We start from the raw sequence: 72,089 nt of genomic DNA on the forward strand, positions 1-72,089 counted from the left end.
TGGTTAACATTAGTTGCCCCATCTCTTGATGCCCTAGGAAATAGCCATATTCATTTTCACATCCATTAATGTTCCTTATGAACCTTGGTCAACCTCTGGGACTTCACATAGTGGGTTAGATGATGCTCCCATAAAGCTGCCTAATTCTCAGTCTCAATTTAGACATCAATTCCTCAGGAAGACTAACTGGGACTTCCACTCCGCACCCCAGGTTAGGCATTCCTCTTGTATTCCTATCAATACAAATGCTTTCTTCAAAAAAAACGGTTAATGAGGACACAGACCATTTCTACTTTATCACCATAAACAGAGTTCAGCACAGTGTTCAGTAGTACTCTATTTAATGCCTTGATTGAATCTGAACTACTTATCATCTTTATTTTTACGTACCTATTCTTGTCCTTGTGATATGGGGGCATGTTCTCATACTTTTCAAAAATGTCCCCTTTATCATTTCTGATTATTTCTCATTTAATGCATCTAATTTTACCACTCTTTCAATTGTGTCATTTTATACCTTTGCCTATAATACTTTCATAATGACCCTCAAAATTTTTTACATTCTAAAAACTTTTTTGCTTATGGCAGTAAATCTATTTTAGAACAAAGTGAGTATAAGAGCCTTCAGGGCACTGTGTGTATGTGCACATGCTATAATTGTTACTCATATATTTTGCAATCTTTCTCATGCCTCATACCTATTAAGGTCTAATTTGAATTTGAGGAAAACTGTAAGATTAGATAATACTGAAATTGTTTGGCTGTTATGTCACAGATTGACACATGACTACATCGGAATTCTTGATAAAAAGAACAAAGGGGTGGGGACCGGAAGGCGAGGAAGAAATGGAAATACAATAGGAATGTCAAACTTTTTTTGCTAATATACACAAACCTTCCTTGTACCACAAAAAGGCAGCAGTTGACATTTTGTGAAAGTTCCTACTAATTTGTTTTCTATTTAAAAACAGTGATCCAAGCAAATGCCACTCTTGGCCTTCTCTTGGAAACAAAAGCATTTTGAGGTAGTAGGTGGAGGAAAAACACATCCCACAGTTATAAAGCAAAAAATTAATGAGGCTAGTTGCTGCAGAGAGGAAGATAATAGAGTTCACTAGAAAAGTTTTCAATATGATCTACCATTTTTTCTTTTTTTTTTTTTAGATGTTGATGAATCTTTATTTTATTCATTTATTTGTATGTGGTGCTGAGAATCAAACCCAGTGCCCCACACATGCTAGCAAGTGCTCTACCACTGAGCCCATAACCCTAGCCCCTTGTCCTATTTATTATACTTGCACAGAAAATGTTTTAAGGTTCACAACTTGTTATTCTTTTAAGGGCAATTATTGAATGTGCAGATGTGTTGCTGGTATATTAAAGACTTTCACTATGCTTTTCTAAATGACACCTAACTGTGTTACTGTTACTTGGCTGGTTCAGAATAATCTGCCCCAAATCTAACTTTTCATAGAAGCAAAAAATGAAGTTGTCTGGGATAACTGAAATTAAAAAGGGACAGAAGTGTCAGAGAAAAGGCGATCTTTAAATTTATATTACCATACATGGTATTAGAGTAAGTCATTCAATATGGATGGTATGCACATGTTAAAAATAAATATGTGCAATATCTCACAGTTAAAGGGTCTTTAGTAGGTTCCCTAAAATACTAGCTCTGCCAAGTAGAACAGTCAAATACTACACATAATTTGTTTTTATCAAATGCATGGCTCTTTTGCAAAGTAATACACTAAAGAGAGAAGATGGTATTTTTCAAATAAACACAAAATAAGTCAATTAATTCTGAATAAGTAGTAACAACTTTATTTTAACTCAACGTGCTGAAATGCAAAAAATATTTTCAGCAACAAGATACAAGTAGTATCTTATCATTAACATCAACTGATTAAAAATGAGGCTGAAAGTCCAATAAGATTTTATACATTTGAATCTTGAAAGTCAACTTCCCTCAGAACTAATATTTAAATAATTTCAGCAGAAATATTTTCAAAATGGGACTTTTGTATCTTAATTTTTAAAATCTGAATGCAAAATTAACTGGGTTACAGTATACAATGATAAACTCTAATAACAGAAAAAGATTTATAATATAAAGAATTCCTTTTCAAACATAAAGTTCACATACTACAAACAGAAGACACTGTGTGATTTCATTCCCAGTGAGAGGAAGTCTTGCATATGGTAGGCACTCAATATTTGTTCAACTGGACCTAAAATTTACATCATTCCATGAACATTTAAATAAAGTAGAGCTCATAATCTGTATAAAAAAGGTTTGCAAAATACTCTTATGTGTGCTGAAAGTGCTGTCTTTATAATCTGAGAACACTAAGACAAACCCATTTACCCACCCACCTCCTTTTACAAGAGTACAGTGAATATTTATTTTATCCAACAAAGAGCATGCATGTCCACGTCAGACTAGTTCACCTCTTTATACATGGCTGTGAGCAAAGCTTGTTGAGTTGAACTTTCATAAAACTTACTGAAGAAAATACCTGTTGTGTTTTAGCAACAAGGTGATCCAAACTTTTTTGATTTTTGGTGGTGCTAGGGATTGAACCCAGGGCCTCATGCTAGCAAGCACCATAGCACTGGGCTACACCCCCAGCCCTTGTCTATAATTTTCTAAAGAATTCTGCTTGAATATTAAATTTATGCATAAAATGTTATATGGGTAAATTAATAATTACACTTTTGACAATTTAAGCTCTCAGATCTGGCTTAAAAGTTAATATTGTTCTTAACTTTTCAGACATCTTTGTTAATATTTTAACACTTACAATTGATGTCCTAAAAAGGCACTGTTTTCACATTTCATCATGCAGTACATTGGACACATTTTTGAGAATTAAAATTTCCTGTCAAATAAATTATCCTCCAAAATAAAGCACACTTAAATGTAAGATTTCAACTAACCTGAATTTTTGACATTTAACTGAGTCCTATTTTCAGAGGTTCACTTTCTGAACATATCTCCACACAAGCCCGAGTACAGATACACAAGCGTAAGCGTGCGCGCGCACACACACGCATTCCACATAAATGACCACGTAATTCATGCAAGGTTCTCTAATCACTATTTGAAGACAATGACATGAGTATTCAGGGAGGTAAAATTGGCAAGCCATATTATGGCACCTTCATATTTGTGCTCCAAATATCAATACATGTTAAAATTAAAAAATGAAAAAGGCACAAATATAGTGTCTTTAAATCTTAGTCTAAAGAACGGTTATCCAATGGTTCTTTTTTTAATAAGTAATATTTGAAACCACTCAATACTTTATATGGAAAAGTGTCAAAAGGGAAACGGGAGCAGGTTGATAGTTTAAAAGGCAAGACTGCTCTGGACAAAAAACTGTGCCTATTATGAATAAAATGTATGCAGTCTAGAAATGGGGCAGTGGGTGGGGAAAGGCTTTTAGAGCACTAACATAAGAATACTTTTTTTTAATCATTGCCTTAAGAACCCATACCAAAAATATACATAATAAATAAAAAAATAAATCAACTACCATATGATTCTGTTAGTATAATGGTAGGCATTATATTATTTGAAAAGTGGACATTTCTACAAACATGGATATTTTTACAGCACAGTGTTTGACATTTTTGGTACAAAATGTGCTAACAAACTAAAAAAAATCCTTATAATAAAATTCTTAGGATTTGCAATAAACACTAGAATAAGGGCAAGCTGAAATGTTCACTATAAGGTATTAGTCACTATGGTAAGAAGTGCAGATTGAAGCAGTAAATTAATTCACAATGTGCTGGGGTGGTGTACATTTGATATAAAAGGATACACCAGAGATATTTTAATATATGACAACATAATTCTATAACTGGAGGGAATTTTTGTTTTCTTCTAAGATCCTGGTAAAATCTTAAAATTAAAAATGTGTGTGTGTGTGTGTGTGTATTTTTAAAATTGCACATTATAAATTTAACAGGCTCAATCTTATGGTGGAGTTAGGGAAGTGAATTTCTACTTGCCATAATATTCTTAAATAGGATGAAGTCCATTGCTTGTATTCCAAGGAATTCTTCTAATTTTAAATTTAAGTTACCACAACAAAGACTCAATCAAGATATGCAGAAAGAAACTAAGACATGTGAAAAATATGATCTTTTCAAACTGCGGTTTGTTGTGGATAACAAATGCTTATTTGATGGTGTTTGTTCAATGCAATTAGGAATCACTCTTTATATATTAGGATTGCTTCAGTCACAATCTAACAGAGATAGCAAAAATAAAATCTATTTTAAAACCTCAAGCTTCATTTTTTTCCTTTGTCCTGAATTCAAAAACTAAATAAACAAATTACAGAAATTTAATCTTGAGAATAAAATTATATATGCAAACATATAGGTATATGCAACTTTTTTCCAGTGACACACTTTTTCCCTTGTTGTCAAATAAAAATCTTGCCTGAAAAGCACACTGTCACTGCTACAGTAAGTCAGATGTGGTGCTCGGACACTGATCACTCCTGCTTCTTTCTCTAGGACTATACACCAGAACAGACCTCACAACTATCAAACACTGACATTTCTGTGTGTTTAAAGCTAAGATTCATGTATAATAAAGAACTGGCCCATGAAAAGCAGTTTATAAATAGTTTATCCTGTTCACATTATGCAGAATTTCAATCATCCACAATGTTAGTACAGTAACTGAAATACAAAGAAGAAAATAATAAGGGGGAAAAAGCTCAAAGTGTGGCCTGACATAGTCTAAGGGCTCCCTTCTTTACTATGCATCTCCCACAGACAAATCGCTATAAGACAAATATCTGTTAATTGTGTGGAGAGTAGACTGTCCAGGATTCATTTATTTTTCAGTTGCCTTTTCCAAAGTGTGATAAAACAAGGATAAATTCAATAATGAATATATGAAATCCAAACCAATTTATCTATAGTGGATATCTTTCTTATCTATTAATATCACAAACATCTCAGTTGCCTCCGTCTGAATTTCTTTGAAAATTGAAACACAATTAATTATACCTTAATAATCCCCCCAAAGCAAAAAATATATGTACCATTCAGCATACAAAAGTTACACATTAAAAGTGCATATATATCTTCCTTAATTGGCCCACTCATTAAATTTACATTTGGTCATCCTTACTTTTAACATGTACAGAATTCTTCATATAGGTAGGACATTATAAATTAAGAAAAAATTACTTCAGCACAATACATACTTTCTGCTTATTGAAATCTTAACCTCAATCAGTTTTCAATCATTGTAAACTTGGATAAACCCACAGTTTCTTGGACAGCTAACATACAGACAAACAAATTTTACTAAAAATCTGGGCCAACTCATTGCATATTTGCCCCCTGAAATGAAAAATAAATTAGAATCGAAGCAGTGTATTGCCATAACTTACCTTGCAGGTAAGCAGGTTCTCCTATATTTATAGAACTTAAACTGGAGACATTACTGATAACCTCCAATAGAAGTGCTTTTAAGGAGAATCTAGTTTTAAACTTTGAGATAGCATAGGACAAACCTTATAAAATTCATTTTCTTTTCCCCAAAATAATGGAAGATCCTTTTGAAACTTAATATCATCAGTTATCAATATTACTGCATTATGGAGCTAGTGCAATCCTGCATAGCCTTGGTCAAAATGACAAGGCACAATAAAAAAATTAAAGTTATTATATGAACAAGAGAAGTCATTGAAGATAATTTAAGGCCTTGAAGTGAAGTAATCAGTCTAATTTAAAGCTGAAGTATAAACCATAAATTATCCACCTGAAATGCAAGCAGTATGCTTTTTCAGCTTCTGTTCTGTGGACAAGAAAACAGAAACAACTCTTGCTTATGGTTTGTGTATTAGAATCCTTCTGGACCTGGAGGAGTAAAAGTCAATTCCTTTTTTTTCCTACTGTTCATGGAAGATTTCAGGACTGCTTTAGCCGTTTGCGTGGAATGCCAAACTGTGGACACTGTGCAGATGCTAATGCCCGGAAGGCTTCTGCTACTAAGTGAGGGTGAGACTGAATCATGGACTTCCACCCTGATGTTTCCATTATGTCGGTTGCTTGGCTGAAAAAGAAAATAAAGTGACGTTTACTAAAGAATACTTTTCAAAATGCACTTTTGCATTGTCATTTCTTTTTTCAATTGGTGTTTTTTTGTTTTTTGTTTTTGTGGTGCTGGGATTGAACCCAGGGTCTTGTGCATGTGACGCAAGCACTCTATCAACTGAGCTATATCCCAAGCCCTAATTGGTGAATTTTGAAATGTTCAAACTCTCTCTCTTTATCTACTCAAGTTATTTAAATTTATTAAAATATCTTCATCTTACTGGTATTTTCTGTTGCAGATGTAATTATTCTATTTTTTTGGAAGACTGACTCCCTAACCCTAACCCTAACCCTAAAGTATATGCAACATGGTCTCCATAGTCCTATTGTAAACTATGCTATCATTCTGTACCAGCTCTTTGAAGAGCCCCTTTCTCCTTTTAACTTGCCTCTTACAGGCAGGTTTTCTCAAGTTCTGATTTTTGCCATCTGCTTTTGTCTTTTAATGTGCATTATCTGTTCTACCCCATCCACTCTTCACAGTTTTAACAATCATACTGAATGACTGCTGTCAATGACAATTATCAATGATAATCACTGTTTTGCTAAACGCTAGGCCTCTCCACAAGGTTTGTTCTCAATTACTTGCTCTTTTATTTATTTATTTATTTAGTGGTGTTGGGGATTGAATCAAGGGTCTTGTGCATGCTAGGCAAGCACTCTGGCCACAACCTAGCCCTCACCTGCTCTTTTTATTTGCATGTGCCTCATGCTGCACAAGTTCAGGACTATCCTTATCATCTCTCGCCTCAAACTCCAAATTCTTCCTCCTTCATTTTTAATCAGCTAAAGCTTCCACCAACACCAGTAATTCAAATTAAAAACTGAGAGTCATCTCAAAGTCTGTCTTTTCTAATTTAAATCATTAAAGTCCTATGTTAATTCATAAAAATGTCTTGAATCCCTGGTTAAGGCCTTCATCATCTCACATTTGGATTATTATAAAAGTCTCCTTATTTGTCTTCTGTCTCCTATTTTGCTCTTCTTTCAATACAGCCTCCATACTGCTGCCTTAGTAACATGACTCTTATTAAACATAAATATGACTATATCATTCTCTCTCTTATTATTCCCTTTTTCTAAGTTTTAAAAAGAGAAAAATGGCTCCTTATTACTAGTCCTGTACTTCCTCTCTGTACCTTTCCACTCCCAAATTTATGTTCTAACTTCTTATACTCGGGTACTAAATTGCTTATATAATATGATCTCACTGAGCAATCACAGTAAATAACTGCTCAAGTAACAAATTTAGTAACCCTTCCTTTCCTCCTCTTTTCACTCTCTTTAACCAACCAAAAACTATTATAGATTCTCCCTTCAGGGTATTTCTTTTATACTTTCATTTCTCACAAGTCACACTGTCAACTAATCAAGTCTAATTTTACCCTTCATCTTTTTGCTTGAACTACTCTAATAACTTTCCTAATGGCCCACCTGTATTTAAATGTGTTCCTTTACTACCACTATCATTCCAAATTCCCCAAAATCCATTCTCCAATGCGCATGCAGAGATTGTTGGAAGTGCAAACCAGATCATGCCCTACTCTAGGTAATAACCTTTTCTGTATGCTCATTACTCTTTGGTCTTGGAATAATGTCTGGAAATCCTAATGTTACATGGCTCTTGTGTTGCCTCAGCTTTTTTCTCATTACCTACCCTACCTTACACATACGCACAAACTGTATACTGCGTGCACGCTCTCTCTCTCTCTCTCTCTCTTTCTGTCTCTCTCTCTCATCACTAAAACTTCGAAAATTTTTATTTCCCTTTTTGGGGCTACACTTTTCCTTGTTCTTTTCTTCACCATTCCTATCAATATTTTAGGTCCTTATTTTTAAAATTCCTTAAAGATGTTTTCTGTCACCTAGATGAGATTAGGACCCTTTGGCATATTCTGCTATGGGGTACATTCTTTATCATCACACTTTACTGCAATTACATGTTTAATTATTTAATCTGCCACTAACTCCTTGAAGTCAGGAAAAACATCTTGTCATGTTCACCACTATATTCTCTGTACTAAGCATAGAGAATTGGATATTTATTGAATAATAAAAGAATCTGTCAAACGATCAACTGCTTCATACTTCTATACTTTAGTCCACGCTATACTTTCTGTCTTTAATTAATGTCTACTACTACTTCCTTCTTAGTTCTGCTAACTCTAGTTAATTTTTTTAAAAACTCAACTCTGGAAAGCCATCCCTAAATTTCAATGTCTGTACACATCCTCTTCTATATTACTTACCATATTATAATGAAATGATATATTTGTGTATCTATCTCCAATGGATAAATTTCTAAAGAACAAAGATTTTTCCCTCAAAGGCCTTTTTATCTGTAGCACATAAGCATGGTGCTTGAGACAAAAAATGCTAGGTAAATGTTAAACTAAAATTAGCAGATATCAAAAAACAAATTTTTACTTGTCAAAAATCAAGTTACTAGTGTGTCATTATGTCTAAAACCTAATTGTTTATAACCACAGAAAATTTTTAATATACCTGACCTTTTCATTCATTAATTTCATAAAAATCTATTGCAAACGTATAATTAGAAAGGATCAAAGAATTGTCATTTGCTGCTAATACAGACATTCTAAATCCAAAATTCAAAATTATTTTGCCCCCTAGGGACATATATCATGTTGAAATTGAATTATGAACTGAGCAATATACAGGACAACCAATGATTTAAAAATAGTCAACTACTTCTTACTTCCAGGAAACAAAATTCAGAAACTAATAGGATTTCAGCTAATCAATTTCATATATATAAAAGTAGATGGAAGTATTGGGAAATAATTAAGTGAACAAACAAATTCATTTAAATGTCTAACACTGTCCTCTTTTTTGCTTTTATATACCATCTCTTCATAATTTAAAAAAATAGAATTTAAGGGTTCATAGGTAAAACTAATCAAAACAAATGCAGAATCTTCAAACTATCAACTACTTTCCCTTTTTGATTTCAAAAATTGCAAAGATATAGAAAAGTTACCTTAAAAATAAGAAAGTTTTTAAGAAGTAGGGTATAATAAGTTCCAAGAGTTCATATTCAAAGATCTATGCTTAGAAGAACATGATAAGCCTTCATCCCCTTATACATTTACCAGGGAAAAGAAAAATCAAATTGCTACCAGTTTGGGAATATTAGGAAGCTCAACCTAATAGCTTATGATTCAAGATACTTGACTGACTAACCTAAGGAACAGTGAGTTCGCACTAAATGTAAAACCTTTCAAAGCAAATATGAAGAATATATTCTTCACTGGACTAAGTGAATATTTCTCACAATTTTTAGCAATGCTTTCTGAAGGGGCAGAGGCTAGATCTCTAGCAGTCCTTAGTAATACTTGGACTCAGTATATACCATGTGGCATATGTGCTTAAGAAATTAGGGCATCCATTTCAGTGTGCATTAGAAGCTGATCTACAAGGGAGCATAGCCTCAGGAATCCACTAAGTGATTAAATAATTTTTAAAAAATAACTAGCAGATTTGCTTCTTATAACTAACATCTGGATTCATACTTAAGGTAGAAGAACAAAAGGCTATGCAAACACTTAATTTCATTATGCAGATCAGAAACTGATGTCATCTTACTTGCTGTTCCAGTTTTTCCCATCTTTACACCCAAGTTGTCGAAGTACACTGCACCTGCATTGAAGATTTAAACACACTTAAAAAAAAGTCCAGTGATAAAATGTTGAAGGTGTCATGCCCAATGAAATACAAGCATACCTCACCTATTAATAAAGTCTATGGCTTGTGCTTTCAACTGTTCTGCACTGTGCAAATCTGCAAGGACAAGGGTATCAGCAACATTTTCTACTGAGAGGTTACTACACAAAGCTTCTTCACACATGACCTTCAGTCGTTCCAGTGCATACTATTCAAAAGAAAAATAATCATTAAACATTTACTTCAACTACTAGGTTTTCAAATACATAATATCTGTAACTTAGAAAATAAAGCAGATTATTATTTGAATTAAAGTTATTTGAAAAGTCATTAAGTCATTGTTTTCATTAAAATGAAGAAAATATGAACAAATTCGTCCATTTAGGAGAAAGACCAGTTTGCTTTAGGCAATTTCAATCTACCTAAATGCAAAATACAGTGTTTTCAAAGTAGGAGTTATGCTACAAGCTGCCTTATTATTCAATATTCCTAAAGAGTATATTTTACTTCTCTACTATTTCATACCTAGAGTGTGCCATTCAGTACATTGCATTGTGCCACTACTCAAGCTTACATAATGAATTCATTAAATGTCAAAGAAATCATATTCGCCACCACTAAAAATTCTTTTAAAAGTTATTAGTGGACACATAATATAACATTTTACTGCAGCTTTATACTCAGCCATAAAACCATCAACCATTCCTGAGAGAGAATATGCCTATCATCCCCCAACGTTTCCCACTACCTCTTTGTAGTCCTTCCCTCTCACTGTACCCCAGGCAATACCTCTTGATATGCTTTCTATCACTATTTCTATTAGACTGCATATTCTGAAGTTTTCAATAAATGAAATCAGACAGCATGTATTTGTTTCTGTCTGGCTCTTACCACTCGGTGCAACTATTTTCAGATTCATGCATGTCAATGGCTATAAATCAGTAGTTCATTCACTTTTATTGCTAAATAGTTTTCTATTGAATATTTTACCAGAATTTATATACTCAACTGTTGATGAACATTTGGGTTGTTTCCAGTCTTAGCTATTTCAAACACAGCTGGTATGCACGTGAATATACAAGTCTTACATGGACTTATGTTTTCATTTTTCTAGAGTAAAACCCTAAGAGAGGACTTACTGGTTCATAGGTAGGTTTATATTTAACTTTTGAAGAAAGTGCCAATTTTCCAAAGTGGATGTATCATTTGGTACTTTGATGAGCAGTATTTGAGAATCCTAATTCTTCCATATCCTTGATAATACTTGGTATTTTTAGCCATTACAACACATATGTCAAGGTACACCATGACTTTATTTATATTTTCCTAATGGCATTGGGCATATATAATATACTTCATTATTTTATTTCAATATGTGTCTGTTCAAACATTTTGTCCACTTATAGAAATAATGTTTTCTTTACAATTGAATTTGAAGAGTTCTTTTCATAGTATGAATACAAAAGTCAGATATATATTGAATGTGATTTTCAGATTGAGAAGCACTGGCTTTAAGATCTTCTGATGTATTTGCAGTTCCCTTACCTTCAAGTAATCATCTTTACAACAGAAAATCATCATATTGTAAACTTTATTTTTCCTCCTCCTATGCTGTCATAATAAAAAACAAATCTACAAATATGGAGAATTAAATTGACAATATTCTCTCTGTTTTGTAAAAAACAAAGGTCATATGCAAAATCTTAAGACTACCTGAAAACTGCAATAAAATCTATAAAGTATTGTGTGTTCTTCTAAAGGGAGTAAATATACACTCAAAAGAGTTGTTTAAAGCTTGATCTTCCCTGAAAAACAAAAACAAAAACAAACAAACAAAAAAAACCTGTTTCTTCTTGAATCAAGGTATTATTATCTTATTGATTTTCCAAACAATCTAATTTCCATATTATCCCACTGTATGCTATTTCATAAAACTCTCAAGAGCCACCTTGAGTATAAATTAACTCAATATTTCAAGATGTTTGGAATTTTCATTTGATGATAGCTTTCTATATACATCAAGCTTGAGGATATTTTTCAGCTCCTTAAAGCCTAATTACTTACTTTGTCTGCAGCTGCCAACAAGTTGTCAGCCATTTTATCAAGATTTGGTGCTTTCCCTGTGTAAACGAATCTCATCATTTCTTTAAAAACCTCAGGGTCTAAATCATTTATTTCCACTCGATTCTAATATTGAAAACAACACAAAAAAAAGTTAAAGAATACATAAATATAAATGAATCTCTGACAGTAATTTTAAAACTTCAAATCTGTATAAAAGTACTTTATCACTTAAATATACATATACAGATATTTCTAAAACTAAGTAAATCTTCAGTAAGGGAATCAGGCAAACTAATCAGACAAGTTTAAGAGAAAAGAATATACTGTGTGAGAAGTGGGTGGGAACCATGACCAGTTGGAAAGCCCATACCCTGATAGACCAAGTAATGCACTGTCATGAGGGTATATAAGCTTATACCAGTTTCTCAATAATTAAAAACAAACAAATAAAATCTTAAGCCAAACAAAATACATCTGTGTACAATTTCTGCACTTTAGTAACTTTTTCCCTGTTGAATTTCTGGGTCCTAATACAATGCCTAAGATCATATAACCAACATTAAGCAAAAGCAAGGACAGAAGGTTTTTGATATAATAAGAGAGCACACTACCTCATGACTTCCCCTTTTGCAAAAATGACATATAATATTATCTACTGGCATTTCCTTGCTTACTTGAGACACTTACATCCAAAGAGGACTAGTTGCTTTTTCATTTATGAATCTTCATATTTCATTTGTCTCCTGACATCAATAAAGTTAAACATCTAACACTAAACAATACCAAACTTTCCTAACCCTTGCTGCCAACAATACTTGACACCACTGTTATTTCCTCACTTAGAAGTGATCAGAATGTTGATCACAGCATCTCCCTAGGATAACCATGAGAGGAAAGAAAGCCATTATTTCACTGCAGCTTCCAGTTCTGCATAAAGAACAAAGGTGGGCCACATGAATAAACTTAGAAATTGTCTAGTGGAAGTCCTATGTCCTTTTTGTTAAATCAAATAAATATTCTAGTGGTGAACAGAATGCAGATATTTTTGTTGCTAGAGAACAAATTGCAAAATTAACCTGAAAAGTCTAGAAAGGGGTCATATCCATCTTAACCAGAGACCTTTCTATTATGGACCAGAAAAAGAATCTTTTTTTTTTCCTCCCTCATCCCTTGTTGTGCTGGAAAGCAAACCCTGGGCCTTGTGCATGCTTAGCAAGGGTTCTACCACTGAGCTATATCCCCAGTTCCTGAAAAGTTCTTCACGATAACGACTACCCACATGGGCATCATGATAGCGATTTCCTGGAATACACTGAACAATTCACATTAAGCTACATCTTTTGTTCTATTACAGCAGATATCTCCTCTCCAATCTGTTTCTAAAAATTTCCCTACTTACCACAGTATAGCAATGAGGACATACACAGTGCACTGTTAATTTTGAAAATATACATTCCCTTATTTTACATGAGTATAAATTAAATATTAAGCCTTTAAGTCATGTTTACCTTTTTGCTTTCTTCCATTTCATGTTCAAACATTGCATTAAAAACTGGGGATCGAGCTGTAAAAAGATTAAGCATCATTATTCAGTACACAAATTTATTTAAAAAATATACTAACAAAATTTCCAAAAGTAGAAAGTACCTGCAAGCACAGATTTATGAGCTTTAAATTCTTGTCCTCTCACAAAAAAACTGCAATCTGTAAATCTTGTGTTTTCCCAGAGATTACCTAAATCTTCTGCTAATCGACATTCAGGCACCTTCAAAGTATTTGTATTTGTATGTCCTGATATGTTTACTGAATCTTGGACCACACTAACCTAATTAAAAAAGAGACAGCAAGAAAAAAACTTTAAGAAATTAGTGTGAATAATGAGTTACTATGTCTATGCTTAAAATATTTATCTTAAAAACCATTTGCGGGCTGGGGATGTGGCTCAAGCGGTAGCGCGCTCGCCTGGCATGCGTGCGGCCCGGGTTCGATCCTCAGCACCACATACAAACAAAGATGTTGTGTCTGCCGAAAACTAAAAAATAAATATTGAAAAACTCTCTCTCTCTTTAAAAAAAAAAAAATCATTTGGATAATCCAGTGTACTTCTGATCAAAACACTAATACTGTGGAACTGAATTTAAGAATATAAAGGAGAGAGATAATACCGGAAATATTAGAAACAAACTAGAGCTTTGTCAATAGTGACATTTTACGCAAATGAATAGCTTATCAATTAATTGGAAAGCTTATTATAATTACAAAAACTATTTCTCAACATAATAGCCACAGTATGATGTCCAATTCAAAGGAGATGATATTTTGGGGAGGTGGAAGAAGATATTACTTTTTCACATATTTTATACATATAATGGATGTATTATATGTATAAAATATAATATATAATGTTTTACAGTAAAATATATGTAAAAGTAAAATATATGTAAAAAATAATGACTTTTACAGTAAAAGTTACAAACTTATAGTTTATTATATACAAACTGGGAAGTTTTTAAAATGTGGTTCCTATAAGTTTCAAGTATAGCAGAACTGATTTAAATAACTCCAAAAAAACAATTGTAACATTCAAGTCCATGGAAGTCTTCTATGGAAAATCAACAGCAAGAGCAATACAAACATAATTTAGTTCAATTTGCAGACTGTTATATATATTTACCTATGAAATAACCAGTAAATAAAAGTTGGTATGATTACAACATTGCTTTTATGTAAATTTCAACATAATAACCTCCATTAAAGATGACTACATTTGGACCCAAATCCTAAAACAATATTAACTCAGACTTCCATGCCACATTTTTTCTTTTCTTTCTCTCTTCCTGGGAGTTAGAACCAGGGGTGCTTTACCACTGAGTTACATCCCCAGCTCTTTTTATTTTGAAACAGGGTCTCACTAAGTTGTTGAGACTGGCTTTGAGCTTGTGATCCTCCCACCTCAGCCTCCCAAGTCTGGGTATTATACTTGTGGGCCACCACACCGAACTGTTTTACAACACTCTTAAGAAAAGGTATTTTATTATGCTACACTGGAAATTTCAACTTATAATTAATAAAGTAAAGAAAATACTACTTCAACTAATAAAGCAAATGTTTCAAAGTAAATGAACCATTATTTTAAATTAAATAAAAGGTCCTATATTAGTTATCTATTATTTTAAGATGCTATATTTTAGGGTCATTTGTTATGTAGTGATAGCTGTACTCATTTTTTATAAGTTATAATTAAGGACACATATACATAGTACAACCTATGCAGAAAATATAAATTAGAAATGGATAAATTGGATCAGACTACTAACAACATATTAGCATACAAAGCATAACAAAAGTCCAGTGTAAAAAGTCTGAAGTTATGATCCACTCAGATGTGGAAACACATATCTTGCATGAATTAATGAACAATTCTAAAAAAAAATTAGAAGACTCTTATTTCCCAGAAAATACTTTTACTAACACGTTTTCTCATGACATATTAATCTTTTGGAACCTTATCTATCATAGGAAATCAGCTAATCCGTTCACCTTATTTTACAGAGATTTCGAAGTCAGATCAAGACAAACTAATGAAGTAGCCTAAATCACATTGCTAGTTTATTAGAAAAAAAACTAGACCTAAACCTCCAGATTCCTTTTTTATAGCTCTTATGCTAAACAATACTTTTACATATTATTTAAAATTAGTGGTAATGCTTTATAACATAAGTATGATCAAAAGCAATTATTACAATAATCTTATAGATGTTTTTCTAAATATAGGGGTCAAGATATTGTGTATGGAAATAAATCCACTAATAGAAGTTCTCCTATCTCATAGCTTTTAATCATTAACATTCTCTACAATTTTAGTAATTATAATACAGGAAACAAATACTTCACTAATCCTTATCTGATTGCTCTGTTCCACTACATATTATAAGCTAATGATATACAAAACCAGAAATGTTGGTGTCAACATTCAAGGTTTAGTGATCAGTGTTTTAGTATACAGACAGTATTTATTTGTTCTTATCAAGCATTGTTCTTAAAGTTTATAGGCAGAAAGAACTGGATCTATTCAATTACTTGTATAAAGTATGCAGCAGAATCATAAAATGTGATGATATATTTAACTTAGCCAAGTTTCTTAAATGCTATTTATTGCCTATTAATTCAAAACAACATATTTGCCAAATAAAAATTTGGCAAAAACAGGTAACAGAAAAAAGGATGAAAAAATATGGATATTATTATAAGGCATACATATTAATATTATATTTATATTCTGTATAAAACATCCTATTTCAGAAAGATTTGTATTATTGACATACCTATCTACTTAACTACTACAACAGCAATCACGTATTTGAACTAAGACACATAATTAACATTTCATACTACTTAGAGTATTCATGGGACTATTTATAGAGCAGAAATTAATGACCTAATTAAAAATTGATATGTATAGATTTCTGATCACTGTTTTCCTGACATCTATAATTTAAAAAATGATAAAAATTTAGTTTTCTCTATTACAGATTCAAAACAGGTTATGAACACTCTTACTAATGGAACCTAGATTAAAAATTCAGGAAGAAGGCTGAGACTCTTTTCTCATTTAATTCATTTGATAGTCATTTTTCAAACATGCATCTGGCTCAACCCTGAAATATAATTTAGACTGAATGTGGACATTTGAGGTATCTAATCTCCTCTGTGATTCTCCTGAAACTCTGATTGTTCTCCAGTATGTAAAGTGAATACCAATATCAGTTTTTGAAAATCTGAATTCTTCAAACTAATCCTAAAATAGGATTTTCCAAAGCTGCACAATACTACAATATTGAACTCTAATCAACTACCTACAGCCCACTCCACACTGGTTCCAAAGCAAGAAACCTTTAACAGTTCAACTTTATATTGTTTTCTAGAACAGTGGGTCTCAAGAGTTTTTAACCTTCAGGAAACAGAAATAGTGTAGTCAACTTTTCATTTTACCAATAAAATAAATACCCAACTCCCACCCACAACCACAAGTATTTTTAAATAGAAAGGCACCTTATATCCTAGGGAAAAATAAGATAAAAAAAAAAAAACCCTGATGTGTTCTTAAAAATAAATTAGTTTGTGCTAGGGATGTGGCTCAGTGGTAGAGTATTTGCCTAGCATGTGCAAAAAAGTATTTACTTAGCATGTACAACGACCTGGGTTTGATCCTCAGTACCACAAAAACAAAAAGTCAGCCAATCAACCAACAACAAACAAACAAAAAATTAGTTTAACTTTATGGAACGCTACTTGCATATCTATTTTATCCATATACATATATTTTTCTGTATATTATGGAATTGCATGGGTCCATAGATTATAAGAGTAGTTAAAATCTTTCATGTTTCAAAGATTAATCCAACCAGCTCTATTTTCCCTTTTTATTCATCAATTCCTGCATTCTGCATCACTTCTGGAGAGAGGATACAGAAATATCCACCTACCTCTGGCCAGTAGAGCCACTATATGGACCTTGCAAGATTAAGCTATGTCTTGCACATACAGGTTAGCCCCACCTGCCTTACCTGTCTACAGCACCACTTGCAGGGGAGGGAGAGGAGGCAGTTCTTTAGGTGGGGCAGTGCAATGCTTCCTCCTCTTCTGCAAGCAGTGCTGGAGATGCTGTAGAAGGAAGGGCATCCATGAGAGGGGTAGAAGAAATGATAGAGGGCATGAAGAATATTATTTTAAAGCACTTTTTTGCCCACCTATGCCAATTATGATGCCCAGAGTATAAATGTCTAAATTAGTTTTTCTTTTTTTAAAGTGCATATTTCAGAATGTAAAATGGGATCGGATCAATGCCAACTTAAAAAATGCCTGAAACAGTGAGTTCTACTTTTAGGGGGTTACTAGCATGTATTATTAAAAATTTGGATACCAAGCATATTTCAAAAAATATATCAAAAAGTCATAAACTTAATTTCAGCCTTAATTCTGAATTTCTTGGTTGTCTAGGTTCCAGTATAATACAATTAGGAAAAATCTGCAAGTAATATTTCAATTCTCAAAAAAGGATTATTTTATAAAAAGAGTCATTCACAGAAGACACAGAGTATTTGCTTAGCATGTACCAAACTTTTAGTTTAAATTGGATTAAATAACCTAAGGACCCTTAAATTTTAAGATGACATTTAAAAAAATTAACACCTTCAAATTTAAGAAAATGCTAAAATTCTGGAAGATTCTACATTAAGGGTGTTAAAATTTTTAAATTCTGTAAACCATGTTTATTTAGAATGCTACTTAGAATACCTGCCTATTGGTAGCAAATGTTTTAGTTTATTTTTCCCCTCAAATAATTTAACCTTGCTCAAGAGACTGTGGTATGTGCTATATCAACTACAAGATTCATTTGTAACTAATTATATAGTTCATTTACCTTATCCAAGTGAAAATAAGTCAAACTATATCATGTCTAAAGCCAGATTTCAACTGTGACACATATTTGATTATGATACAACTTGACACACACTTAATTATAATCTTACCAAGAAATTTTGCACATTCACTATAAAGAGGTAAAAACTAACATATCAATTAAGGAAGTTATTGTCATTCTAAGACACTCAGCTGTCCACATTAATTTATTAACACATTTAATGATAATCCCAGCATCTTGGGAGGATGAGGCAAGAAGATCGCAAGTTCAAGTCTTTGCAACTTAAAGAGATCCTGTCCAAAATAAAAAATAAAAAGGGCTGGGGATGTAGCTCAGGGGTAGAGAACCCATGGATTCAATCCCTACTTTACATATATATGTACTTTACATATATAGGTATTTTATGTCAGATAGCTTGATTACATCATTTTCAACTGGCTTTCTTATATAAATTATCAATTGCCTTAAATAATTCAATAAACTATACTAGTAACAATATCACCCATGAATTCACTCTTTAGATGAACTTCAGAAATTCATATAGACAAAACTACTTAATGATAATAATGAGGGAAGCAAATTCTAACCTCACATTACGACAAATCATAAGTATAAATTACTGACAGCTAAACACTGAAAACTTTCAAACTATGATAAATATGCATGTCCTTTCTTCAAAACAAAGAAAAATTTAATATACATATACATATACAATTCGCAGCCAGTGATATGAAAGAATTTTTTCAGACTGGGGCACCCAAAGTGATTTCTAAGATAATTTAATTCCCATTTTCTGATCAAGCATTTACAAATGAAACCTTATATCAATTACTTAATTTTTAAGTACCCAATATAAATCTAGTTTACATATTTACCACATCACCAAATATAACCATGGTTTTTTGTAATATAAAATATACCCACCTCACAAAATAATGTAAGCTTGTCATCTGGTAAAAGACCATTAGCTTCATCAAGCAAAAAATCCCTTCTAATGAATTTTTTAAATCCCCAGTCCTTCCCTTGCACAAATCGATATGCTCTTTGGCTTTCTGGTGGAAAACAGAAATTTAAATAAAATAAGTATCCAAGAGACATTTTTTTAATGATAGCAAAGGTAAATGAAATATACAAACATAGCACTTGGCTAATACATGCATCATAAAAATTCTAGATATGTGTTCCTACATTAAGTATTGAGTCTGAGAAAACAGATCACATTGCTACTCAAATTTTGGTCATGATCAGTGAGTGAGCTCAATTTCAGACTCTGAATCTCTTAAGAAGAAAAGCAAATAAAATCTCATGGAGATCTTTTTAACAATCTTGAGCCTAAATTAAAATAGAACCAAATATGTTGGAAAAGCATACTATTCATTATCTAATATCAGAACTTTATTAGAAACATATTTCTTGTTTCTGCTTCTCCCCTTAAAAACGTATACTCTATATCACTCAAAATCTTTTAAGCTTTCCTGGCATATCCATCCCATTGATTTAAGCTTTACTAAACTACAGAAAAAACTATAAACTGGTGAAAAAAGATAAAAGTAGTATTTACTAAGTCTTTAGACATAACTATCTCATCCCATTAAAAAACTTTTGAAGTTCAAAAGATGATTTTAGGATAATTTTATGAATAAATATCCAAAATAAATGTTTCAGGTGCCTACAGTACTGTACAACAAATATGTACTATGAAAAAACAAGATCCTTTATAAAAAGTATTCATCATCTTGTATGGAGAAAAAAAATCAAGGCAGAAAACCAGTAATCTAATAACCAAAATACTCCACTATCTTAAATGCAGACATTTGTGAAAATATATGTTCCTTCAACAATAAAAGATACTATTTAAAAGGTGTACTTTTTTTTGAGTGAGTTACTTGATTCTATGATTCACTTCAGAAAATATTTAAAATTTAACGTGTCAATTCATGAGATATTTTCCTATTATACATACTACATTTTCTATAATATTCTATTATTATTTTATTATGAAGCTCCAGGTGACAATATGTGGATCCTGGACTGAATTTAATAGTTCCTGATTCTAAGAACTGATTTTCTTTTGGTCAGTATTGAGTTCACTGCTCAAAAAAATTCTAGTGACAAAATACTGGGGCATTCCATCTCTTCTGCATTGTTCTCCAGATTTTATTACCTGGCAAAAAAGAAATGGGAGAAGTACTTCTTGAACACTTTATTATATCTGCCAGGTACTGAACAAGGCACTTTTTCCTAACAGCCAACTATATTTTCAAATGACAAGTTAATGTAATTTCAAGACATGAAGAAGTAAAAATATTAACTGCTCTTTGAGGTCTTATGAAGTATAAGACTTAGCAAAACAACTACGGCTTTGTGCTAAAACTTAAAAATGAACATTAAACGTTTTGGGCTAGGTAGATTTTAGTCAGGGGAGGGGGCCCTACAGAGACTTCTTCACTAGATTTGCAAATCACTTACCCATTGCTTTTGTTTCTTCCCTTTTAGCGTTCAGAAGAGAAAATTTGAATTTTGCTCGAACTTCACTTTTGGGGCAGCTGACTAAAAGCAAATATAAGGACAAGTAGTCTTTACTTTCATCATCTAATCCCTTTGGGTTTACCCTCAGGCACCTAAAATAAAACAATAGGCTCACTTGGAGGAATATTATACTTGAAGCATGCAAAAGAGAGGCAATACTGAAGTCATCTGTTAACATTACAAATAACACTCCTGTAAATATTCAGTTATTTACATTTCTCCATACCATTAGGAACTTATTACCAATTTAATATAACATCATACTAACAGCCACCCCCTTAAAAGCAACAATAACAAGAAACCATAAGGAGCTGATAATCATATCAAAAACAAAAAACAATCCAAACTAAACAAAAATCTTACCATTTCATTTTGTCACTTGGGCCAGATGAAAATGTTGAACTTTTTAACACTTCACCCATTTCCTCTCGACAAAAACTGAAGTTATTAATGGTCCACATGTAGGAAAACTTTACTACTTTAACCTAGAGATTCAGAAAGTCACTTTTTATAATGATTCTATGCTTTTAACTTGTCACATGTTAAATATAATATGATTCACTCTTCCATCCCTTCTAATAACTATACCAGAGTGTTTTATAATAATGTTCTTAAGATACTGTAACATTTATAAAAGACATAAATTTTTTTTTAAGAGCATATACCTGTGTGTAACACCAGCTTTCTGCTATAGGACCAGTGGACATATCTCCAGGCAGAGGTGGGCTGGGTTCCCGAGACATTATCACCTTATTATAGTCTTTTATGATTTATGCAGTAACCCACACAGCTGAGTACTCTACCTACAAAGAAAATAAATTCTTAAAAGTTTGACAGAATCAAGAAGAAAGATACATGAGTAATAATTCAAAATTAGATTTGGAGGACTAAGGATTTCAAATAATTTTAATAATTTTTAAGAATTGAAATCATAAGGCCTTGTAACATATGACACTTGAAATCTACAAACCTTTTATAGACAAGACATTATTTTTTCAAGAAAGTTTTCCAAATATATGTGCATTTACATAAATATAAATGTCCATTTTAATTTTATATATATATGTATAAAATTCACAAAACAAGGCCCACATAGCTTAAGAGTTAAGATCACATCATGAAACTTTAATGATATTGATATCTGATTCACCTTTTCCTTGAGCTATTTATGAAAACCAAAGGAGTTACAAAGTTATCATTATAAATAGTTACTCATCTGTCAGATTCCAGTTTTCATGAAGATTTCTACAAAAGTCTACATCTACCTCTGACAAACAGGCTCACTGATAAGACTGTCTCTATCAGAGTGCTTCTCACTGAGATGTACTATATCATAAAGTTTTCTTATAACCTGGTCAGAATATTACTGAAAAGATGAAGTTTTGCAACTTGAAAAGTCTACTAAAGAGCTAAATACCATACATAAATACCATACTTTATAGAAGTAATAGTGTTTCAAAATTACATTCCTACCAAAGGATTTAAGACTGAAGAACCTGCTTTTAACTTAAGAATAAGTGAAGAAAATAACATGCCTCCAATGAGGGGAAAATATTAGGAAAAGAAAAAAAGGACATCAACCAAAATGCAGAGAAAGTTTTGCTTTCTCTTTATTCTACTGAAAAACATAAGATGAAAAAACCAAGACTGAAAAAAGCTGTCTGAAAGACACTCAGAAATAAAAGAGCTAAAGAAAATATAAAAACATGTAAAACTATGAACAAAGAAGCACATTAAAAATTTGTATGTGAAGACATTCAACATTGGGGAAAAACATCACATCAGTATAAAACCCAGAGAAAATGATAAAACAGTAAAAAATATTGGAAGACAGAACAAAATCAGAATTACTCAGCAAGTAATTATTCTATCAAAAGCAAATAGAAAAGCAGTAACAAATCAAATATTAAAGAAGCATACTCTCAAGCTGAATAAAGAACTTGGTTGGTATGATTGAACTCAATCAAATAAAATCAGAAACCACCACTGAAATACATTTTTATGAAATTCAAATGAGAAAAAAATTACAAATATGTATTCTTTAAAAAGAAAATCAATATGGCCTCATATTTCTACTAACTGCTAAAAGCCTTAAGAAAAATAAAATAATCACTATAGAATTCTAAGTGGGGAAAAGGCTATAGCACAAGAGTTTTACAATAAATCATGTTTTTGCTCGTTTTTAAAGGTAAAATTTCATTTCCAGATGTGTAAAATATGTATGCTTCCCTCATAACTGTTGAGTGGAGGAGATAAGTTCACTCGAGTTACTTTTTAGCCAAAGACACATGAATCAAGAGGAAAAACAAAAACCTCTATATAATGGTTCTGAATTTTATAGCACTTCAGTATGTGCAAAAAAAATTCACGTCTTAAAACTGAATTTGCAGGTCAAATCAAAACAACTCTTATAAGAGTGTGACTAAATAAGTCAACTGGATAAAATACTAAGTAAAAGTATGAAACCTGGGCAGAGGGGGGGAGGGTACTGGGGATTGAACTTAGGGATATGCAACCACTGAGACACATTCCCAGCCCTATTTTGTACTTTAGTGACAGAATCTCACTGAGTTGCTTAGCACCCTCACTTTAGCTGAGGCTGGCTTTGAACTTGTGATCCTCTTGCCTCAGCCTCCCAAGCTGATGGGAATATAGGCATTTGCCACTGCGCCTGCCTGGCTGAAATAAGTTATTTTTAAGGCACAAAATCAGTGGGCCAGGACTCAGTTTTGAAATACATAAGTGAGGAAAACATATTCATCTGATTCTTATAAACAAGAAAACAGCTGATTCAAAACCTGATTTAAAATTTTTTCAAAGGAAACAAAATTTGCTTAAGTCATTATAAAATATTCATCTATAGGTATTTTTAAAAGTAGCTTTATAATATATTCTAATATATATATTACAATATATTCTTCAAGTTCAAGAAACATTTTGGTGAAAAAAAGTATAATAACTAAATAAATATTAAGCTAGATAAGAAACTAGTAAATTAAAAGAGGATGGTGCAATTGCTATGAAATGGCTAAAATTTTTTCAATTAAATAGCACAGAGGCTACTTCAGATAGGGTAACAAGGTTTCCTTGAAGAACCAAAAATAAGAATAGGTAGAAATGCCAAGAGATGTCTGTAACTGAGAAAAAAGAACAGCAAGTACAAATGCCCTGGGGCAGGAAAGGATTTGAGAATACTTCAAGAAAAAGGAGTCCAATGTCGTTGATTTCACAGAAAAATTTCATTCAGGGGGAAAACAGTGTAATTTAGTCAGGCATGGCAGTGCACACCTGTCATCCCAGAGACTCAGGAGGCTGAGGTAAAAGGATCGAAAGTTCATGGCCAGTCTCAGCCTCTCACAGAGGCCCTAAGTAACTCAGCGAGACCCTGCCTCAAAAAGGGCTAGGGATGTAGCTCAATGGTTAAGCACCCTTAAGTTCAATCCCTAGTATCAAAAGAAAAACAGGAAAAAACCCTGTAACTTATATAGTATTAATTCAGAACAAAGGATTCATGAAAATAAAGGATAGGGAGGAATAAAAGCAGGAAAATAATTAGGAAGTTAAGAATAGTATTCTGAGGAGATAATGAATGGTATACCAGAAAAGATAGGGAAAGGTTCCCCTCAATTGAAGCAAATATTTTAGATTAACAGAATTTTTAATGAATAAAATTAAAAGAAGGGGAAATCAAAGATAGATCCTAGTTTGAGACCTAAGGAACTGGGAGGATGACAGTGCCATATACTAAAATGGAGAATGTTAAGTACAAAAATACTAGGGACTGACTGGGGGACCGGTTTCAATAGAGTGTTAGGTACAACAGCAAAGAAAACTTCAAGTGGAACAATTTTTAAATTACTTCTTTGTAATTAGATTGTTTGTCCCTTCCCTTTTTAATAATGGCTTCTACACTAATGCACTCACCCAAATGTATTTACAACTCAAATACTAAAGAGTTCCTATCATGTGATATGCTTGCAGCACAATACAATGAACAGGGGATAATCAGCAAGCAGACAGGCAAAAAAACACAAACAAAACAAAAACGGACAGGGTGATGACATCGGGGATATTCTTAGAAGCACTCACATGTTTACTGCAGCACTATTCACAAGAGGCAAGACAGAATCAACTACAAAAAGCAAACTGAATAAAAAGGTTGCAAAGATGGGATATGAAGAATGATGGTGAAAAAACTACATTTTGGCCACTGTATTATAAAGTATTAGGAACTTTCTTTATTCTTTGGTAATTTTATGGGATGGTTGGTGATAATCTCAATTATAAGGAAATAGATTTAGACAGTTCCAAAAGCTTATTTTAAGCAGTAAGATAATTAAAAAGTGGTTCAACACAATTTCTCAGGCAATGCTTTTTCCACAGAATCATGCTGCTCTTCAGATATTATAGGGCTTAAACAGGCCTTACCTATCTGTCCAAGGCTGAATTTTATAAATGAGGATCAAGAAAACAGAAATGGACTTAACAGAAACTGAACGGTTTAGATAAATAATAGTATAAAGAATAAAGAAATGATCTCCCAATGTCTGTTTCAGTGATCATTTCTGTTATTTTTCCCCTATTAATCAATCTGCACATCAACAAAAAAGGGTTGCTTCAATATTCTATTGTATATATAGATGCTCCTTGACTTACAATAGTATTATATCCTGATAAATCCATCAAATATTGAAAATATTATAGACTTTTTGAAAATGCGTGTGATACTACTGAAAATAATATCTAAGCTACTGAACATGATAGCTTAATTACACAGTATACTCTAGAGTAACAGTTATTTACCTGCATGGCTGAATGGAAACAGTGGCTTGCTGCCACAGCCCAACATCATGAGGGTATCTTATTGTGTTTCGATATCCCAGGAAAAGATCAAAATTCAAAATGGTTACTACTAAATGTACACAGCATGATTAGTATTGAATGTATATCACTTTCACAATATTATAAAGTTGAAAAATCATAACTTAAAGCATCCTAAGTCAGGGACTACCTATACATGTTTTAGGAATTTTAGGTGTGATATTGCCTGCTTTTATTAAAGAAAATCAAGAATATACAAGATTATCTTATATGTTAGAATTAATGTTCTGCAAATATACATCATACACATACAAGCTACCTAATCTTATTAGAAAAAATTCAAATAATTCGAAAATAGAAACATGTCATACATGCACACACCATCAAATTTCCTCTCCTTCCCAGAAGATTTCACTGATTACTATATCAATAAATGAATTCATATTCTTTCTACATATGGTTGAGTCCCTAACTTTCTAGGTAGAAGTTCACAGAGATGTAATAAATATGCACACAGATGTGATAAAAAATGGTGGAGAATTCTAAAACTCTATCCCTCTGCAAAAATCAATGAGTAAGCAGGCAAAAAAAAAAAAAAAAAAACCATGTCAGAATTAACTTTTTTTGGAACTCTGAAATCTAATAAAAAACTTACGGCCACTGGTATATTCTTAATGAAGAAAGAAGCTACTGAATTTCAGTGAGAAAGCATTATGGCATTTTAACACACCTGCTTACTATAGCCTCTCCCCAGTTCAGTGTTCAGCCACAAAATCATTTCAACAATTTTGGTAGAAGGTGTTGGTACCAGAGAGAACAATATGGACCCTATTCTAAAAGAATTGTGGTTGTGTGCTTGGACAGTCTGGAAACTCTCTTGAAGGACTAGTTTGGGCTCTGACATCTATTTTATTTTATATCTGTAGTGCTGGGAATTGAACCCAGAGTCTTTTACATGCTCAGCAAACACTGTGCCACTGAGGCCTGACTTTGGGATCTGACATTTATCAAAAGGATTTAGAATTAACTACATTACGTACAGCCAGCTAGAGCAATAGGAGCTGCCACAAGCAACAGCCAAACAGAAGAGCCTGGGAAGACACTACCCAATAGGAACAAGAGAAAAAGAAACCAAAAAAGGTAGAAAAAATATTTAAAGAAATAATGTCTGACTCTAGATAGGGAATAGGGGTGGGAGGGAAAGGGAAGGAGAAGGGGAATAGCATGGATGGTAAAAGGAGACCCTCATCATTATACAAAATACATGTATGAAGATGAGAATTTGGGGTCAACAAACATTAAATACATCCAGAGATATGATAAATTGTGGTATAAAGGTGTATTAAGAATTGTAATGCAAAAAAATAATAATAATAGAGAGCTCATGTATAATGGCATAATTTGGCGTGAACACACTTTATGAAAAATGGTGTTGTGAGTGGATAATTATGATTGTAATGCATTCCACTAATATCATGTATGTAAGAAATTTTAAAAAGTTAAAATTAAAAAAAAAAGAAATAGTCTGAAAATCCTTCAAATTTATTTTAAAAACAACATACATTTTATACATTTATTAAAAAACAACATATAAGCCCTATCTCTCACCATGCACAAAACTCAGCTCAAAGTGATCAAGGACCTAGAAATTAAACCAGAGACACTGTGTCTATTTGAAGGAAAAGTAGGCCCAAATCTCCATCATGTTGGATTAGGCCCCAACTTCCCTAATAAGACTCCTATAGCACAAGAATTAACATCAAGAATCAATAAATGGGGTGGATTCAAACTAAAAAGCTTCTTCTCGGCAAAAGAACAATCAGTGAAGTGAACAGAGAGCCTACAATTGGAAACACATGCACATCAGATAGAGCACTAATCTCTAGGATATATAAAGAACTCAAAAATCTTAACACCAAAAAAACAAATAACCCGATCAATAAATGGGCCAACCAACTAAACAGACACTTCTCAGAAGAAGATATATAATCAATCAAAAAGATATATGAAAAAATGTTCAACATCTCTATCAATTAGAGAAATGCCAATCAAAACCATTCTAAGATTTCATCTCACTCCAATCAGAATGGCAGCTGTTAAGAATACAAGCAAGTGTTGATAAGAATGTGGGGGAAGAGGCACACTCATACATTGCTGGTGGGACTGCAAATTGGTGTAGCCAATATGGAAAGCAGTATGGAGATTCCTTGGAAAACTGGGAATGAAACCACCATTTGACCCACTCCTCAGTCTACACACAAAGGACTTAAAAACAGCACACTACAGGGACACAGCCACAATTCACAATAGCTAAACTGTGGAACCAACCTAGATGCCCTTCAGTAGATGAATGGATAAAGAAAATGTGGTATACATACACAATGGAATATTTTTCAGCATTGAAAGAGAATAAAATCATGGCATTTCAGGTAAATGGATGGAGTTGGAGAATATAATGCTAAGTGAAGTTAGCCAATCCCCAAAACCAAATGCTGAATGTTTTCTCTGATTTAAGGCTGCTAATTCATAATGTGGTGGGGGGGTGGGGGCATGGGAGGATTAGATGAACTCTAGATAGGCAAAGGGGAAAAGGGAAGGAAGGGGAAGGGATGGGGTATGGGGGTAAGAAAGACGGTGGAATGAGATGGACATCATTACCCTAAGTACATGTATGAAGACATGAATGGTGTGACTCTACTTTGTGTATAACCAGAGATATGAAAAATTGTGCTCTATATGTGTAATATAAATTGTAATGCATTCTGCTGTCATATAACAAATTAAAATTTGAAAAATGAAGAAAAAAACAAACAACAACAACAACAAAACACATACATTTAGGAGGTTAAATGAACTCCAAACAGTATAAATGCAAAGTGATCCAAAACCAGATAGCTAAAGGTAAGGCTGAACAGCTAGAAATACATGATCTTGAATTTTCAGCCTTCTAAATGGTGAGCTAAATAAGCCTCTTTTCATTATAAAATACCCAGTCTCAGGAGCCAGGCATTATAGTTGTGTGCCTATAGTCTTAGTTACTTGAGAGGCTGAAGCAGGAAGATCAACTGAGTCCACGAGTTTGAGACCAGCCTAGATGACACAAAAGAATTATGTCTCCAAAAAATAAAAGCAAACAAAAAAACTATCTTCAAGCATTTAGTTATTGCATTAGTTACAGCAACAGAAAACTAACTAACATAGGGGAGGGAGTACATTTCCTACTCTGAAGATTATAATAAAGCAGTAGAGACAGACCCCACTAAGATACTTTCAATATGATGAGGGAGGGATGAACAGACTGACAATGATTTACTTTCACAGCAGGAAGAATGTCCCGAGGAGAGTCACTGAGCTAGATTCCACAAGTTTATAGGATGATTACAGTGAGCTAGACTCCACAAGTTTATAGGATGATTACAAACAAGATAAATTTTAATAGCAAGAGTTCTATGCTGAGACCAGTGTGAATTATTGCTTTTATCAGGAATTCTGTGATCTTAGAGACTAAACTTTCCTTTTGTCTACTCACTCTTCCATAGTTGGTGACATGAAATTATAGACACAAAGACATACACACACAAACACACACACACACAAAACACAATGTGAATACAGAGGGTACTGGACATAAAGATAGTCTTCTTTAGGATTTTCAACTTCAGTAAGGTGTGAAAGTGATAAGCATTCAATAGAAACTGTGTTTTGAATTTTGATTTTTTTCTAAGCTAGCGATTATAGTAAAATATTTTTTCATGAGGCTGTGCAGTAGCAGTGATCCACAGCTCCCAGTCAGCCACACAATAGCGAAGGTAAACAACCAATATTCTACAGATATTTTAAATGCATTTTTACTTAAATGCTTATTTATTTTCAAACTTTACAATGGGTTTATCTGGACAGAATCCCATCATAACATGATGGACAGCTGTACTGGAGTAAGCATAGTAAGCAAAATTCCACTGGTGACATCTGAGGATAAATAATTTAGGTACAGACAGTTAAGGGTAGTAATTACCAAGACAAATAATTAAAATAGACAAAAAGATTATCATGGAGTGCTCTGTTTCCAAATATGACAGAATAGCTAAGAAGAACTAAGTTCTACTGAGAAGTTAAAAAAAAAAAAAAAAGAAAAGAAAAAAGAAAACCTGGATAAAAATAAATGTATATATGTTGAAAGAAATTTTGAACTGCTCAAGTAATTAGGGTTCCAAGTAAATGGTTCCAAGATTCCAAAAAGGGAACGCTCTGAAGGTGAGCTAACAGATGATAGATACTTTTTTTCTATCAGAAATCATTTGCTGATTCTAGCCATAATACAAGAGTGAGATTTCATGCTTTGCCCAGACTGAGAGTCACTGCCAGTGCAGGAAATTATCAGCAAAGATTCTGCTGGCTTTATGGGGCTGGAGATAAAAACAGGATGCCTGACAGGCTAAGTTCTGGTGAAAAGTACCTTTGAAGATGTCTGACCCTTCTTGAAGCAGGTCTCTCAAGTACAGCAAAGTTTTCAGAAAACTTATATTGCAAAGAAGATAAAGTTCAGGATCTGACACAGAAAGGGACTCGGGTAAGAACATCTTGCTTTTAACAGGAAAGCCTGAGAAGCTAAACTATAGTTGAAGGACAAATCAAATGTACACAAATTTAAATTAGCCTTGATTCACTTTAGTTCCTAACTGAATAAAAGTTATCAGTTTCCATGTTACATCTAGGATGAATTCTCTATGAAAAAAAAGGTATCTTTGGAAGCCTTTACAATTTTCCTACTAATTGACATTCAGTCAATAACTACCAAGTTGTCAAAAGACAGCTACACATGAATGAACAATAGGAGAAAAAAAAAAAAAACAGGCAAGTTTTATCAAGAATTAAATTAAAAAATAGAAATTTTTGGACTAAAAAATAATGAAATTAGAAACAATATAATAATAGCAGCCTTAACAGTAAAAGGTAGGGCTAGAAAACTTAAAGTAAAGGAAAATACAGAAAAAGAACCTAAGACACAGTGAGAATCAAACATATATGTAAGTGGAGTCATAGAAGGAAAAGAGATACAATATTTGAAAAGCTGAAGGACTCAGTATAAAATTTCAACTTATCAATATCAACATAAAGGATAACAACTGAAATTAAAAGTGTTGCTGGCATTAAAAAGAAAAAATAGAAATGGAACAATGAGGAAAAAATAGAGCCCAGAAACAGTCATACACATATATGGTCATATGTTGCTTAACAACTGAGATGTGTTCTTAAAAGAAGTGTTAAAGTTAGGCAATTTTGTCATTGTGCAAATATCACTAAAGGTATTTACACATAACTAGATGGTAAAGCCTACTATATACCTTAGCTAAATGGTACAGCCTATTGCTTTAGGCTATAATCCTATAGAGCATGTTACAGTACTGAATACTACAGGCAATTATAAGACAATGGCAAGTCCTTCTCTATCTAAACACACACAAAAAGATATGGTAAAAATTCAGTAAAGAGATAAAACATGGCATACTTTATAGGGCACTTATAATGAACAGAGCTTCTAGAACTGGAGGTTAATCTGAGTGAATCACTGAGTGAAAGTGAAGGCCTGGGATATTATTACACACTACTGTAGACTATAAATTCTATAAATTGGGCTACAATAGATTTATAAACAAATATAATTCTTTGTTCAATAATAAATTCTAGTTTACTATAATCCTAGTTTCACTTAAGATACTTAACATTTTTTGAAGTTAGTAACACTCAGCTTAAAACAAAAGTGTACTATTAAAGCTGTTCAAAAGTATTTGCTTTTTTAAATAGTCTTATTCTAAAAGCTTTTTCCATTTAAAAATTTTACCTCATTTTTTATTTTTAAAACTTATTTTGTTTAAAACTAGGATACAGATACACATATTAGCCTAGACCTACATAGTGTAAGAATCATTTGATGTCTGTGCCTTCCACAACTTGTTCCACTACATTTTCAGGGGCAGTAATGCATGGAACTGTCTTCTTCTATTGAAAATGCTTTCTTCTGAATAACTCCTGAAGGACCTGCCTGAGCTTCTTACTGAGGTGTATCACTATTTTCAGAAATATGTCCATGGAAATATGTCACAGACAAAACACTGAACTAAAAAAGCCAGACTTTGTTAAAGACATATGCACAAAGTTTTAAAACAGGTAAAATTAATTTATTCTATAAAAAGTTAGATATCACAGATACCATATGGCAGAAGTGACAAGACTTTGAAGGATTAAAGGTGGTATCAACATCTGTAGTTCAGAAAAAATGAGAATTAACAAAGAGAATTCAATGTAACAGAATAAGAAATTGGGTGTAGGGCCAACTTTACAGCCTGCCATATTAATCAATGGGAGAGGGAAATTATCAACATATTCTAAGTGGCTATACAGAAATGCACACACAGAAAAATGATACAATGAGATGAATATTACTGACAACTTCCTATAAACTCAATCATGCAAAGAGCTCTATTAATCCCAGTTGCTGACTAAAAGTGACAAACCTCTAATAGCTAACTTCTCCAAGTATGTTTGCTACTGATTCCAGCAAGCCACCAACAAACTTCTTCACCTAAATTTTTCATCTTCTATAACAAGGGAATTTTTCTCTACATGTGCCCTAACTTCTTGAAAGACATATCCTTTCTGTCATTAACAAAAACAATGCCTGATTTAAAAAACCCAGAACCATGGTGTTCCATGTTCTCTTCTCAATTCCTATGGAACTAAGGTATACAGGCTTCTATCCATTTTCTAATTTCTTGATACCTGGATCAGATACTGTATCCACAATGGAACTTAAAAACAGTATATGGTTCAAGGCAGTGAAGTGAACATTTATTTCCTAGTATATTAAAAAACAATGAAGCCAGATCACGGCTGTAAAGTGAAAAGAGTGATACTGGTACATCAGAAATTTGAGAAATTCAAGACCAATGAATGGGAAAAAATCAGACAAATAAAAGAAGAAAAATCACACTCCAAGATATTAGATATATCCACAATTATTTCAAGGAAACACAAAGATAAACCAACCTTTTATTAAACACAAAGAGCAGGAAAAGGCCAAGTGGCAATCATCAAGATAATTACTTTAGAAACATTATTTAGGCTACCTGAGACAGCTGGCCTTTCCCAAGCTTGCAGGTTTTGGCTTTTACCTCATGCCAAAGTCCAAGAACTGCCCTCTAAAAGTGAAACATCTGTCTGGGTATGTTTCTTGTGAGAATGTCAATTCCTCAGAGACAAATAGGATACAAATGGAACTTACTCTGAATAGCATAACAGACATTAGAGATGAGAAGGGGAGAAAAGATAACTAATACAAATTAAATATTAAAGCACTTTTCCATGCAAAATAAAGGCCTCCTTACTTTGGCATGTGTGTCAGGGGTCACTAAACTATCCAATAAATCTAGAGGGAAGTCATCATTTTGAGATACTTTCTTACTTATACTGAACATATACATAGCCTTACCAGAGGACTGCTGGGCAAACAGATCTGTACCACTGCAGAGAAACAAAGCCAGCCAGATAACATTACTTAACAACATAGTCCTTTATCCTAAAATATAAACAGAAAACTAAGGCCAACACATATTTGGGAAAAATTAATGGCACACAAGAGAAGGCCCAAAATGGTAGTAGTGGGGGGAACCCCAAATAATAAAACTTCATAGAAATAGAGACAACTCACAGAACAGAATGATGCACTTACAAATTCTTTCTTATAAAATACACTTGAATAAAACATAAGAAAAAAAAGTGATTCAGAAACAAGAATTCTTGATTAAAAACAAAAGGCAAGATAAACTGAATGTGCAAGATAAATAATAAAATGGCTATAGCATGCAATTGAAAGAAAAAAGGTAAAGGTTATCTTTGATGAGACAGAACAAAAACTTAAGGAATACAGGAAATATGAGAAATTAGGAACCAGGAAGTCAGATTCTGATAGTCCAATATTCATCTAACAGGTGTTCCTGAAGAGAGTCAAAATATGAACAATAGAGATAAGAGGAAAAATAAGATTATTTCCATGATCTGAAGGAAGACACAAGTTCATAGACAGGCCTTACCAATTGCCAAGAATGATAACTGAAAAAAGACCTATACTTATACAACTCCTGGTAAAAGGTCCGAATTTTTGAAAAAAGGGAAATTCTAAAATTTCTCTTCTTATCTACAAAGGAAAACATCAGACTCAAGTCTGAATGCTGTTAAGACAAGCATAAGTGTTTTTAAGGTCTTCAGGGAAAAAAATTTTAACTTAGAACTCTGTACTCAAATTTATTCACAAATGAGTGACAAAGAACACTTTCGGGCAATGAATACTTTGTTGTTACCCTATACTGAAAATTACTAAACCCAATGAATTCTCCGAATATTCTCATATAGCACATCCTTGAGTTAAAAAAAAAAAAGAATATACTCTCAGTAAATCTATACAGTAACATTTATTTATACATTAACACACATTATGCTAGTAGATAGATTTTTAAAGCATTCTAAAATAATTAGATAAAACTTAACAGATAATTTCTAGTATCTCCCAAAATTATGCTGGGTAGCTTTTTAATGTGGATGTCTCATTTTGAAGAGCAGGGCTCTAACTAAATGAAAAAGAAAAGCTCAGAGGAAGGAAAAGAAACTAAAAAAGAAATTAAAAGCATCTACTAGAATTTGTCACCTAGGAAACTTAACTGGTGAAGGCTTCCCTGCCCCACCCCAAATTGGTCAACTGGTGAAGTTTTCATGTAGATAGGATTACATTCCCTTCGCTGTGGGGTCATTCCACTTTGTTCTACAGTAAGTATTTCTATAATCACATTATATTTCTAGATTCAGTTTTTAGAATTGATTCCAAAGCAAACTAAAAAAGAAATTATAGTACAATATGCAAATACCTTGATGATGTAAAATTAGCAACTAATAACTGGGAGGTTCAGGGGATAAGAAGAACAAGACTATCATTCAGAGATAGGTAACATTTAGAGCTGATTAACATAAAAAAAAAAAATCAGTAGAAACCAGGAGCAAAACTATGAGCAGATACAATTTAGAGTGGGGAGTGAAACTCAAGAGTCAGATGGTGATTAACTCTCTTCACTCTTATGTAATGTGAAAAAATGATACAACTTTACTTTTTAAAAAGTATTATAAGCAGGGGGAAAAAAGAGTACATCCATTTAGAAAAATGAAACCAGTTTCTAGTTGCCATAATCAGCTCATATTAAACTCTCCTTCCATCTCCTCCCCTTTATTTACTGTCTTACATCTGTAATCCTGTAATCCCAGTGATTTAGGATGCTAAGGCAGGAGTATGACCAAATTCAAGGCTAGTCTCAGCAATTTATCAAGGCAGTAAACTACTTAGTGAAATTCTGTCTGAAAAATGAAAAAAGAAAAGGTCTGGGGATATAGCTCAGTGGTAAACAACCTGGGTTCAATCCCTAGTACCATTAAAAGAAAAAAGAAAGAAATTACTAAGTCCGGTCCAGTTTTATGGTACATTAATGAAGGTTTATAGACTAAGATTTATTTAATACCATCAAATAATATCTTGACTATGCAGTAAACTTAGTTAAAAAAAAATCAATTACAGGTCATTCCAGACTGACTGCATATCCTATAGTATAATAAATTATAGACATACTAGGTATCTGAGAACCATTTTTAAAAGTCATCATTTGCAAATAACTACATTTATATCCTGCCAGTTGCTAGAAGGCTAATTGCTTTATTACTTACGTGTTAACATATGTGCAAGGCACAAATCCCTGACCTCATAATTTGACCTAGTTCTCAGAGGTCCTCTATGTAAAATTTTCTGATAACTTCAAATGTGTTCAAGAGAATAAGCAAAACCATAATTTTTGTTGGTAAAGTTTCAAATCAGTGGGGTGCAGTGGCACACGTCTCTAATCCCAACAGCTCAGGAGGCTGATGCAGGAGGATCATGAGTTCAAAGCCAGTCTCAGAAAAAGTGAGACATTAAGCAACTCAGACCCTGTCTCTAAAATACAAAAATAGGGCTGGGTGTATGGCACAGTGGTTGAGTGTCCCTGAGTGCAATCCCCAGCACCCCCCAAAAGCTTCAAATTGCTAAAACCAAATATTGTCACCCATATATACATATCTGTATATATGTATATGTAAATAAGAAGCACAAGTATGATGGAACAGAATAATTCAGATACTCTTAACAAAGTATTACATTCAATTTCACTATTTCCTTTAAGAGCAAATTTACTTCTGCATTGGCATACAAAATTTTGCAAATTTCAGCAATGGTTTAAAGTTCTAAAAAAACAGAAATAAGAAATTCTCCGTACATTTTTTTTTCTTTCTGGCTAAACTATAAGTAATACACTACACAAATTTTGATACAATTTTAAGTTTTTAAAGTCAACTTAATTCTTTCTCTAATTTGTAAATTATAATAATACTTTATCTAGCTCGGACAGAAATAAGTTATTTCATTTAAAGAGTAATAACCATTTACTCTTTTCTCCTTATGCAGCATCTTAATCCGCCCATCTTTATTTATTCATTTACTTATTACAGTACTGGATTAAACCCAGGATCTCAAACATGCTAGCCAAGTGCTCTACCACTAAGCTACATCCCCTGCCCTTTTATAAAATAATTTCATCTTGAGACAGGGTCTCACTAATTGCCCAGGCCAGCCTTGAACTTGTGATCCTTCTGTTTTTCATCTTCCTGAGTAGCTAGGATTACAGGCATATGCCCATTTTAAATATATCCTTTTCTGTAACTTTCCTTGATAAAAGGATTTAACTCCCTAGGTGCATGCCTCTAATACAGAATTTACTATAATTAGTACAATAATCATAAGATTTTCCTTCAATCTTTAGAAGTTTACTTTTACATGTTCTTTTATTTGATCTTCTAAAATGTCCTGTGAAGTGGTGTACTTTACAGATAAAGAAATGTAAACACCAAATATGATCTACGGTTACAGAGGTTTAAAAAAATTTTTTTTAAATCCCAGCAAATCAGAAATTGAATCCAGAATTTTTAATTGAAAATACGACTTTTCCAATTCTAAACTCTTTCTGATTACTATATTTTCATCTAGATGGGATCTCTATCTATCACTGCCAAGTACAGAACATGGCAGATAGTATGCAAATACTGACTGAATTTTAAGTTAATCACTGATAATGAATTACATATTTTTTAAAAAGTACATAATTTCACTCATTGCCTTCAAAGACAAAGTACCCAAGCTAATTTACTCTTATAGAATGATCTTGAGAACATCAGGGCTAAGAGGTTAGTTTCTGATATTAGAAGTAGGTTTAACAATAAGTCTCTGGGCCTTGATTTTCTTATCAATAAAATGGGAATAATAAATGGTAATTATCTACAATGATTAATATACGGAATAGGAATGTACAGAAAACACCTAGTAGTGGCTGGTATGAAGGAAGCATTCCATAGATTAGTTTTATTAATATCAATATGAAACTCAGAGATAAAACTAGTTTACAAAATAGTAATATTATCTCTGGAACTATGAAGGATAGCAGAAATAACCTTTCCTAAATACAGTTTTTGAGATTTTTCTTGCCTTTTAAATTTTTTTATAATTTGGACCCTCCATCAGATATTACATCTGCCATTACTGCTGCTGCTCTCACACTGCATCTCTCTAACAGCTTCCATTCACTTTCAGTGCAAGTGATGTGAGGTATAGTTGGGAAAAGACTGATACCTAAAACATCTTGGGAGCTGTGTAACCTTTGAAGGAACTTCCTGGAGTAAAGAAAAAATAATTTATAGTTTGATTGGGCTATTGCTAACACAGTTAAATACCCCTTGAAAACTCATTAAAATATACCCATTAGATAGATATGTGTATAAACTCTGGAAAGTTTTTAAAATGTTTTTAAATAGTTTTACAACTTTATCCTTTTCTGGCCCTCAGCTTTCTCATTTTCAAAAAGGGAATAATTTCCTCACAGAAAGATTACATTTGAGTATTAAAGGACATAAGATCTACGAAGTATTTAGGACAATTCCTGCACAATTAGTTGACAATTCAGTATTCACTAATATTAAATCTAGGCATTTTTCAAACCCACCTGACTACCAAACAGTCATTAAAAGAAAAATTATGTTTTCTTCCTCTCCCCTCTATCACCCTTCCCAAACCTTTTCTGTTCCAGGAAAATTTGGCTAAATATTTAATTAAACCCCAACAGTTCAACCATACAAATTAATGGGTATGTTCAAATTCATACTTACAAATTTAATTGCCTTTCAATACATGTATATACGATGCTTTGATAGTATCCTCTTTTACTCGCTCCTTCCACCTCCCCTTCCCTAGTAATCCCTCTACTACTTTCAGGTGGTCTCTCCCCGCCCCCAGATTACACATATGAAAAAACAGGAGATACTTGTCTTTTTCTGTCTTATTTCACTTAACATGATACTTTCCAATTCCATCTTTTTTATTTATTTTTTTAATACTAGGAATGAAAACCTGGTATGCTGTATCACTGAGCTACAGCCCCAACCCTTTTTACTTTGAAATAGGGTCTTGCTGAATTACCTATGTTGGGATTGAATTTGCAATCTTCCTGAGTAAGCCTTCCAAATCATGGGATTATAGGCATACACTGCCATATCCAACTACTACTTTCCTGCAAATGACATGATTTAATATTCTTTATGGCTGAATAATATTCTACTATGTAGATATATGATATTTTCTTTATTCATTCATTTGTTGAGGGGAACCACGACTGATTCCATTGTATGGTTATTGTATGGACCTTATTTCCTTAGTGTGACATACCCAAGAACCCACACAAATTTTTATAAAATCATGAGTCTTTTGATTTCTTATTTCTTCTCCTGCTTCATTTAAAGATAGTCATAATCTTTGACCTTAAATTGCTGACATCATCTTTACTCATCTGTCCCAAAACTAACCTGCTGTAATTTGCTCAAAAGCCTAATGCTCCAATGAAAGGAAACTAAACAGTTATCAAATATTCCACTTGTAATAACTGCTGAAAATTATAAAAGGTATTCATTAATTCTGCAATATCCTGCCAATCTCAAAAAATTAAGAATAGTCCTTCCAACATCTCCACTACTCTTGGAAATCTATCAAGAAATGACTATTCATCCATTTATGTAAACATTTATAGAATTTATTTCCTGTATTAGCCCTCTGAGGACAAATGTTTCATTACAATTATGGTAGTTAACTCCATACTTTGAAAATATAATGGGGTCAAAGTTAACAGTTCCTTTCCTAGAGTTCAAATCACTTTAAAATATCTCAACAATACTCCTTGTTCTAGAATTTACATTTTTACATTTGTCTAGCATTTACTGAACAAACACTTATTAAATACCTAAAAAGGTCAGGCACTGGTGAAACAAAGATAAGGTTAGAGAGGCAAATACTAAAGAAGATGAAGCGGAACTGCTGAAATAATATCCTTTTCTTACATTTGTGAAGAGTCTAGAAAATAGACCTGAGAGCAGTTACTTTTTCCAGCTCCCTATTTTTCACTTCTACCAAAACTGTTTGCCAACTTGCATGAGCATACTTTCTTATGTTCTTCTCCCTTGCTACCATCTAGTCACCTCTCTTCCAATTGGGCTCCCTTGTTGAAGACTTCAGCACTTGTTTCCCTACTTCATCTTCTTCACTATTCCCTTCATTACTTGCAATGATTTCATACTTGCAGTTTTGTTTACCAGCATCAAACTGTCTTGACCTTTCTGAATAATCTTGCCCATTTAACATTTTCTCTTATTTTTTAAAAAATATTTTCTCAAAATGAACCTCAGTTGATCTTTTTACAACAGAACTTTTCCGTCATCAATACCTAATCACCAATATTCCTTGACCTCTTCCCATTATTCTTATTAATCCCTATTATGTCTTTGTTTCCTTGCTTACCAAACCCAAGCACACAATGCAACATTTCAAATACTCCCTAGCAGGCATTCTTAACACTTCACTGATCTTTTACCACAACCATTCTGTAATCCCTCCATCCCATATTAACCTAATGACCCACATTCTGATGTAGAGGATCTTAAAAAGAAGCATATGCTTTCACTAAACATGTACTTCTGTTTAACAGCTGTCCCAAATAAAAATCATACCAAATAATGAAATAATTATTGTAAGTTTATACCTAAAAACACTGTAGCAAGAGCTTTCAGACCACTCTTTCTAATACATTAATCAGGAATGTACCTATTAAAATTTAAATTAAATAAAAATTTAGTGCCTCGGCTGTATTTGACTCAAATTTTTAAGTATTCAGTAGACACATGTAGCTTGTGGCTATCATACTGGAAAGCAGAGATTATAGAACATTTCCTTCATGGTACAAACCTCTATTCAACAGAGCTACTCAACATATTCTATGGGAAGACTGCTTGGTCACAATATCAGTTCACATAACCTATAATTTCCCACTGTTCTTGTCTACTGCTATCTTGGTGACTTCAGGAATCCTTCAACGGAGCAGCAATGAATATGTTCTATGTTCATACATCCAAAGTGGCCAATAAGGGCAGAAGCATCAAATGTCTCTCTTGCCATCACTCAAGACAGACAGGAGTTAGCTGTCCCTAATTATTAGTTTCCTAATCCACTTCTAATCATGGAGATTCATCCTATATTGTCATTAAAGGAAAGTGTTGGCTACATTGTACCTTGAAAGAGGGAAAGAGACATGTCCTCAGTAAGTACCTTTCATGTTTTACTACAGTAAATTCTTACCACTGCACATATACCTCACATCTTACTAGATTAGACTATCTTAGAAGGTGTAAGTCAAGTCTACCCAAACCCACTCAGACTTTTCATAATGCAATTATCAATAAAAGCATTTCATTAAAAAATAAATATTAGTACAACTATTGAATCAAGCAGGATGTTGGTGTTAGTGGATATATGAGCAACGTCAAGGAAAAGGGTGTAAAAGGAGAAATAAGGGGCAGGCCAAGAGAAGAGTCTCAAGACCAGATAATGCGAAAACCAAGCTCAGCTGCAGCCAGAAGGAAATGTTTTATCAGGAAACCTCTCACCACCTCAAACTAGTTCAAACATGTCCCCAGAGCAGGAGTAATAAACTGCAATACATCTGAAGGTAGTAAACCGTGGCAAATTGTAATATCACTAACAATACTGTTTTGAATCCCATTGTTGGCTTTCGAAGGGAATGCTGGGACAGTACATGTGCCCTTGGCCCAGGAGTTATAACACAAGCCTGTCAATCACATCTGCCAATCATGTGACTTAGGGAATGGGTAAGAACAAAACTCAAACAAGACTGGGCAATAAAAGATTGAACCCAAATCCTGAGTCGCTCCTGCTAAGATGACCCACTCTCATATCCTGAGTGTACTTTCACTTCTTGGTTAATATAATCTTGCTCCCAACTGCTTCTGTGCCTCATCTGAAATCTTTCCTTGGAGAACACAAAATCGAGTATTTCTAGGACCCTGTAACACTGGGGCAAAAGACAAACTGGCTGCCTCACACTAAAGCAGGACCTATAAAAACTTTTCTAGATGAAAAAATTTTTCTAGTTTTTCATCTAGAAAAACTTTTGGGAATTCTTAAGTTTATAAAAGTTCTGGGAGAAAATTGGGCAAAACAGCAAACCTTAAAGCATAATAGAAATTACACATTACATATCCACAGACATTAAAATGGCTTAATTCTCCTTAAAGAAAAGCTCCTTAGTTTATCAGAAAGAAAGTGAAAGAGGGAGAGGGAGAGATGAAGGACAAGCAGGGGAAGAAGGAAAAAAGAGGAAGAAGAGGAGGAGAACACTTTAAGGACATGAATGGCATTGTAGCTCTTCTAAGTTATAAGTTAATTAAGAGTCCAGTGACTAGCAAAATTCGGTAACTGTTTATGAATACCTAGAGCAGATAGTCATCAAATGGCTGCTCTGTCTTGGAATAGGACTTTGCAGCAGGAAGAAATGAAGTCATATATAAAAATATTAGCAATATAAAGTCACATGAAAATGTTAGGAAACGAGCTTATCTGCAGTCAAGAGTTTCAATAAATGAAATCATATGCCCCAAAAGTACAGAAATGGCATTTCCCTACATATAATTCTAGTAATCTACACTCATCAAGAAATGAGAAGTCTAGCCACAGTCCTAACACTGAAAAGAACACAGAAACGTTTTTTGCATTCCTCGTTTTCAATACATAATATTGAAAAATACATATTAACATTCCCTTTAGTGTTTTAAAATTCCACAAATAACAAAAAATAAAATACAAAACAACACACAGCATGCTGTAAGCATATGGTAGATTATTTTCTCAACATTACTTACAATTTCTAAAAACTGAGTTTAAGTTCTGCTATGTAGCATTTACCTTCTTTAAAGGGTAGCAAAACCTCATAAGATTGTGAATGAACATAACCTACAATCTGTGTAGTCACTCAAGTAAGATCAAGTGCATTTAAGCATTCAGTAATTAAATGTTTGGACAATGTGGCAGACTTACTAAATAAAACGAAACAGGCTACAAAACTTTTCACCAGCTTGCAAAATCTTAAAACTTTTTTTTTTTATGTTGTAGCAAGCTAGGTAAAAATGTACTATTTGTCAAAAAGAAGTAAGCTACACTATAATTTTCATGGCAGTCTTATTTCCCATAAATAATACTTACTACTTTATATTCTGTATCTTACCAACTGGAAAGGTTGGAATCATCTTACAGGTTTTGTGAAAAACAGACCTCTATTCCACTTTCACTGTGTGTGTACATGGGAAGTGTCCATGGGAAAAGGAATATGGTGTTTATTTAAAGAAAACATCCTACTCACCATGTACTACCCCATTAACACCCACCAGAATAGCTAAAGAATCAGACACAACACCAAGCAAATGTTGCAGAGTGTGTGGGACAATTACAACTCTAATCCACTATTTAGAAGATTATAATTTTGATAATCATTGGGGAATATATACTAAAAATGAACAAAAGCATATATACAGCCCAACAATTATACTACTAGATACATTCCCTAGAGAAATGTAGATCTGTGCACCCAAAGACAGGTACAGGAATATAAAAATATTATATAATGCCCTATTCATTATAGCTCCAAACTGGAACAACCTAGATTATCTATCAAGAGAATGGATAAATTATGACATATATACACAGTCATACAATGGAATACTATAGAGCAAGGAGAATGAATATGCTACTGCTACTTACGACATGGCTGATCACAATGACATATAATCAGGGTAAGAAACCAGAATAGACTATACGTGCTATATTATAATGTACATGTCTTTGAATGGATAGTACATTTCAAAGTTTACTGAAAAAAGTAGACATATTTAATAAATAAATAAGCAACCCCAATACTTTGAAGTTTATAATAAAGTCTTGTTCCCATTGTTCAGTAAAACTGAACACATTTAAGTCTATTCTCATGCTAATTTAAAACATTTTGGTATTAAAACCAAGAAGACTATATTAAGACAATACAATGCAAAAGTGAATTTTTTTTCATTTTTGAAAAAATTTTAAAAGAATTTTAATATCGAAGGTCTCCCCTTCCCCCACCAACCTGACCACACTGAGATCTATACCTCCTTTTTCATCTCCAACAGTTTCTCTTCTCTGCCATTTACTTTGCAGAAACAGTTGAGAAGCATACCTACCCTAGTAGGGTAGTTAAAGGATGATTAAAACAAAGAGGCAGTGTGTGGGGGTGTGTGCATGTATGTATTTTACTCAGCACCATGCCTAAGTACTCAATAACTAGAAACTATTTACAAAGCCCAAAGAGTGAATTCATCATTATAAACACAGAAATTGGAATTTAATAATTGGTCAATAAATATCTGTAAAGTAAATTAATGCTATTACCCCTCAATAAAAAAAAAACACACACACACAATGGGGGAAAAGTAAAAAATAGGAATGGGGGAAAAATCAAGAAGTTCAAAGTAGGGACTTAAGCTATTTTTGTTACCAAGGAATATGACAAGACTTTAAATCTTAAAGACAAACCAACAAAGTCATATGTATAGAAAACCATTAAAATAAAAACAGCCTCAGTAATACCTTTCTTCACATATACCACAAGACAAAAGTGGTATGTTTTAACTAAAACTAAATGTCTGCAATATTGAAACACTTCAAAATTACTCACGAATGAATTCCTTATGAAGTTGACAAAAATCTTAAGCCAATCAAGGTTAAGATCACTATCATAGCTCATTAATATTCTGACTAAATCAGTATTATCAGAGATAAAAAGGAAACCAGATCTCAGCAGAACCTTTACATAATATTATTTTTTAATTTTTTATTCTAATTTGTTATCTATGACAACAGAATGCATTAAAATTCATAATATACATATGGAGCACATTTTTTTTATCTCTCTGGTTGTATACTAAGTATACTCAAACCATTCCTGTCTTTATACATGTACTCAGGGAAATGATGTCCATCTCATTCCACCATTTTTTTACACCTCCCCTTACCTGCCTCCCTTCCTTTGCCCTATCTAGAATCTTCACATGCTTTCCCTCCCAACCCCACTATGAATCAGCCTCCTTATATCAGAGAAAACATTCACAGTATTATTTTTAATGAAAATAAAAATATAACTTTAATGTCAGAATTGTAAAGGCTACAATCTTACATTAGTTTTAAAGGACAAATCAAGAAAGTATTTTATTGTGTGCACAAAATACGAAAGAACCATTTGATAAGGTCCTTTACCTCTTCCTTTAAGTAATCATCTACTTGTATACCTTGGGCATGAATATTTTTAATTAACAAAATATACAAAAACTTAACTACATGGGAAGTACTAGTTTAAATATAAATATAATTCATTTAGTTATCATAACTTTAGGAGGTGGTACAATCATCATTTCAAATTTACAAAGGAGAAAACCATGACTAAATAACCAGCCTAAAGTCAAAAGTCTGTTAAATTGCAGGATGGTTGCATATGCTCTTAACCTCTATGATATGGTGCCTGGAAAGTTCTTAAGCAAAATTTGTCCTGACTTCACTCCACATTGGGAGTTTAGTTGTTCTGAAGATCTTGAGTGACGATCCTAAAATAAGGCAGTATTAATTCTATGTTTCACCAATTCTAAGACATCTATTTTGTCACATTTTAACATTTCTGAAATAGATGGCATCTAACAATTGGAATTCACAGTGTTCTCTATTTAGGTCCATAAAATAATAATGCATCTGGTAATTGACAAGCAATTATAATTCAAGATATTTTACATGTGTTTTTCTGGGCACCAGGGCACATATGTATAATCCCTAGAACTTAGGAGGCTGAGGCAGGAGGTTTGCAAATCCAAGGCCAGCCTCAGGAGGCCCTGTCTTTTTTTTTTTTTTAAACACTTTTTTTTTTTGTAGTTGTAGATGGACAGTATGCCTTTATTTGTTTATTTTTATGTGGTACTGAGGTTCGAACCCGGTGCCTCATGCATGCTGGGCAAGTGCTCTGCCACTGAGTTATAGTTCCAGCCTGAGACCCTGTCTTAATAAAAAATAAAAAGGAGTCAGGAGCAGTGGTTCATGCCTTTAATCCTACCAACTTGAGAAGCCAAGACTGGAGAATCAAGTTTGAGGAGAGTCTCTTCAATTTAGCAAGGCCTTCAGCAACTTAGTGAGACCCTGCCTCAAAATAAAAAATAAAAAGGGCTGTGGATGTGGCTTAGTAGTAAAGTACCCCTGGGTTAAATACCCAGTATGAAAAAAAGAGCTGGGAATATAGGTCAGTGGTAGGGAGCAACTGGGTTCAATTCCTAGTATTGTAAAAATATACATTAAAAAAACAAATAAAAATAAAAAGGACATGTCTTTCCTTTTAATTAAAATGATTTAAGAGGAAATTTAGTGCAAAACTATATTTATACTATAGTAAGTTATTAATTTCTCAGGCTCATTTTCAAGTTAACCTGGTTAGGATAAACCAGGATCATGTTCAAATAAACTCTTAAGAAAAAAATACTGATTTCACCATACAAGTTGAGAAGGACATTTTTTTTCATAAAAGACTTGGGAAGGGGAGGCAAATAAAACAACAATGAAAATAAACCAGACAAGTTAGAACATGAAAATGAACAACAATAAAGCATAAACCACAATACTACTTAATTCAAGCGAGTTCTCAAATGCCATTGATAAAAATGCTCAAATTAAAATTTCCATGTTTTAAAAGATGGACTTACACTACTTAAGTATCTACGCTCCAATAAAGCTTTTCCAGTAAAACTAGACATATTAAACTTAATTGTGATGTTGAATTTGTGAACTTAAAAGTTTAAACTTATCCTAAGAGATGCCAACCCAAAATTGAATTCAATTTATGAAACGCAATTCATTTAAGTGTTTGTTGTATTTGTACTTTTCTTAGCAATTTCAAAACAAGTTTATATTCACTGTTATTTATTTTTATTTTTTGTCTTGCAGCATGAAAACTATTTATCTTTCAAGGGAATTCGCCCTAAACCAAAAAAAAAAAAAAAAAAAAAGTTGCATCCAAATGACAGTTGAAAAAATACTTGGAGTACTTTAATATTTACTTTTAAAATCAGTTATTTTGTTAGGCATAAAAAAGGGGTATTATATAATGATAAAGGAGTCAATTCTCACAAATAAATAAAAAAATAAGATCCTTAATATGCATGCATCTAACAACAGATGCATTATTATTTTATGATAGAATTGTAAAGAGAAATATATCAACACACAAGGACTCTGCTAACAGAAATGAGCAGATCCAGCAGGAAGAAATTAGTTAGGAAATAAGATGAACTCAACAGCACTATCAATTAACTGGAATATAATGTGTATCTATAGACTACTTTATCCAAAAACAATAGAATAAATGTTTTTCTCAAGCACACATGGAACAATGGCCAAGAGATGACATCCTGGGCCAAAAACACACCTTAAGAAATACCATCTGCTCTCAGCACAACAGTATTAAAATAGAAATTAATAAAATAGAAAGGTAGTGAGAGACACATGTACAAATACTTGGAGGTTAAATAACACATTTCTAAATAACACAAGGGTCAAAGAAGAAACTGAGAAATATAAAAATATTTTAAACTAAATGAAAATGAAAACAAAGCTTATTAAAATTTGTGAGGTGCAGCAAAAGCAGAGTTTGAGGGAAATTAGTAATGACAGAGGCATATAGTTGGCTCTCTGTATCCATGGGTTCCACAAATTTGTGGACTTAACCAATCACAAATTGGGGGGAAAAACTGCATCTACACTGAATATTATAGTATTTTTTCTTATTGTCATTTATCCCTTAAACAATACAGTATACCAACTATTTATATAGGATTTACATTGTGTATGGTGGCACATCACCTATAATCCCAGCAACTAAGAGACTAAGGCAGGAGGATTTCAAGTTCAAGGACAGTCTTGACAATTTAGGGAGACCCTGTCTCAAAACAAAAAATAAAAAGGGCTAGGGATTGTCACTCATTAGTTCAGCACCACCAACTTTCAATCCCTAGCATGGAATTAAAAAAAGGATTTACCTCATATCAGGTATTATAAGTAATCTAGAGTTGATGTAGAGTACACAGAAGAATGTGTATAGGTTATCTGAAATTACTATGCTATTTTATATAAGGGACATGAGCATTCACAATTCTGTTATTCACAGTAGATCCCAAGATGAATCCCCCATAGATATCAAGGGACAATGGTTATTAAAAAAGAAAATAATTTAATAAATCATCTAAACTTCCACCTTAGGAAACTTGAAGAGAAGTAAATTAAACACAAAAGTAGTAGAAGAAAAAAATAAAGATTAGAGGAGAAATCACTAAAATTAAAAACAGAAAATCAAAAGGAGAAAAAAAAAATCAATGAAAACAAAAGTTATTTTTTTTGTTTTTTTTTTTGAAAAAACAAAAAGCTTCTAGCCAAGCTAACCAAGAAAAAGTGAGAGACACATGCACAAGGCCCTGGGTTAAATCCCCACTACTACCAAAAAAAAAAGAAAGAAAGAAAAGAAAAAATAGACCACCAAGATGGTCTAAATCGAAAGAAACTGAATAAATAATGAATAACCTATCAAAACAGAAAACACCAAACTCAGATGGGTTCACTGGTGAATTCCACCAGATTTTTAAAGAAGAAATTTTCATCAATTCCCTACAAACTCTTTTAGAAGATTGAAAGAAAGATAATACTTCCTAATTTATTGTATGAATATTAAAACCAAAGACATTAACAAGAAAAGTACTAATAAATATCTCTCATGAACAGAGAGAAAATTCCTCAACAAAATATTAGCAAATCAAATCTAAAAATATATTTTTAAAACTTGGGTATCACATCCAAGTGGAACGTATCCTGGGAATACTGGCTAATTCAGTATCTGGAGGTTAATTAATATAATTTATCACCTGATATATCAACAGATCAAATAAGAAAAATTTCATGATCATATAATAGATACAGAAAAAATATTTGACAAAATTAAATGCCCCTTCATCTTTAACACTAGTTAATAGGGGAAACTTTCTCAGCTTGATTTTTAAAAAAAGCCAACCAAACAAAAAAAAAACTACAAAATAACCTAGTTAACATCATACTTGGGGGTAAGAAATTGAAGCTTTCCCAGTAAATTCAGGAAGAAGGGAAAGATGTCCCCTCTCACCACTGCTTTTTTTCTACATTGTACAGGGAGGCTTAGCTAATACAAAAATACAAGAAAAAGGTTGGGGCAGAGGGGATAAAGATTGGGAAGAAGGAAATAAAACTGTTCACAGATGAATCAGTAAAAACCTACTGGAATTAATTAGTGACTATAGCAATGTTGCTGGACATAAAGTTAATATGCCAAAGTCAATTACCTTCCTAAATACCCAGCAATGAACAAGTAGGATCTGAAATTAAAAATACTGTATCATGTACATTAGCACCCCCAAACTGAAATATTTGTTAGATATATATCTAACAAAATGTGTACAAGATCTATGTGGAAACCACAAAATTCTGATGAAATAAATCAAAGAACTATATAAATGGAGAGATATTCCATATCAAAGGGCAGAAAGACAGTGTCAAAATGACAGTTTTTTCCAACTGATCTACAGATTCAATGAATTCTAGTTGAAATCCCAGCAAGTTATTTTGTGGATACTGACTCTAAAATTTATGTCAAGAGTCAAAAGACCCAAAACAGTCAACACAACACTACAAGAGAACTTAGTTGGAAGACTGACACTACCAACTTTAAGATTTACTATAAATTCACAATAATCAGGACAGTGTGATACTGGTGGAAGAGAATACATATAGATCAATGGAATAGAGCAGTGATCCCAGAAATAGAACAAATGATAAACTGATCTTTGACAGAGAACCAAAGGAAATACAATGTAGCAAATACCGTTGTAAGAGGAAAAAACAAACTTGTATGCTCTCATGCTCAACAAAAAACATTTATTTAGGTGACCTCCCAGACACCAATTCACCAGTAGACAACAGCTCAATGTTTTATAAATAATTCAATTCTGGCACTATCTAAATAGAGCATCAGATCTCATGGGTTAAGGGATCAAATATTATTCAAGAATTTTCAAAAAATTTAAAAATTTTTAAAAAAGGAACTTTCAGAGCTTGATCTTCAGCCTATCTCACACACACTTCCCAGACGTCAAGTGGATGAGGCTGAAAGCTCTAATCATTCAATCTGCTCAGCACTTCTTTCGTTGACTGGCCCCATCCTTAGGCTATCTAAGGGAGCCCACTCTCAGTAACCTCATTAGCATATATTCAGAAGTCATCAAAGGGGCTCATTATGAGGGGGAAAAAAAAGATATTCTACCACTCAAGAAATTCCAAGTGTTCTAGGAGCTATATGACAAAACAGGAGACAAAGAAGCTAAATTTCACATTATATAACAATAGTCCTTTCAACAAATGGTGCTGGACCCAAAGAAATAAGTAGAAAGGAGACATAAAGAAACGACAAGGAAATAAGATGATGAACACCACCATATCAGAATCCTGAGATTGACCAGACCACAGAAACCATCCTGACTTCACCAAACCGATATTATTCCTATATACTTCCCCATACCCACCCCTCACCAAGTTTCCTTTAAAAGACAACTGGAGAACCCCAAAACCATTTCTCTCACTTTTGAGATGGCCCATATTCTCCCATGAATGTATATTCCTTGCTTTACCTCACAGGCATTGAGAATGCCCACATTTTCCCTTGAACATGTATCTACTTTCCTAAATCTATCTATTCCTCTACCTGATACATGATTAAATTCTTTTCTATCATGTAAACTAATAACCCTCACTAGTCCTCTGTCAAGTTCCCCCTTTCTCTCCTGGAACTCTTGGAGACACCTTTCCCCTATAACAAAACTACTGAACATTCACATAAGAAAAAAAATCCAGACACAGACTTTTTATACCTTTCATAAAAACTAACTCAAAATGGATCATAGATACACCTAACTGTAAAATGCAAAACTATAAAACTCCTACAAGACAACAGAGGAGAAAATCCAAATGAACTTGGATTTGGTGGTAACTTTTTAGAGATAAAACTAAAAGCACAAGACATCAATTAATTGATAAGCTAGTCTTTATAAAAATTAAAATTCCCTCCTCTGCAAAAGAATGAAGACAAGCCACAGACTGGGAGAAAATACTTACAGTAAAAGACATATCTGATAAAAGACTGCAACTGGATACACACACACACACACACACACACACACACACACACACATATATATATATATATATATATATATATATATATATAACCTTCAATCTCAGCAATAGGAAAACAAATCAACTGAAAAATAGGAACTTCCTTAATAGACACTACACCAAAGAAGATATAAATAAAGTAAAACAAGCACATGAAAAGAAGCTTCACCTCATCTGTCATCAAAGAGATGCAAATTAAAACAATGTGATATACCATATACCTATTATAGTGGCCAAATCCAGAACACTAACACCAATTGCTGATGCAGATGTGGAACAAAAGGAAGTCTCTCATACACTGCTGGTGGGAATGCCAAATGGCACAACTATTTTGGACGACAGTTGAGAAGCTTCTTATAAAACTAAATATATTCTTACTATACCATCCACTCAAAGGAGATAAAAATCTGTCTTCATAAAAAAGATCAGCTAGTTCACAGCAGCTTTATTCATAATTGCTAAAACTTTGAAGCAATCAAGATATTCTGTAATACAATAAACAAACTGTGGTACATCCAGATAATGGAATATTGTTCAGCATTAAAAAGAAATAAACTAGGGGCTGGGGTGTGGCTCAAGCGGTAGCGCGCTCGCCTGGCATGCGTGCGGCCCGGGTTCGATCCTCAGCACCACATACAAACAAAGATGTTGTGTCCGCCAAATACTAAAAAATAAATATTAAAAAAAAAAAAAAAGAAAGAAAGAAACTATCAAGCCATAAAAAAAAAAAATATGGGGAAAACTTGTACTAAGTGAAAGAAGCTACTCTGAAAAGGATACATGTAGTATGACTTCATCTCTATCACATTTGTTAAAATACAAAACAGTAAAAAACATAAATAGTAATTAGGTATTAGGGGCCTATGGTCATTGTAATGAGAGAAAGATAAACAGGTAGCAAAGAGGACTTTTAGGTCAGGAAACTACTTTGAATGACACATACCATAATAAATCTGCCCAAATTCATAGAATACATAACACTAAGAGTGAATCCTAATGTAAACTATAGACTGGTGATAACAATACATCAATAGATTCATCACTGTAACAAATGTACCACTCTGGTATGTCATTGTTATAATGAGGGATGTAATGTATGTGTGGGCGCAGAGAGTTATTTGAGAAATCTTTGTAGCTTTTACTCAAGTTTGCTATGAATCTAACATAGCTTTTAAAATAATTAAGTCTATTTTTTAAAAAAAAAATCAATTACTTGGAGTACAGGGCAAGGAAGGAGAGGTATAAGTGTATTTTATACAAGATAAAAACAAATAAATCTGCTTCATAAAATACACCCAGACCAAATAACAATGGTTCCTTCTTTATTAACAAACCTCAAGTTATATTTTAAAAGCTTGTTAGTACTTTTTTAGTTCACTACAACCTTTCAGATCTGCATTAACTATTGAGAATGAAACCTTTGTAATTGTTATACTTAACTATATTTATCTTTTATCTAATATAGAATGTAAACAAACACAATAATCTAAAGAAGGGTAGACATATTTTATAAATACACTCATATTGCACAGATGTATTTTTCCATTGTACTTTTTTCTTCAGGTGTATGCAGACCAATTCCAATCATAGTTTGAAGTAATGTGATTTTATTTAAGATCAGAAACTGTTTAAATCTGCTAGCCTTTGCCTATGTAAAGTCCAATCTCAGTTATATTACATGATTTAGAATATAATATTTAAAATTGACAACTAGTAAGAACCACAAAGAGCTGGGCACGGTGGTACTTGCCTTGCAATCTCAGCAACTTGGGAGGCTGAGGCAGGAACAACAGGTTCAAGACCAACCTTAAAAACTTAAGTGAAACCCCATCTTAAAACAACAACAAAAATTAAGATTAAATTAAATACAAAAGGCTGAGATGTACCTCAGGGTTAAAGTGCCCCTGGGTTCAATCCCCAGCAGCAATAAATAAATAAATAAATAACTTGTAAAACAAAATTTTTAAAGTTATAATTTTTTAACATAAAATTTAAGGAAGACTACCTTAGATAAGAATAATATAAAAATGTTTCTAAAATAACTCAACAAAACATTTCAGTAGCAGGTTTTGATAGTCTACTCTTCTTTTACTTTAAAGCCTATACCTTCCTTCTAGAACTTTCATTTACTGTGCTGTAACAATCTATTATTAACATCATTTTCCCTTCTATCTCACTATTTTCTATGGGAACTTAACTACACCAATTAAGGTTTTGTCATTTACACTATCCACAATTCCTGTCTGTGCAAGCTTTCAGAATAACTGAAATATCATTTCTTTAAGTTCCTCTAGTACTGCACTGCTGTCTCCACCTAAGTTTAAACTGCCTTTCAGAAACACTCTGCCCTAGTGTCATTTTCCTTTGAAAGTCTTCCCCAGTGCCCCTTCTCTGCATCTAAGAGGCCATGCAAATAAATTGATATAACAGCACTATTTGCAATAGAATAACTAATAGTTAACTGCCTAGACTCTGAGTTCTAATCACATACCTAAGTCTAGAATCCAGTGTATGATAGTGAAATCTTTAAAAACGATAGTCTGAATGAATACATTGTGTGGAAAAAAGTTTGAGATACTTACAGAATATCCAGATGGTTATAAACAAAACATGGGGCTGAGCTAAGGAAGGAAAATATAGCTCATGCTATAGATATGATAATTTTATTCTAAATTCAGGATATAGCTTTGGCAGATTAAAACAAAATTAATCATCAAATGGTTTATGGAAGGACTAATGAGAAATACAAAATTTTCTCCATGTTGCTAAATCCAATGTGTATTCTTGAGTCTAAAATTTATGTGATTTTTCAGCTGCGTTCAAAATAGTTGACTGCCCACTCTTGCCCCTTTCAAACAGTTTACTGCCACAGCTTCAGTAATGCAAAGGAAAATATCCTCTAGCCTCTAGCTACTCCTTCTCAATATCCTTTGTTTCATTTCCTTTTTCCTATGTTTAAATGTTGAAGATTCACTGGGTTTTAGACCAAAGCCGCCTTATCTTCTGCTTTTTTTTTTTCCTTAGGCAACCTCATTTACTACTTCAAGGCTTCAATGATAAACTATAGGCTGACTTCCCAAACTTACAGTCCAAATCTGTTTCCTGAGCTCTAAAGTTACATATGCAACTGCTACTAGACATCTCCACTTGTCTGTCTCCCTCTTTTAAACTCCATGAGCTTTACTTCCCCCCTTTCTTGATACTACCATACAACCTCCTCCAATATTTCCTAACTTAGGTTAAAAAAAAAAAAATCTATGGAAATCAGCCTTCTCCTTCCCCTAGCCTCCTAATCTAATCTTAAGTATCACCAAATTCTATCAATTTTACCTCACAAATATTTGTCAAGTCTATGACTGTCATCCTGGACTAAAGATTCCATCATAATCTCCTACCTATTTTCTTTTTTTATGGTGGTGTCACACATGGAACACGGGTCCTTGTGCATGACAGGCAAGCGCTCTAAGAAACATTCCCAGTCCTCTAGATTACTCTTTAATAGCTGAACTCAATGTTATTCAAAGTGTAGTCTGTGAACTAATACTGGCCCACAAATTTTAGAAACTTTATATAACAATTTGACAGATCAAAACATACATTTTATAGTGGGTCACTAAAGTACTAGTACAAACTGGAAATTCAAACAGAAATGGTCCTTCACACAGTTAAGTTTGATAAGCACAGGTCTAAATCGGGGTCTCTGCATTTACACTTGCTTCTCTCCAATCTGTGCTCTGCAGAGCAGTCAAGTGATATTTTTCATGCAAAAATCTGTGTAATTTATTCAGTTATTAAACAGTGGCTTCCTGTTGCCCTTAGGGTTAAGTACAAAATGCTTACCATGGATTTTGGCCATTGTGATCTGCTTTGGCCTCATTTCAGATAAACCACCCTGTGTTAAGGTCCAGTCTCTATTGAACCTTCCAATTCTAGAAAATTGAAATAGCCAGTATCACTTGGGTAACTACCCTTCACCTTTTAGGTTTCAGATTAAAATTATCTCTTCAGAGAAACATTCTCTTAAGGATGAGTGGGCTTTCATTATTTAAATAATTTTCCTTTATAGCAGTTATCATCTAATTATTATTATTTTTTGTTTAATTTCTTTATTTCCCCACTGACTTTTGTCTCCATGAATTCAGTTGCCCTCTTTTCATTATCATATGTCACCAGAGCCTAGCAAAGTATATGGCACAGATGAATTGTTCAATAATTTTTGCTAAGCAAGCAAATCCAACTCAGGAAACAGTGAGTAGATGAAATATAAATGCCTTCAATATCTGGCCATATGTAAGGCTTGAGATAAAATTGGGTACCAAGTGCTTTAGAAAAGTTATATCTTCTTTATTGATCTTAAAAAAAAAAAAAAAAAAAAAAACACCGAAAAAGACAGGAAAAGTCCATTGTTCCATTAAAAACAGGATTTTCAAAAAGGTAAAGAATTTTACAAAGCAGACAAGAAAGTGACAGGTCTAAGGGTAAAAGACTCTAGAGCCATATTGCCCGGCTGCATTGCTTAATGAACTAAGATCTTGTGGAAGTTAAGTAATCTGTTTTCCAAAGTCCTCATTTGTAAAATGATGGTATTAACAAAGCCTTCTTTAAAAGTTTACTATGAGTTTAAATGAATATATAAAATTTGACAGTGCTTGGTGCAGTGTTCTGTTAGCAGTTATCATTATCATTAACATTAACATTTCTCACTTAAATTTTTTCTGCTTGTCAATGCCATGCTAGAATATAAATTACAAAAAAGCAGAGTTTGTATTATTATTATTCCCTGATAGAGCTGTTTCCCACCAGGGTCCCGCAGGAATTATGGACTATGAAAACTCATTTGTGTTACTATTTACTCATTTCTCTCAAAAATGGTATACAACTAGTATCATGAAAGGTACATAGCAAAGTAAGTAATATAACTTGATTTTTACTGGGACTATGACTAAGAAGGGCCACTCTCTTGTATCCCCAGTGCCTAGCATACAGCAGATGCTCATTAAATACTTTTGGAGAGAATGTATATTTACAAAACCAAAAAACTAGTGAAATGCAATTCTGCACTAAAGGTCAATTTTATTCTACCACTTCAAAGTTTCTATAAACTTCAAGAGTCTGTTTCTAGGAAAGTCATTTTCTTCAAGCTGTGCTGCCTATACCATTCAAAGCCAAAAATGCAGAATGCAGACACTAGGCAACAAAGGAACAACTACAACAACAACAACAACAAAAAAAAACAATGTTGGCAGGAATTATGCAGTAGTACAAGGTAGATGACAGGTAGAATATGGATACCCAGGAGAGAGCAAAGGATATTTTAGGCCAAGAAACAGTCTTAGCAAAGGCAGTATCACCCAAAGTACAGAGCACCAGGTAGTACAAAAATTATTTTAGGTTATAAATGGTAAACATGTTTATTTTGATAATTATGTACCTGTTTTACATGTAATTAGGATGCTAAATTGATATTTCAGATTTTACTATTTAGAACACTGGAGTAAATAATACCTACTTAGATTTTAAGTAAATCATATAAAAATGTATTAAGTAAATAATGATGCACAGGAGGAAAGCAAATATGGCAATGCAGCATTTTAACAAGTTAATAAAATCTGATAAATACTGAGCTAAAGTATGTGAATGTCAAAGAACATAACAGGTTTTGAGAAAAAGTACCAGTCTTCTAAATGAAGACAAAGCTTTTTCCTGCAATGATTCAAGATAAAAGACAGATACCCACCAGCTTTGAATATTTCACTTCCAATACTAAAATTGCTATGCATAAAAATCTTCATTTTCCAGTATGACAAATCTGCTACATACTTCAACTACTCACTTATTCTCAAAGTGAAGTTAAAATTTTACAACTTCCAAATAGAGAAACAAAATAGGAAGTGACTTATCTGTAGCCTGACAATTCACTTGAAAACCAAGAGCTAGCCCTCCACTGGGTAATGCAAGCCTATAATCCCAGAGACTTGGGAGGCCAAGGCAGGAGTATCACAAGTTCGAGGCCAGCAATTTAAAAGATCCAGTCTCAAAACTAAAAAAAAATAAAAAGGGCTGGGGATGTAGATCAGTAGTAAAGTGCCCCTGGGTTCAATTCCCCAGTACAAAATTAAAAACAGAAAAGAGGGAGCTAAAAAGCATTTTTCAAATAAGGAGAAATTAATTCATACAGTAATGAAATAATCGTAACACCAGAAAGGGTGTCAAATAAGAGTAAGAAAACAGCATTCCATTCTCACCTTCCTCTCAAAATTAACCTAACAGCCAAATCCGATCAAGCTAAGAAGCTAATATTTATTAATGTGCCACTGTTCTAAGTACTTTATTTGTATTAACATGTGCAATCCTTACTGCCCTATGAGAACCATCCCATTTTACAGTTCAAGAATACTAAAGCCCTGAGAAGTTAAATAATTTCCCCAAAGCCAGAGCTGGAAGGTGGTAGAGTAGAGGTTTAAATCCTGACAATTACACTACAAAATCTGAGCCCTTAACCACCAGGCAACATTTCTCTCAAGAATGAGGGGATAATCTGAAATATTCCACCAGTTCCATCATGGTGAAGAGATGTAATTTTCTAAGGTATAACCCTTTTACTCCTTCAGTTTCCTATCCAAGAACCAAGATTCCATTATAAGGAAGAAGAGTATTATACTGGGGCAAACTAGGCCCAGGATTATGCAAATACAGACAAAAAAAACCCATCAGGAGCTTCAAAAGGATGGCAGAGGGCTTAAAGATAATGTTCACGGACTTGGTTTTGGAAGATTAAGCAAAAAGTTAAGATAAGCAGAAGATTAATCTTATTTCTGCTGGGCTCTGTAACTGCTTTGAGGGAGAAAATTCTACTACCCCTTTCCTTTATGTTAAATCAGTGCACAAAAACAGATCCGAGAGGAAGAATTAGGGAAAAGGGTAGCAGCAAGAGAGCAAAGCAGAGTCAAATTTGGTTCTTCAAGACTTGGACCCCTGAACCACACGGTTAGCTTAATGTACCCTTATAAAAGTGAGAATTTATGAGAAGGCAAATGTGTGCTTGGAGATTGCGGACAAGACCACTGGGTAGAGGCACTGAGTGGTCTGGAAAGCTGAGAATGCAGTTTAAAAGGAGCTAAAAGAACGATACTTTCGAGGGTCCGTGCCTGGGATGAGGAGGTATGGAGGTGGACGCTGCTGGGGCGGCGGGGCCAGTTTCTCCCTCAGGGCAGGACGCAAGAAAAGAAGGTATAAAGGGGGAGATACACAGGTATGAGAGAAGGGAGATCCGCAAGAGTAAAAGGGGCGAGGTCGTGGAGAAAATTAAGGGGGTTATTGGTAGGCGGAGGCTGGGAATCCCCAGAGGAAGAAAGAAACACCGGACGGAGGGCGGTCCGGGGGGCGGAGGATGGGGCTGGAGGCAACCCCTGTGAAGGCCGAAGGCGCGCCGCAGGAGCCGGGCTCCCGTTCCAAGAGGGATGCGGGCGCAGCGAAGGGCCCAGAGGAGGCCGCCCGGCCTGGAGAACAGAGAGGGAGGAGCGAGCGACCCGGGCCGCGCTGGGACCCCGACGGGGGAGGGGCACCTACCCGGACGTGCGGGGCGACGGCGAGCAGTCCTCGCGGCGGCTGCTCTCCGGCTGAGGCGGCGGCCGAGAGGGCCCCGGGAGCCGAGGTTGTGACGGCGGCGGGGGCGATGGCGGCGAGTCCCTGTGGCGGCCGCCTCTGCCGAGCCGCATCCCTCCGCCCCAGTCCACCCTCCTTCCCTATCTGCCGCTCCTAAACTTCTTCTCCGGGATAAACAAACCCGCCGCCAGGGGCGGCCGCCTCCGCCGCTCCCGCCCCCGCGCGCCCCCCCACCCCGCCCCGGGCCCGTCCGGGCTCCGGCTTCCGAGTTACGACTCCAGTCCCAGCCCAGCCCGGGAAGGCGCGTGCGCGGCGGCGGCTCGCGAGGCTCTTCCTGCCTCCTTCCTGCGCCCGGCACTTCCGGGCGGCCCGGATCCGCCGCAGGGTCTTGGAAGCCGCCGCGTCTGCCCTGCACTGAGCACGGAGCCGGTCCAGGCAGCCATAGACCAGTGAGGGCGGGCCTCGCTTTGCCAGCACTCTACTTTCTCCAAGTAGGAAAACTTCCTTGCTTAAAAGCCCACTGACAGGCCTCCTAACTTGTCTAATCCGCTGAAGGGAACCTGTGCACGATTCCCACGGGGCTGTAGCAGTCTCTAGAAAGCCTAGGTACAACTTTTGAGAGCTCCTGTTGCGATCCTAGAACTCTGGGAACCACCTTAACACAAGACAGCTGTACGGAGACAGCCACGGAAAATCGAGAACACTGGGTAGACAATTCAAAACAATTCTACAGTTTTCTGCTGGAGGAGATGTGTTGGAAGTCTCGGGCCAGAAGAGAGGGTCTGCGGACATGGTTGGGACGTGCTGAAGACCTGGAGCAACCCAGGACTGGACGTTGGTACTTTAAGCTAAGCAGATGCCTGAAGAGAAATAGGGACCACCTAGTATCTTCAGTCGTTTACAGTTTTACAAAAAAGGGTGACAATAGAACTTTTTTTATTCAGCCCGCCCGTGGAGCACTTTTCTAGCTTCCAGAAGTCAACCTCACTAAAGAGGTTTTAAGGACCACAAGTTCCTGTTTTGCCAGTGCTGATATGGAATTCACTCAAGGATTTCAACTCTTTATTTTATGCATCAATCAACGAATTACTTACCTAGCTTCCCTAAAAAGGGAAGAGGAACAAAAAATTAAGTACTGTATGACGAGCACTGTGCAAAGCATATATATGTATCATTCTCTTTAATCCTCTCAATTTCTATATGACTTCATGGTAGAAATTCCTCCCATCTTACAGAAAAAAAAACGAGGATTAGAAAGGACAATTCACTCAAGGGTTACTAGAGTTTAAGAACAGGCAGATACCCCTCACTTTAATACTTGGCAGTATTATTCATGTAGTTCGGATGCAACATGCTTGGGATAGAAGCATCACCAGACTTTTTCAAAAAGCAGTAAGGTCAACTTAACCAGAGTTCAAGGTTGCCTTGGGTTGAGTAGATTCAATGTTAATGCAGACCAAGGAACTCTAAAAGTTAAAACATAAGTGGAAGTGAAATCTGGGGATATGACTGTGGTACAGCGCTTCCTCAGAAAGTGCTTGCCTAGCTTGTGCAAGGCCTTGGGTTCCATCCCCAGCACCACAAAAACAGCAGCAACAACAAAACTAAAAGCATTGGGGAATATAAGAGGAAATATTAGTGCAAACATTTCACCATCTCTAAACCCCAACAAATACTGTTTGCTATACTCATTGTGAGTCTTATTATTTTAAATATGTGACAGAGGCAGTGGAAGTTATATGTAATTTTTTAAACTATTTAAACCCTGAATAGTATGTCAACCCCTTTTCCACTAATTAAATATTAAGCAACTAATAAATGTAATATGTTCAAGGAATCAAATTATAAGTCCTTCAGGTAGAGTTACAATTGGGAGTTAAGATATGAATGATACTTGCTGATTCTTTACAATTAACAGTTCAGCCTGGGGATTGATTCAATAAACTTCAGCCACAAGGATGTTAAATTGTCACTTAGGGTGTTTCCAATAGTCACTTCCCTAAGCTATCACCTTGCCCTAGTGTTAGTTAAGGTATGCCATTCCTCCCTTCCTCACAATATTCAGTGACTTTATCCACTAATAAAGTGATAGTAAGTAGTAATATCAAGAATGAACATGGCTAGTAAATAATAAAACTGTGATTGTTTAGCAAAGTAAAAAATGACTTTAGCTGGTAACCCCAGCAACTCAAGTGGCTGAGGCGGTAGAGTGGCAAGTTTCCAGGCCAACTTGAGCAGTTTAGTGAGACCTTGCATCAAAAAATAAAAAGGGTCGCATGGCCTGTATTCCCAGTCATCAGGACTCTGAGCCAGGGGGATCGCAAGTTGGAATAACCTCAGCAAATTAATGAGACCCTGTCTCAAAAAAATAAAAAGGGTTGAGGATGTAGCTCAGTGGTAAAGTGCTCCTGAGTTCAATGCCCAGTTCCAAAAAATTAAAATTAAAAGGATTGTGGTGTAGTTCAGTGGCAGAGTGCCCCTGGATTCAGTCCCCAGTGCCAGGAAGGAATGGAGGGAGAGAGGAAAAAGAAAGCAGGCAGATGGCTTTATGACCAATAAACTTGTATTAAATCTTCATTTTATTCAAGTTATATTACCAATCCACAAAGAACTTTATATATTTTTGGTCCTGGGAATTGAACCCAAGAGTGAGCCACTGAGCTATATCCCCAGCCCACTCCTTTTTTTGTTTGTTTGTTTTTGAGACAAGTTCTCTCTAAGTTGCTGAGGGTCTCTGTTGCTGAGGCCACCTTTGAACTTGTGATCCTCCTGCCCCAGCCTCCTTGCTGGGATTACAGGAGTGTACCACTGTACCCAGTTGAGGTCAGTTTTCTGTAGAAAATCATTAATATTCCTCAGTGTATGTGGCTTATCTGGAATTCCTACTTAGCACATTCTCTGAACTTGCTAAGTATACATGAGCTCTAGACTTTGGAACTCCTTTACCCAAACTGAAAAGCCAATCCATCTTTCCATTTGGTATTTTAGTGACTGAAGCATCCTTTTTCTCTTTTGTAAATTAAAAGCCTTAGATGGTCCCATTCTATGGCTGAGTGCTGGATATGAACAATGGAGTCAACACTCCCTGCCATGCCACCTTCTGTTTTGTACTGTCATTTAAGTTAACTTATTAGCAAATACATGATCCTTAGGAATCTTAAGTGATACACTCTTCATACTTTTGCCCCCAGACATTATTGCCTATACCTTTTCCCAAATATGGTCTACCACATTCCTATGCTAGTCAACTGGTCTCCACATATTTTTCTAACCATTATCCCCTTTGTCTTATATTTTCATCAAGGAAACCAAACTCAGCCCTTAGTTCTATAAGCTAATACTTATGATCATATCTTTAAAATGACTTTGGCTTTTGGAAATAATGGTAAAGAAAAGGATAACTCATTTGTTAATTTTTTGCATTTATAAATATTAGGCCTTTTACCTGGAAATACCAAAATCTATGTTTAATAATTTGTAATTTCTCATATATGAAATTTTGTTTTCTTTTCTCATATCTGTTTCTTTCTCCATCTCAGGCTTTTGCCCTTCCTTGTAAATTCCTAGTTTGTGACACTTTTATTACATTATATTAATTTTTAAGGATATAACCAGCTTTAGAACTCAAGCATATATATTGTATATATACACAAGCACATGTATCGTACATATTCACAGTCCTTGTGTGGTGATGCCTACAGCAGAAAAAAAAAAAGTTCCTAAGTTTGATGTACTTTCCACTCAGAAGTTATTAACAAAGAATTCTTAGAGAACTGAGAAGAGGGCCAACCCAGAATTCTGAAAATAGGACCATTTTTTATTTTTTTAAGTTCTTCATTAACACCCTTTCTTTTATCTCCTCAGCCACATACTGTCAAATGTTTCAGAGAGATCCCTCATTTCAAATTAAATGAACACTCATTCATTTAACATTTGGGTTTTTGAATAATCTGTCAGGACAGTAGCAGAGATTTGTTTTTATTCTGTTAACATGTGAAGAGTAAAAGGTGAATTGCAGTTGGATAGTTGGCATACTGCTACAGTTTATAGCCATTCCAATATTAATTTTAATCAGGTTTAAAATATTTTGGGGATTCTTGAAATGCTAGTAATCCCTAGCTTCTGGATCATTAAGTGCCTAATGAATTAGAAATGGCGACATCTAAAATTGGGAATATATCATCTTGGAAAAGTCTTTGGTCATCCTACTTGTGGCTTTTCTATTCACAAGGTAATATCTGAAAAAAAATAAAAATGATTTCTACAGGATTTCCCAAGGACCCTAAGCATTCTTCTGAGCATCCCTTGAGGACTCTCATCCTAGGTTACTTACAGTCGCTGGAAGTCTTACTGTGCCAGGATCGAGGTGGTTGCTGCTGCCATGATCCACTCCCTGATGACCTCTCTTCAGCTAATCTTTCTCTCTTCTGGTGCCCTGGCCCTGTTCCTTCTCTGCTTTCAGGTAACCTGAGAAGTTACAGTTGACTCTGTACCCTGGAGATAACTGCAGGGGAAGCCTGGAACTCTCCACTCTGTTCTCCAGCCAGAGGTCACCAGCCTCTGCAGCAGCCCTGAATGGCTCTAAAAGTGTAGCTGTTCAGTCTCCTCCTCCTCCTTTATCTCTGCTCAGTCATCACAATGTCTCCAGGTCAGGGTCTGTGGTCCCCTCCCTGAGAGACACACCCTTCTCCCTATCAGGGCAATACCTGGTTTAGAAGTTTATTTAAACTTCTGCCCTTGACCCGCCCACTGGGTAGTTCTCTATCTTTATCCTTTTTCTTCTCACATTGGGGCCACTTTATCCCATTTACCTCTGAACTCAAGCACTGGGTATCCTATTTCTCCGGACACAAAAAGTGACCTTGCCTTGATTGGATCTCTGATTGGATCACCTCCTGATTCCCTCAGACTCAGGCCTGGGCCTCTCAAAGAAGAAGCATATAGAATTAGACCTGTGCTCAGACCAGCAATTTAGAAGCATAATCCCATTGGTTGAGTTTTTGTTGTGTTCCTGAAATTGCCTTGCAGCAGGACACTAAGTGAATTTCAGAGCCTTGGAAGCTCTGTGCTTGATTGGCTGATTTTCCACACTGATCTACTCTCCTGCAAAGTACTGCTAATTCCTTATTTCCCTTCTGCTGCCTCCCTACTATAGAAATCAATCCCTGCTGTCTCCCTTTTTTCAGTTCTGCATTCATACCCGTATACAACAGGTAAGTAGTCATCTGCCTCTAGATGGATTTTTGCTAGTCAAAGACCAGATTGCCAGATTGGAAACCCTAATACCACGGTTTCCAAAATTAGCAGACTGCACCTCTCTAGAGTTACTATGCCTGTACCTCCCAGCTCTCAGTCAAGCCAACCTTTGCAACTGACCCAGACACTTCCCCCAAGTCTCCCACCTCTCATCCACATTTTTGGCCATGGTGATATGAGCTTTTGCCTTCTATTCCATGTCTGCCCAGGCTTTTGGCATACGCAACGTTTCTTCCCTGAACTACACCAACTAGAAGAAGCACCAATTCAAGTGTTACATAAGCCCTAGATATTCTCTTAGAGACCTTATCCCACATCCTATCCAATACTGGAAAGTATAGCCCTATCATTTGTGTAAATTTTAATGTTTTGTTATGAAAAAGGGAATTTATATAATTTTCCTCTTGAAATATTTATTTATTTTGCAGTTTTCTTTGTGTTTTAGAGCCAAGACATTTTCTCCAGCTCTCAAACAAGGAAATGTGGAAGCTGTTATGGTCTTTGCACACTGTACCTATAGTGAGATACTGAAGCTTAAAAGCATAAAGAAAAAAAAAATTGCTCTGGGAGCGGGGGAAGGGAGTAAGCACTCTAAGACTCCTGATTGGATCATCTCCTGTTTCTTTTAGGTCTCTATGACTCAGTTTCAGGCCCCATTATCACCTAAATCTCTGTCTTGCCCATTTTTTTTAATAACCCACAGGCTTCTCTACTCCATCCCCTGCCTCAGTTGTTCACATTTGCAAGTGGTACGCACCCAACACTCCCCATATTCAGATCAAGTGTCCTGCCCGGATTGCAGAGCATCACCAACCCTTGGAGTCTCTTTCTGAGCTCTCCTTCCATCACCCTGTCCCCAGGTGACTATTGCTTTGCACTGTGGCATTTATTTGCTTGGCTCTGTAGAGATTAAGATGTTCTCTTCCTATTGCACTCTTCTAGGTCTATTGCTACTTTAAGCTGTCAGTCCCTTTTCCCCAACTCTAAGAGCCAGGTTCATTTCTGCATATTGAATGCTTCAGTTTTGCTCTGCTTGCTAGGACTGACAAGCAGGAGACAGATCAGAAACCACACTTTTAAATTTCCCTACTTCAGTTTCTGCCCACTTTCCTTGTGCTTTAGTGCCTCTTTCTCTTGGGAGGTCTTTAATGCCTCCCTTTCGTACAGCATCACTGGTGCACTTCTCTGCAGGCTTTCTAATCATTCCACATGCAGATCCGGAACATATTTAAGAAAGCTAAAATGTCCCCTGCAGTTATTCCAGATTATATCTCTTTTAAATATTAACCATTACTTAGTTGAAATAGCCATTAACAGTTTGGCTTTTGCTTTCCAGGATTTAGGCTAACCTTTAAAAAATTTGTGTCCTGCCGTTGTCTGCAATTTTGAGACGAAAGGTGATAAATGTGTGTGTGTGTTTTTTTTAATTTTTTAAAATTTTATTTTAGTTGTAGTTGAACACAATGTATTTATTGTTATGTGGTGCTGAGGATCCCAGTGCCTCACACGTTCGAGGCGGGAGCTCTACAAATAAGCTACAGCCCCAGCCCGGTGATAAATGTTTTTATGTTCATGTTGTCAGGAGCTCAGCAAGTATTTGCTTGTATTTCGACTGTGGCACCTATCTTATGCACCACAGGCATAACAAAATCCCAACTTCCTTTCTGAACACCAATTTGAGCTTTTTTTCATTTTTAAATTGCTTTATTGCAACTATTTAACCCTAAAAGATCTGGATATTTATGTAAAATGTTACTGTGTTTCATTTGTCACATTCCCTCCCTCTTCTGAGTTTGATGTTTATTTTACTTATTTGTTTGGTCCAAGGTACACTTAAGACATCTTGCCTTGAAGGAGAACTTAAAGTGCTGAATATTTACTTAATGCCTTAAACCAACTCTCGGTATTCTTCCATTGCCATAACATCCAAAAACATGGGATGACTCTGGGCCTGTTTGCCTTCAGAGTCTTCTTTGTCTTCTTCTCTGTTCTTTATCTCAACTGGCTCCTGCAGGCTATTGCACAGAGCCCTGTGGCAGCTGGCTTCCTGCTGGTCAGGTCAACAGGTCAAGCAAGTGACTGGAGGATGGGAGAAACCAGAATATTCTCCCCTTCTGTTTCTGCCTTTGGCATCATTCTCCGTGTCTCCTACCAAGCTGGATCCTGCTGGACAGGCCTACCATGGAATCAGCATGGGCTCTGGAAATACCACCTCCTCCCTTCCACCTGTTTGAAACTGAAATAGCTTCCTTTGGTTGTTAATCCCTAGACTCTTCTCAGTTTTTCCATCAACTGTGCAGTGAATTCCTTGTGTAAAATTCTGTAGTTAATGAGTGTGGTTTCTGTTTGTCCAGTTGGATGCAGTACATGTATCTGTTTTGTGTTTTCATAACAGTTTTACGCTGCTTATAGGAGGAGTGAACATTCATAGGAAAGCAGTTGCCTGAAACTTAGGAATTTGTCTGCTCCTCCTGATGGCCAGACCAATCATTGTTTTTTTTCCACAACTTTCTTTCCATACTTGCTTCCCCACCTTCCTTACCCAGCCCATACCTTGTCCTTTCCCATTCTCTCTAGCCTTAGAGCACATGACATCTTTCTTCTGGAGTCACACCTTCATAGGCATACAATGAATTTTTTTTTCTTTTTTTTGGGGGGTGGAGGTACCGGGGATTGAACCCAAGGGTGCTTTACCACTAAACTATATTCCCAGTCCTTTTCATTTTTTGAGACAGGTTCTCACTAAGTTGCTGAGGCCGACCTTGAACTTGTGATCTTCCTGCTTCAGCCTCCTGAGCCACTGGGATTACAGGTTTGCACCACTGCACCCAGTTTATATGGTGCTCTTAACAAGAATATTCCAGCTAAAGGAAAACAATGACAACAACAACAAAAAGCACTGGATTTCTCATTCATAATTTGAATTTCTTGGCCTTGTTTGAATTTCTTAGTCTCTTCCTGCACAGCAGTGCCCTTGGACTAGGAAAGGTAATTTCACTATAGATCTATGAGAAGAATACGAGATAACACATGTGAAAGGATTTTGTAAATTATGAAGTGCTAAGGAATATAAGATGTTATTGTTTTAAAGAGCAAATAAGCCTAATGTATTTATTTTTCTTGAAAAAAATGATGTTAAAAGTTAGCACCAAAGATACTTCTCAACTGGATTTTATACAGAAGTTTAATAGCATCTTATAGCCTTATCTAACATATGATCTCCCATCTGTTCTATTGACCTTTTTGAATAACAATTTTTGTTGAGGACCACCCATGTATTTTAGGATGTTTAGTGGCATCTCTACCAATAGCACCCACCTGTCTAGTTGGTGCAATCAAAATGTCTCTAGACATTGCCAAATGTCCCCTGGGAGAAAGGCAATAAAAGCCCCCTAGGTTGAAAACTACTGATCTAACAAAACTTAGGGGAAAAAAAAATGTCATCTTTTTTTTTTTACTTGAAATTATTAAAACAATAATTTAAAGGGGTCTGGATTTCCAAAGAAGATTTTAGAAAAAGATTTTAAAAAATGCAATTTAGGTCATGTCTTTGAGATGCATAAATCCTACACTGAAAGTCTGGGTTTTGTCACAGCAGAGGTATTTGATACTGTTTATGTTGGAGAGATTAATCTTCCTGATAAATATGGTTGGACTGCCTATCCAAGATGGCTTTCTTTTCCATACAGTTAATATTTTTTGTCATTTTTTTGTATTAAAGAGCTACACTAATACTTTTTATCTCACTCTTGCATGTTGAAATCTTTTGATGCCCTGTAAAAGACAAGGAAACTCTGAATATTAGTGGGAGCATCTTTCACACATAACATGACTCAGATATTCTGAGTCTGTACTTGTATAGACTACCTTGAATAGCTTCAGGAGTTAGAATTTTATGAGCATCACAGCTGGGTCATAATTTGTAGAATCCTTCATATTACAGATGCTAATATAATGCTTTTAGTTACTGTTTAATTTCTAGAGAAGTGAAAAATCAAACCAAAACCATTTAAACTCTAGAAATTATTATATTTAAAACATTGATATCAGATTTCCAAATATGTTTCTGCTAGTTTATATCAATAGATTCCTAAATTAGTATCTCATTTCCAACTGTGTTAGTTAGCTTTATTTCTAGCTTAAGAAAATATTGACCAAAGCAAGTTGCAAAACAGGTGAAACAGGTTGTAGCAAATGGGATTCCTTTCCTGAGAAGTCAGAAAAGAGGTTCTGTCCTTGACATGAGTATATTGCTAAGCTTTGTGCACATACACCTCTAAAACCAGTAAAAAGAATACTTATTGCTTCAGAAGAATTATACTCATTCCCACCTCTATGATTTTGCATTCTCCTGATTAATCTTTTGACAGACTATGAACCTCATTTGAAGAATTTATTAATAATAGTATTGCTATAATAATTTCTATATTTTTTAACATATTTTTGTCAGAAGGTAAATAAAAACAATTATATGATTGAGGTGGGTGATGGGAGTTGAGGATGCAGACTTAATATGAGATTCAGCTGGGCCAGAAGGTCAGGGCACTTTTATTTGCTGTCATACTATTGTGCTTACCTCTTTGGACTAGGTTTACCTCTCCAGTTCCAGGTCATTTCTTCAGCTGATCACATACTGCTTTTGACCTACAGTTCCCATTTTTTGGTCCCCTATGTAGACATTTGTATCTGTAACCTCTTCTAGAATGGAGCTTGTTCTAGTGTTTCAACCTATAAATGTATGTCCTCCAGTAGAATTCTTTGTTTCAGAAAAAGGAATCCATATGAGGTTGTGCTTGCCCCAACTTTTGTTTTAAGATCTGAGAAAGAAAAAGCTATTCAAATATACCTAGAAATGATCTGAGTAAAATCCCTCATTCTCATCCTAAGGAAAGAAAAACATCGATCATGGGCCATTTCAAAGTCTCCCTGCTACCTCTGATTAGGATATATGATCAAAATGTAGTAACAGACACTGTATTTACCCTTGCATCAGTAACAACAGATAGAAGAAAAAAACATGAAACAATAGTTTTCAAGACACTGGCTATCAGGTAATAGAGGACAGTGATTCTTGAAAGACAAGAAACAACAGAGATGAGACTTACTGTTGGCCCACCTTCCTAATGAGTTTTCAGGTCAGGACATATGGTAGAGGAACTGAGTGAGGTAGGGCCCAATTTATATTCTGAATAGAAGACAGAGTTCAGAATGGAGATCAAGGAAGTAAGATTTCACAGGACAGAGTAACAAAGAGGAGAGGGAACTGCACAGAGAAACAGGGGTGGAGTGGGGATGGGGGGCTTGTAGTATTCAGCAGTTTTGATGGGTGCATGACTATACACATACTACGGAAAGAAAGCACTGTCTGGAGGAACTAGAACCTGTGCCTAGAGCACACACAGACCCAGGAATAGTGTTTGTTCTCACTACCAGCCACACTGGAAAAACTCATAATTCATAGGCCCTGGGTAGAGTACTCCAGAAAATCTTGCCTTGGGGAAGGGGATAATTAGCCCTAGCCTGAAAACTACTTCCAACCTGCCAAACCAATCATAAAAGCAAGACCTAAAAGAATCAGACTTTTTGAAATAACTTAACATCATCCATGAACAAAGCTCAAAAGATTTATAAGAATTCTAAAATGTCCAGGACCCAGCAATGTAAAATTCACAAAGTATGCATGCAATAAAATATTACCAGGCATATGCAGAAAGAGTAAAATACAACCCCAAATATGGAGAATTACCAATCAAGACATATCCAAATTTGACATAGATGATAAAATAAGCAGAGAATGTCATTGAAGCAATTATTATGACTGTGTCCCATATGTTCAAACAGCTAAGTAGAAATTAAATGTATTTTTAAAAGATTCAAATGAAGTTTCTTGATATGAAAGCAAAAATATCTCAAATATATGCACTGAATGGTATTAACAAAAACATTAGATGTAAGTCGATAGATTAATAAATTTGAAGGTAGAGCAATAAAAACTATCCCAAATGAAACACCCAGAGAAAAAAAATTAAAAACCCCAAAATTAAAAAAAAAACATCAGTAAGTAGCTTAATATATGGGTAAATAGAGTTCCTGAAGAAGAGAGAGAACAGGAGAAAAAAGAAAGAAAGAAAAAAACCTTAAGAAATAATAAACAAAAACTTTTCAAGCTGAATAAAACCTATCAACCCAGATCAAAGATGTTTGATGAAATCCAAGAGAAAGGATCATGAAGAAAATTATACCAATGCCTATCAACATCAAACTGCAATGACAAATAAATCTAAAAGTATAGAGAGATAAACATGTATGTATAGAGCAACAAAAATAAGAGTTACATCAGATTTTAAAAATTGGCAACAGTGTGAGTGACAACACAGGGGAGCAACATTTTTAAGTAATGAAAGGAGAAAAAAAAAAACAGCCTAGAATTATATGCCCTGCTAAAATATCTTTCAGAAACAAAGGTGAAGTAAAACATATAAAAGCTGAAAGAATTCATTACCTGCCTTATGCACACTATGAGAAAAAAAATAAAGGCTATTTTTCAGACAAAAGGAAAATGATACCAGATAAAAATATTGGTAGTATGTACACAGAAATAATGATTCCTAGAACTGTTTACTAAAGGGTTAAAATACATCAAGCACTTTTTTCTTATCTATTTTAAGAAATAAATATAATAGTAAACATAATTTACTATTTAAATAAAACCAATAACTAAATACTATGGGATTTATAACTCTTTCAGTTGTTCTTCCTTATCCATGGTTTTGCCTTTTGCAGTTTTAGTTATCTGTGGTCAACCATGATCTGAAAATATTAACTGGGAAAATTTAAGAAATAAATAATTCACAAGTTTTAAATTGTGTGCTTTTCTTAATAGTATAGTAAAATCTTGAGGAGTCCCATTCCCCACTGGGGGGTGTGAATCATCCTATTTTCCAGCATATCCATGCTATATATATTCCCTTCCCATTAGTCGCTCAATAGCTATCTTGGTTATCATATCTCCTGCCAAAGTATTGCAAGACTTGTGTTCAAATGAGCCATCTGTTGCCGCAGTCTGGCTGGGCACAATTCAGGAGCCACTTGTCAAAAGAAACCAACTTTATTTTTAGAACCACACACGCCAAACAAAACAGCTCCTCAGGAAAAACCTTCTGAGCCCAACTGCCACCACCGGCTTCCCACAAGCCTCTCAACCTCCCCCACTCCTCCTGCTCTTGAGGCCCATTGGCTGGGTCACATGGGCGGAGCCAAAAAAGTCCCCCAATGAGCAGCTCCATGGTCTGAAAGGGCAGGGAAACAGCCCAATGAGCATCACCGCAGAGGAGCCAATCAGTTGGCAGCTAGAAGTTGCTGGGGCCGCTGTGAGCCAATCATCAGCTGGCAGCTAGAAGTTTGTTGGCAGCTGGAAGTTTGCTGGGGCCCCTTCAGCTGTGGCTCTCAACAATATGTAGTAGCCCAAACTACTAGGTCAGAATGTCTACATCGTTCACCTCATTTTATCTCATCATGTAGGCAGTGCATCATCTTACATCATCACAAGAAGGATGGGAACAGTACATTAACAGTTTGCTACCTTAGAGTGATCATATTCATATAACTTTTATTATATTATATTATATTTGTTCTATTTTATTATTAGTTGCTATTAATCTCTTCTGTGTCAAATTTAAAAATTAAACTTTATATTATGGTTTGGAATTTTTTTGTTTTGTTTTGTTTTTTCAGTGTTGAGAATTGAACCCAGCACCTTGGGTATACTGGGCAAATACTCTACTGCTGAGCTACACAACCAGCACATTATGTTATGGTTTGGGTAAAAATCCCCCCCTTCCCCAGAGTCAATATAAGAACTTAGGTTTTTTGACCCATATTGAGTAAGGTTTGTAAATGCTATATAGTAGCACCTTTTTGATACTAATATAAATAGAATTCTTTTCTTAATTTTATTTTCAGATTATTTATTGCTAGTGTAGAAATATGCTGATTTTTCCATATTGATCTTGTGTTCTTCAACCTTGCTAAATTCATTTATCATGGTATTTAGATTTCTGTCACTTTATACTAGCTATTGGAATCAGAGACTACCAGCTCCCTATTTTTCTTTTTAGGAGTTAATCATGTACTGTTTTTGTCTGGTTTTGATATTGGGATAATGCTGATTTCATATGAGTCAGTAAATATTCTCTTCAAATTTTTTGGATAGTACTGATATTATCTCTTCTTTAAAGGGCTGTTCACCTGTAAAACCATCTCGGCCTGGATTTTCATTATGAAAAGCCTTTAAAGCCAGATGTGATGGTGCACGCCTTAATCCCAGCAGCTCGGAATCTAGAGGCAGGAGAATCAAGAATTCAAAGCCAGCCTCAGGAATTTTGTGTGGTGCTAAGCAACTCAGACTCTGTCTCTAATTAAATACAAAATAGGACTAGGGATGTGGCTCAGTGGTCGAGTGCCCCTGAGTTAAATCAGAGACTACCTGAGTTAAATCCCTGGTACCCAAAAACAAAAATTAAAAAAAAAAAAAAGAAAAGCCTTTAAGCTAGAACTTGCAATATCATTAATAGATACAGATTTTTCAGATTATCTATTTCTTCTTTAGTGTCTTTCAAGAAATATACTCACTTTTTTCAGTTTTCAAATGTATTGGTATAAAGTTGTTCATAACATCCTTTAATAATTATTCTTTTACTATCTAAGAATTGTGGAATTCTTAGAGAGGTCCCTTCTCATTCGCAATATTATTGT

At 34.6% G+C, this 72,089-nt stretch overlaps 1 protein-coding gene across 2 annotated transcripts; it reads right to left on the reverse strand.

The window, feature by feature from the left end:
• Positions 1–1,801: 1,801 nt before the first annotated feature.
• On the reverse strand, positions 1,802–58,222 carry Spopl (speckle type BTB/POZ protein like). 2 transcript variants are annotated; one of them, XM_058585371.1, is made up of 11 exons: positions 58,040–58,216; positions 21,496–21,629; positions 21,194–21,315; positions 20,771–20,922; positions 19,226–19,353; positions 13,525–13,702; positions 13,386–13,441; positions 11,878–12,000; positions 9,879–10,021; positions 9,736–9,789; positions 1,802–6,088 (listed from the first exon to the last, which is right to left on the reverse strand). In XM_058585371.1, the coding sequence occupies exons 2-11, from the start codon at positions 21,571–21,573 to the stop codon at positions 5,944–5,946; spliced, it is 1,179 nt and encodes a 392-aa protein (XP_058441354.1). In that variant the 5' UTR covers positions 21,574–21,629; positions 58,040–58,216; the 3' UTR covers positions 1,802–5,943. The 2 variants fall into 2 exon arrangements, with proteins under 2 accessions (XP_058441354.1, XP_058441355.1); XM_058585372.1 differs by lacking the exon at positions 9,736–9,789 and having other exon boundaries at positions 58,040–58,222.
• Positions 58,223–72,089: the final 13,867 nt, after the last annotated feature.

The sequence above is a fragment of the Marmota monax genome, unplaced genomic scaffold, assembly GCF_021218885.2.
Source record: "Marmota monax isolate L192 unplaced genomic scaffold, Marmota_monax_Labrador192_F-V1.1 WCK01_AAM20220418_F8-fsc00034, whole genome shotgun sequence".
NCBI lineage: Eukaryota > Metazoa > Chordata > Mammalia > Rodentia > Sciuridae > Marmota > Marmota monax.

Bases quoted from the DNA above. Each gene is read 5' to 3' on its own strand.
- Spopl (XM_058585371.1), bottom strand. From the start codon at position 21,573: ATGTCTCGGGAACCCAGCCCACCTCTGCCTGGAGATATGTCCACTGGT. The intron at 12,001-13,385 runs GTAAACATGACT...TTTCAATATTAG, and splicing joins AAATGGAAGAAAGCAAAAAG to AATCGAGTGGAAATAAATGA. The intron at 10,022-11,877 runs GTAAGTAATTAG...TCTTTTGAATAG, and splicing joins TGTTGGCAGCTGCAGACAAA to TATGCACTGGAACGACTGAA.